Below are 72,089 nucleotides of genomic sequence, written 5' to 3' on the forward strand. Positions count from 1 at the left end.
AGAGTTAATAATAGAATAGTGTTTTCATTATTAAAACAGATTGTCACAGAAAGCAACACTAGGTAGTCTGTGTTGAAATCAGAATGTGCGTCCTCTGGAATGATAATGATAATTCTTTACAGAAATTTTATTAAAATCAGTTAATTTGTTTGAAGTATCTTTTTTACACTCCCCAATACATTTTTTTCATTATTAAAAGAAAAGTAAATGAAAGTGATAATCAATTCACTTTTTAGTTTTACTCTGTGGTTTTCCTCTTGAAGCTGAGTATATTATCACTCAGGTTTAGACTAAACTTCTAGTTGCCGTCATGGGGATTGATGGCAAGCTTTAGAGGGGACATTTAGCAAATCATAACCTCTCAACCACTTCATTTCTGTATAAATGGCCAGAATTGCTTTCTGATGTGATAACTGTGACCATCTCAACAGGCACTTGGTGAGAAAAGCATCCACTCTGCCATCCACAGCACAGAGGCTCTTGGATGACACTATTCACTGTACCCCAGAGGAGCCAAAGAACCTTTTGTGGCTTCTCTGCTCTCAACACAATCAGAAAACCATTGAAAAGATGAAATGTAAAATACCAGGAGGAAATCAGAGAAATGTACATTTATTACAGAAAAATACAGACATCTTAAGTTTTTAGGTCCTCAAAATGACTTATAGCATTTGTTTGTAGCTATTTCTCCCTGAGGACAACTCTTGGGTCTCAGGCATAGGTGCGGTAATATCCTGTCTTGTATACACCAATCTTCCTTTTTATCATTTATTATCTCTATCAGAGATGGTGCTAGCGCCAATAGCAGTGGATCATGACTAACCTCTTGCCAAAAAGTATAGATTGAACAACTTTTACCCATTTAGCATAGCATTGAGCCTGGATGTCAATACCAAATGACAGTTAAAGGTACTCGCACATACTGCAAATAGAATTATATGGTTAAATGGTTGAGGTAAGGAAGGAGAGCTGATATTTATTGAGAAAGTACTGACATTGTCCCTGAATTTCATATATGTTCTTTCATTTCATTATCTCAATAATTTCTTCATACATATGAATCATCCGTCATACTCCAGTCATTGGGTAAAGCCCTCAGATATATCAGTGAGCAGGGTGTACACACTGTCTGCACACTCAGAGCTTACAGTCTAGTAAAATAGACAATGATTATAGAATTACTATGATTGATTGATCTCATTTTACAGTCATTGAAGTGAGAATTTAATTTATCACCACTTTATAAATGAGGAAATTAAGGTTTATGGAGGTGAAGTAACTTTTATTAAGATTTGAATCTAGGTATTTTTTTCCCTCTGGGGACAGTATGAATCCCAGTTCTGCTAGTTTACAACTATGTGAACCTGAGAAAGTTCATCTTTCTGACTGAGTTTCCTGAGGTGATGAATAGGGACAATAAAATACCTTCCAGCATCACTCATCTTACGTCTTACTCATCCTACATCCTACATGTAGTTAGATACTTTCCATTTTCTGAGTTCAAGTTTAGTCATCACTTCTCAAAAAAGGCTTCCTTGACTGACTTCTCTGTCCCCACCCCAAGAATCTTTTGAGTGAATATGTTCTGTAGTGCCTTTATAGCATTCCCTTCTCATAATACTAACTGCCTAAAATGTAATTGCCTGTTTACTTTTGTTAATGCAAAAAGACAAAGAGCTTGGGTTGAGGGGTCAACTATGTTTCATTAAGTTTTGCTGTAATAATTCAACACAGCCCCTGCTACATCCCCAAACTGTGCCACATCTATCTTGATTCTACCATATTGTGAAGAGAAAATAGTGAGTCTGTTTTCTTCTGGTGCTGGGTAAGATGGCCTTTGAGTGAAAGCATAGTAAAGAAAAGTAGTTAGGATGAAGCCAGAGCAGTGACTAGAAAGGCAAGGCAAAGTAAGGTTGCCAGTGGCAGGCAGAACTTTACAGGGAAATGCAAAGAGCTCTCCACTCCTGCCCAGTGCTTCACACCTACTGGCACATTCATTCAACACCTCAGTCTGCAGACTGATATATTTTTGATGAGGGAAAAGTTAGGGAAATCCTGAAGAGTCAAAACAGACAGAAGACACAGTTCTTCTATCCCGAATCAATGGGACTATTTGGGCCATAGCTTTGCCTTTCTGCAACCAGGGTCCAATCTAGTGCAAATCAATATTTGTTGATGCATAATTTCATGGAGCAGGCTGTGTTTTCTATAGCAAGGTTGTCTTTTAATAAGATGACCAAGCACGACTTTATAAGGCAAACAAATGAAATAAAACCTTCCAGACGACCACTGGAAATGTTTCTTTTTTTTTTAAACGCCAATACAGACCTTTCAGTGAAATGGCCTGACAGTTTTATGTGTTCCTTCCTGTTTAGCATGGCAGTAAGGGATGGAATTTGGGCTTGTTCTGTCTGAATTCAGGCCCACCATGACCTGTTGAAGTCACTCTCTCAAAATAAAGACAGACTTAAATAGTAAACTTTTAAACATAATCCTAAACTAGAACTTAATAGCATTTTTCTTTTTACCTGTGATTTTTTTTTAAATTTAGAGATTATAAAAATGTAAAACCAATAAATTATAACTGCTATGTTGTCCAGAACATGGATTATCCTAGAAATATGTGAGAATGTGATATAACCTATTTGAAACTGACTCTATATGGGGGTGGGGAGCATAGAGCCTCCAGGGGAATTAGGGTCACTAAAGAATAAAGTTTAAATGTTCCTTTTTTTTTTTTTACTCAGCTAAAAAGATACTCAAATATGAAAGGTTTAGAGTGGCCACAGCAAGCCCTATATGTGGGAGAGATCTAGGAGTTTTTAGCTAAATTGATAAATACTTACTGAAAGGATAGTTTTCCATTCATTTTTTAAAAAATAAACTACTTTTTAGAGAAGTTATAGGTTCACAGAAAAATTGAACAAAAAGTACACAGAATTCTCATATACTTTCTACATGCACAGGATCCCACGATATCAATATCTCCTACCAGAGTGGTACATTTGTTACAATCAATAAACCTACACTGACACCGCATAATCACCCAAAGTCAATAATTTACATTAGAGTTCAGTCTTGGCATTGTACAATCTATTATTGTGGTATCATACAGAATAATTTCACTACCCTAAATATCCTTTATACTCCTCCTATGTATTCCTCCCTTCCCACTAACTCCTGGCAACTGCTGATCTTTTTTACCATCTCCATAGTTTTGCTTTTTCGAGAATGTCATATAGTAGGAATAATAGATATTCAGATTAGCTTCTTTCACTTAGTAAGATGCATTTTGATATTCCTCCATTTATTTTCATGGTTTGATATTTTCTTTCTTTTTAGCTCTGAATATCATTTTATTGTCTGTTTGTACCAGATTATTTATCCATTCACTTACTAAAAGTCATCTTAGTTATTCCAGATTTTGTCAATTGTAAATAAAGTTACCATAAACATCCATGTGAAGGTTTTTTTATGTGGACATAAACATCCATGTGAAACATCCATGTGAAGGTTTTTATGTGGACATAAATTTTCAACCGATTTGGGTTAAATACCAAAGAGTATGGTTGCTGGATCATATAACGACTATGTTTAATTTCGTAAAAAACTCCCAAACTGTCTTCCAAAGTGGCTTTACCATTTTGCATTTTCACTAGCAATGAATTATGGTTGCTGTTGCTCCACATGCATGTGAGCATTTGGTGTTTTTAGTATTTTGGATTTTCTCCATTCTAATAGGTGTGTAATTGTATCTCGACTTTTTTTCCAACCAATTTTCTGAATTACCTCTTTAATTTGAGATTGAAGCATTGGACCAAGGAACCAGGTATAACTCAGACTAGAGAATGGGGAGCTGGCTGTGATGTTAAAGGAGGAGCAGTGGTCAAAGGAGCAGTGGTTAAAGGAGAAGGTGGGTTTGATGAGTTGTTCCTAAAACTCATTTTAGAGCCCAAGGGACTAAAAAGAAGATCAATTACAAGTTATGAAACTCAATATGCATATTAGTTTAGAATTGACATTTATGAAGCATCCACCAGCTATCTACAGTTTTATAACTGTATCACTAATGATCCTTTGCTCACCAAGATCTCAAACTAAGTCTCCCCTCATATTTTGGAGGTGGATTTTATCTACAGGTATCTCAGTTGAACTCTTGCTATACTATTCTAGTTACCAGGTGTAATTAGATGAAGAAACTAAGGTAAAGGTCAATCTATAAAATCAAACAATTTGTCCCTCTCTGTCTCTGCTAGTTATCCTGATGTGTATTGTCCTTAAACTGTCTTTTCACTGAGTGTGATAATGGCCTTGAGCAAAGTAAAAGTCACAGTGGAAAGAAGGAGGAATAAAGAAGGAAAGCTTTCATTTATTATCTCTCTCTTCTGAGCCATAGATCCTTTTTAGAAAGGCTGCCCTCAAAGCATTTAACAGTCTATTCTTTTGTTCAGTCAAATACTTAATAAGTTCAGCTTTGACAGAAAGCTCATTTGTTCTTATACTATAGAATATTTTGAAATTTTATAATCTTTGCTGCTGCTATGCCCATTTATGTTTACACAGACAGCCCTTTGCAGGGTACCTTGTTACAGAGACTCATGCATATTGAAACTTTGTCTTTGTTTTACATAGTTCTATATATCTGAGATTTGATCTGATTTAAGAGCTACATACTTTACTGGGAAAATTGTCACCATCAGACAGGAACTCCCTCATTTTTAAACCAACTCCTACTTATATCCATGTACCATCGAGAAAATGTTTCTCTCCTCCCATGGGCCACAGCATCACCTGTACTCTGCATCCCACCTTAGAGGAAGAAAGTTAATATTTCAAAATATCCTTCATTTAACACCTTTAGTGATTCACTACTTTTGTATTCCTGTACCTATCACTTAGTAAGGCTTTGTTTTCTTAGTTTTAAAACACTGGCCTCTCCTGCTTTCCTTTCTTCCTCGGTCCATTTTTTTCCTTTTTTCTTTGCTAGCTCCTTCTATGATGGCCTCATTTGGTCTAGGGATTTGTTCTCAAGCTGTCTTTTTTTTTTTCCATCTCTAACCTTTGTCCCTAAGCGATCTCATCAGTTCTCAGCTCTCTTGTGTTATGACTCCCACATGTCCACTGGAGCCTACATCTCTTCCCAGAGCACCTTATTCTCATGTCATATGTCTGCATGACATTTCCTCTTGGATTTGTCTTGGAATCTCTAGCTTAACAGATCCAAAATGAAATTCTGGATTTTTCTCCTTCCATGTCCCCATTCTTTCCTTTCTAGTAAAAAACACAGTGCTTTATGAGGTTAAGCCAAAAATCTAGGCATCTTTCCTTTCTGATATACTAGATATCACATATATTAGCAAGCTTTATTTATTCTACCTTGAAAACATACCTGAAATTCTTCTTCACCTCATGTCCACTGCCATCCTCTTAGTCCAGGCCTCCACCATCTCTTGCCTCTGAACACATCAACTTCTAACTGGTATCTCTACTTTCACTGTTGTCCTTTATCCTATTCCCCACAGTTGCCCCCATCTATTCTTCAAACAGCAGCAAAAGGGATCTTCTCAATAATCTGATAATCCTCTTTCCTTACTTTCAAAATCCTGCACTAGTTCTCCTTATATTTAACATTCAACCTTCTTCTCATGGCCTAGAATGTCCTCCATTATTTTGTTTAGCTCCCTAACCTTACTTTTTTTCTACTCGTCCCTTCACTTGGCTTGCTCAGATATCACTGGTATTATGTGGAGGGAGGGTGGTAAGGAGGGAGAGAGGAAGGAAAGAAGGAAGGAAGGAAGGAAGGAAGGAAGGAAGGAAGGAAGGAAGGAAGGAAGGAAGGAAGGAAGGAAGGAAGGGAGATTTTTATTTATGATGAGGAACTGAGGCCCAAAGTAACACAGTAAATAAATAGCAGAAGTGAGATTCATCCTCAACTCTACTTTATTCTCTAGAGCTATCCTCCTTGCCCTACTTCATTTTGTATGTCAGGCAAATACAAAATGCTCTGTAATATATAAAATCAAGAGCTTATTTAAAAATTAATGTGATTTGACAAAGAACTAGTTCTGAATTTGGATAGGCCTATTATTTACTCACTGTAGAACTGTCAGAATGATCTGAGCTTCAATTTCTTCACCTATAAAGACATAAGAAACCTATCCCATAATTTGATTGTAATAATTATATGATAATGTGTTTGTATGCTTAGCATATTGTGGTAGTCAACGTCTGCTAGTTCCCCTTTCTCTCTCCTCTTCTGTTTTCAGAAATACTTTATATGTGTTTCAGGTGTGAGCCAAACATCATGAAATCTATGACTTTCCTTGTTCAGTGATAACAGTGACAGTACCTCCATTACTGTCACCATGACTGCCACTGCCTTCCAGTGAGCAACTGCTCTCTGAAAGGCACTGTAATGGGCACTTTATATACATAATTTCCTTTAACCTCCCAACATCTGAATCTGTGTTTCCTGGAAACTTTGGCAAGGGTTTCTTCAAGAAAATGCTTCCATAGTTAAGCACATTTCATAAATGTAGAAAATTATATGCTCCTCATGGTAGGTTATAACATGTAACTTTAACCAGAAAATTAAAGATCTTGAAAGTCTTGTATTCAACAGTGTTTCATTAACTTACATATCGCTATGAAAATTATCCCTCTGGCATTTTTGTTTGTTTGTTTGGTTCTTTGCTTAGCGTCTGCTTACATTCTGCCACCCTAATATTCATTGGGATGCACATTTTGACTTTGCACTAGAGTTCTGTTAACACTGCTTAAAATCAGATGAAAGTTTGGTAAAATTTTACTTGGTAGAAATTATCTTCTTTTCTGTTTTCATTGTTGGGTAGTATTCATTATGATTTTCTGTATTCATTTAAATTCTGATGGGTTAGAGTTCCTCTGTTGAGAAATCTATTTTTCCCATCCTCCATCGCAGATCATTCTGCTGCTCATTATAGAAGTCAACATTTTCATAGGGTGTAGAAAAGTGGAAAATCTGAGAGAGATGATCTGCGTGTCAAGGAAGAGAGAGGAAGAGAGATTAATTTGTATTGAATTTGGAAGAGAAGACTTTGGAAGATAATGTCACTTTTGGCCTAAATTATTATGTTAAATAAATTTATTTTTATAAGAATTTTATGATATAATTTTAAATTTTTTCAAAATTGAACAAATCTTATATATGATCTAATCATATCTCAAGACAGGACTTGCTTGGGTTCAAATGAAAGGGAATGATAAAAATAATATTATTTTTTAAGAGCTTCTTAGGACAGAGATCTTGTCTTGTTTATATTATTAAAGGAAAGTCGTGATAATGTCTGGCACAGAGTAGGTATTTAATAAATACTTAAAAAAATAAATGAACTTTTATACCATAAAAAAAAAAGGATCATAAGTCCTAAAACCACTGCTGACACATAAATCAGCTGCATAAATCTTCTTAATAAGTACTCTAATGTACCAGTTTATCTTTTTTAGAACTCAGTTTGGGTTCTTTAGATTTAGTTGCTAATATGAAGTGTCCAAATGTAGTCATTTAAATTATTGTGTTTTTTATCTTTTTTAAAAAGGGTCAGAATTTTGTTTTGACAATTTTTGGAAGGATGGCTGACATTAGGCAGATTTAAATTATTATTACATTTGTGCAGATGTCATGATATTATAAAATAAACTTGTCTTAGTCCATTTAGGCTGCATCACAAAAATAACATAGACTGGGCATCTTAAACAACCAACGTTGATTTCTCACAGTTTCTGGAGGTTGAGAAGTCCAGAATCAAAGTGCCAGCAACTTCTGTGTCTGATGAGGTTTGGCTTCTTAGTTCATAGACAGCTATCTTCTCACTGTAACCGCACAGGTGGCATTAGAGCAATAAGCACTCTAATCCCATTCATGAAGGCTCCACTTTCATGACCTAATCACCTCCGAAAGGCCCCACCGCTAATACTATCTCATTTCAGATTAGGATTCAACATATGAATTCTGCCATTATGCAAACATTCAGTCCACAGCAAGTCTTTTTCTGTTTTTGTTATCAAAGACAAAACTTCCATATTTCCTTTATGTTTTCTTCACAGGGTTCTTTATCTTGTTCTTTCCTTCTTAGGGTTTTTTTGTTTTGTTTTGTTTTGTTTTGTTTTGTTTTGTTTTTAAAATCTAGTCTCGTGGTTATGTAAGCACTAAGATTTCTTTTGTCCATACTTTACAAGAGCTATCAAAGACAATGACTGAGTTAAGGAATTACTAGGCAATATGTTCAAAGAAGATAATGTAATTCATTAGGAACAACATGTGAGTTACATTACTTTTATAACTGTACAAAGTAATAGGTTTCGGAGAATTGTGGTAAGCCTAGGCATAGTTATTATTCAGCCATACCTTGGTAGTGGCTTTGCTTTCTCTCCAAGATGAGTTTGAACTAAATTTAGTTCAAGAATGAGGTGAAGGGACTGGTTTCAGTAAACAAAATAATATAACTGTTAATGCAAAAGTTCTTCCAAGATGGAAGAGTAAGTGCACATATAAAAGGGAAGGGTATGGTACGATCTTGCTAGAGAATCTAAATAACAATTGTATGCTCCTTTCAGAAGCAATAGGGGCAAAGGAAAGTGTGTTAAAATATGCTACATCTACCTTTGCTGGTAAGGCCACCCAATCTGCTGATAAAACTTGACATCTTCATTTGAATATATGGGAAATTTCATCTAATGTATATGTATATATGGTGGTATTAGGGATTGCCTGTGTGTGCATATATATGATATCCTCTCACCAATTTGGAAACCATGAAACATAGTAAAATACAGTATGAGAACTAAGTTTAAAAAGAGAATTTGCAGCCAGTTTATAACTGCATACCCACATAAGTAATATTAATAAAATGCTCACGTCATTATAATAGATCTATAAGCAATAGTACTAATAATTCAAAAATTTGACTAAGCAGAAGAGTCACAGAGTGCAAGAGATGCTTAAATCATCCACTTTCAAACATGGGCTTGCTTACCACAGCATGTGAATGGAAACCTGACCAGCTCTGGCAGCAGCTCCATTCATTGTTGAGGGGTTGTGCATGTAAAAAGTCTTCTTTATATTAAGCTGCCATCTCTGTCTCTATCTCTACAACTTCCATCACCCTCTGCCCTTTGGGGACACAAAGAACAAATTTAATTTCTGTTACTTATGACAGTTGGCCATTCAATTATTTATTCATTCATTCAACAGACCTTTATTGAGTAGCAACCATATGCAGGCACTGAGAATTCAAAGGTCAAAAATACCAAACTATGTTCTCAAGAATGGCACAGTCTATTACTTTGCCTCCTTGCAGTTTCTACTCTATGGGGTAAACACCCTTGTTCCTTTTGTCATTCCTCATGTGTCACGGTTCCAGGATCCCTTGCTACTCTTCTCTTTTGAATCAGTTGGAACTTATCTAAGTTCCTTAAAGTGTGGAGTCTGAAGCTGATAACAACTTATAGGTATTGCTTGACCAGAGCAGAGAACACAGATAATCTCATGTTGTGGATGTTCTGATGAGATTATGCAAACAAAGGCATTTGTTTTTCAGTCATTTCACACATAACGGCAACAAGTTTTTTCAGTTTGTTGAATTAAATCTGAAGTCATTATCCTGCCTTCAAGCTCCTGTCCAACCTATTTATATTAATTTATCCACTACTATTCCCCAATGTAAATTCATTGTGTGTTTTTCTTTCCTATATATCTTTGCTATTTTGTTCTCTCTTCCTTGAACGTGCCCATGGTGGCCTGTTTCAAAGCTAAATATTTTAAAAGATCATCTTGGTACATTTTTATTCCTGAAACATTCTCAATCTCTTACTTATGGTATGCCTGAATGAGTGACTGTCAAATTATTTGAAGGCTTGCTATGGCCAGATACAGTTAGGTATTAAATGTTTTATTAGAATATAACAGAGTTTATACTCATCAGTTAATTCTCAGCATAGCTGTATGAGAAAAGAGGTAACTGATAACTTTTATTAATACAGATAACAAAATTGGGGCCTCCATTGCTTTCTCACTCTGCAACTGCTGTAGCTTATACTCCCTGAGTTTTATAGGAATTATCATACCATATCATATGTGTTCCTAGAGAGAATTTTGTTCTGTAAACACCTGATCTGAGAGTTCCCCTTAGGGAGGAAGCTGTCTCTATTCAGGAAAATATCCTAACAGATTGCCTTAGGGGAGGATGTGAAGGCTTACTCTAAAGAAGCCAGTGAAATAAATAAAGAAAAAAAAAAAAAAACTACTTGAAGAGGTTAAAGAGTTGGAGCTTGAGGAGTAGGCAGGAGAGAGAAGATAGGGAAGGGGAGACAGAGTATAATAGGAAAGTAGCAAACTAGAGAATAGTGACCAGAGAAAAGTGGCCAAAGGACTTTTGAGGACAGGGGTCTCTTGGATTCTGTGATCAAGGCCTTTGCTGTTTGATTTTGGGATATAACACTTCTTTCCTCATTGCCACAAACCTTTAGTGAAATCTGCCACATTACAGATGCCTGTGTGAGTGATGCTTTAGTTCAAGTCAAAAACAGAGGACTCTATTGAAATCTAGACAGGGCAGGAGAGAAGGATGGTGGTCAGATAGAGAGTTCGGCAAGAACAAAATATCAGAATGAGAAAGTTGCCTCAGATTATGAACTTCATACAATTAGTCCCATTTTATATGAACTCTCAAAGGACAGAGTAACCCCAGCCAACATATGGGTTACATTTACATTTCTGCCTGCCAACCAGACATGAGGCAAAGTGAATGCAAAGACTGTGGTTTCAATTTTGGTGTCTCTCATGCCTAGCCCTCAGATTTCCTCATTGCCTGCTTTATTTTCAGTTTCAAGTTCCGTATGCAGCAGCTTTTGAGCTGTTACTCAAATGATTATCATTTCCAGGGAAATTTCTCATTTGCTACATGTCTAAAGTTTAAGGCCACTTTTTGAGTGTATTGTTTACACAAATACAATATGTTTTTCATTAGAACAGTGAAAAACACCCAAATACGCCATTTCCAATTAATTCTGATTTTTGTGGTTATTTTATGTCACTTAGATTAACATCAGTAATATTTCTCCATTTCAACCACAGTATTCAGACACATATTTTATATGGAGGCTAACCTGAAATTTCTTCCCATTTAGATCTTCTTAGAAGTGATATTAGTTTTGGGAAAATAGTAGCAATAAAAACCTACTTCACAAGTTGAGTGTTTCTTTAGGATATATACTGTGTAGTCACAACAACATTTTATGCTGTGCGATCTATTTCATTGTCAATCTAAATTTATTAAGATTAACTTTGAGAATTAGTGTAGTTTACTATCTACTTTTCCTAGTAGTTAGGATGGCTCCTGTTGATGATATAGAATTAATTTCTTTATGTATTTATTATAATCAGAGATTTTGACTTTAATATTTGAATAGAAAAAATATATACTGAAGGCACTAAATTGGTAAAATCTGTTTAGGATAAGCCAAATTTATCAATGCTTCCCAGTGAGAAAAGTTGACAAAATTTGTTGTTCATGAATTTATACCTAGTATCCTCACAGAAGTAATTTAAAAATTGTATCTGTATGAATTATTATAATATTTATTCCTACCTTCTAGAATAGTGGATGGTGATTAGATGGTTAGAACAGTGGACTATGAATCACAGACATTTAGGTTCTGGCTGTGACCCTGCTACTAACCAGCCGAGTAAACCTGATCACCTTTTTCGGTCTTAGTTTTTTTACTTGTAAAATGAGAAGACATTTGACAGTCTCTCTCAGTGCTAATGATAGTTATAATTCTCAATGATGATTCCTCATGGGAATTAAAGTTACTTTCCAAATTTAAAAACTCTTCATGGCAAGGATTTCACTTAAAGGAAATGCTTCTGAGCATGCTGATAAAATACTAAAGGACTAAGCCAAGACATTTTGCTCATTACAAAAATAGACTTCACTGGTTCCAGGCGTGTATTATTTTCAGTGGGTCAAATATATCACATATGCTGTACTTTAATGCCTTGACTAATGGACAAGGTATCTTCCAAGAATAGAATTTATTTATTTATTCATTTTGGTTATTTTCATTACTCTGGAAAATTAGGCTGAACTTCAAGGTAAACCATAGAGAGAACAAAGCAAAGATCCTTGTCCAGAGAAGTCATCATTAAAGAGGGCAGGCAGAGACACTGTTCTTTGTCTTCTGCCTTGGTCCTCACCCACTCCTTCCTCTGTGTAGAGAAATTCTTTTTGGCACCTCACCCTTTTTAGTTCCCTAGTGTCTTATTCTTCTCTTTAGGGTTTAAAGAAAATTATCTACTTTCATCCTGTCTGGCTAACTTGCAGGGAGAGTTTTCCTAGAATGATTGCCTGTGCAGTCACTTCATCGTGCTGTGGTTACCTCAGAAAAATCCCTTTAGAAGCTTTCACTGGGAGGGAGTTCAGTTCTGAAAGACAAAGGACTAAAACAGCCAGTGAGTGGATCTTCCGGAAGATTCGCATTTTTTAAGATAATAAATTCTGAAGTTTAAAAAAGGAGGTGAGAGGATAATGGGTTAGGAATGGGGATACTTTATCTTGAAATACATAATCTGTGATTTAAATAAAAGTGTTAGTATGTGAAAAACTTAAAAAGATATTTCAAAATGAGGCATTTTAACTTTCATATTGTTTCCTTCTTTTTTTCTTGCATTTCAAAAGTTAGTGGAACAATATATTTATATAGGATGTAAACCTTGGTCTTAATATTTGGAGTAAGGATAAGTCTATATAAGACCAGTATGCAAGGATGCATTTTATAAATTAAAGTTTAAGTATGGAAAGAAGTGATGAGAATGAAGCTTTCCTTATTGCATATTCATTACGTGAGAACCAACTTCCAAGAGAGCACAAAGATTTAAATTCTATACCCTTAGCTCCATTCTGACCAATGGCTCATTGCATTAATTCTGTGTATTCAAGAGTTCAAATGCGATGCCAAAGATTTGGTCATTAATGACAAGCGACATGGCTAACTTGAGGCACAAAGGTATTCTTATATTATAGCAAATTTGGCACAAAATACTCGATTAACTGCCCCAGACTTTGGCTCCTTTTTGCGTGTTTAACATAGTCATTGATCTAACAATGTGCTCTCCTGTTTCATAACTATGAGACTTTTTCTCTCCAGAGACTTCAGGAAAATTTTTGGATCTTCAGACAATTCAGATTAATACTTGAACATTTGTATCATACCTAAGTTGATTTTCAGAGTTCCTTAGGGAAGTGTGAGTTTTGTGGTGGAAGAGAACATAATTTTTGGTTCATTTTGGGGGTTGAAACTATTTTGAGTTAGTTCTTGGATTGTTTCATTTTTTCTGATTCTGATAGTTGGAACATACTGGTGGTATCAACTGGAAGTAGTCTGGGACCAAACCAAAAGTTAATTTTCGGTCTAAGTGGAGCTAATGTCCCCATCTTATTCAGGTCAATTTAGTTCAATGATATCTATTGCTATGCAATAGTTAGGCTTGGTAGGAGATTAAAAAAGAAAAAAAGATATGTAAAACAAAATAATTGTGTATATCATGTCTCCTTTAATTGCACAAGTCAGAACATAACCTGAACTAAGTTATGCCAAAGGAAAATTTCTTAGAAGTGTACTTTGTTCTTTGGCAATTAAAGGAAACAATAAAAGAAAGAGAATTAATGAATTGTGGGATAGGCAGAGATACATGGGAGTCAAGAACAAGTAAAAGCAGGAACTTTACATTGCCAGGACACTATTACTGCCATTTGTATATGCATCACTCTGCGCCTTAGTCTTGTTCTCTCCTTCAAAAGGCCAGCCTAATCTACATTAAGCAAGACATGGACATCAATTACTTCAGAGATTTACAGTTCACTGCTTCTACCACTAGTGCAGACTGATTTCTTTCACAATTTAAGTTAAAACAACAACAACAACAACAACAACAACCAACAACCAAGAACTCTCGATGACCCGGTGTGGGTTATGTACCCTCTAGGTATACATGATGGTAGCTAGTGCTGAATCTGCAACTAATCTTAGAGCACTTGCTCTTTTAGAAGCTTGCATTTTATTACCTATATTGGGGCAGGTAACAAGGACTTGGTTCAATGTTAAAGGTAAACTATGGAAATGAGACTCATGTGAAAGATTAGAGGGGCAGAAAAAAAATGCCTATTAGAAAAGAGAGGTGACAAAGGAACTTAATAATCTAAGCCTGAGCATAGGTGAAAAAAGTCTTCTTTTAGAAATGGTAACCAATTGTCTACCCTGATACAGTTTCAGAGATTAAATTTATATTTCTACATGATTTAGGAAACTGTCATAGAAACTAACCTAAAACTATCCTTTAGGTTTCTAGTGTCCTGGATATTTTGACAGGAGCAAAAGAAAATTCTGTTTTGATAGATACACAAACCAAGTCTTGCAAAATTCCCATAGATAGAGCACAGCTAAACATGAACTCATGATGCAAAATCATAAATCATCTAAGGAAATAAATTATACAAGTTAGAATAAGAAGAAGATAAAAAAAATGTGAAACAAAACAAACAGCAAAAATTAACCTTCTAGAACCTCAGGTGTTGACATTATTGGATACAGAATATAAATGTGTTTAAAATGCTTAATAAGAAATAGAAAAAGGAATTAAAAATATAAATAAGGAATAAGTTTACAAAAAAGGCTAGGAAAATCTAAAAAAATAGAACTTCTAGAAACATATCTTTGGAATTAAAAACTAAATGGATGGACTAATAAAATGTAAGACACAGGTGCAGAAGAGAGAATTAGTGAACTGCAAGATAAATCTAAAGATTCTAAAGAAATTACCCAGATTCCAAAACAGAGAGACCAAGAGATAGAAAATAAAGAAGCAGTAAGAGAGATATGGAAGATAGTCTAAGAAAATATACCATAAGTCTAATTGTAATTTCAGAAAGAGGGAAAGTGAACATGGAGAAACCCAGTTTTTCAGAATTGATAGAAGACATGTATCATCAGATTCAGGAAGCTGAAACCAATGCAGAGAAATTGCCAAAAAACAAACAAACAAAAACAACAACGACAAAAAACAAAGACAAAGAGAACTTTAAAGCAGTAAGAAAAAAATCCATTAATTTTAAAAGAAAGATGGTTAGTATCACATTAAACTTCTCCATAGAACCAAAAGAGATAGAAAACATTACAATAAAATTGTAAAAATGTTGAGAGGAAATAAGCGTCAAATCTGATTTATACATCAAGCTCAACCACAACTTAAGAGGACTGACTTTATGAAGGAAGGAAGCAAGATATACCAAAGGAAGGTCTGAGACTCAAGCAGGAACAGAAGACAAAGGAGGAAATTTGAAGAAATGAGTAAATCTAAACTAATCTAATAATTGTGTGTGGATTTACATATATATGCCCACACATTCATATATAAAAGAATAAAAATGTTTATATAGGTAATAAAAATATTATATAATTAAAATATGATGCATAAAATACAAATTGGGAGGGCGATTAAATTTAAACATTCTAAAGCTAGTGTGTTGTTTAAAAAGAGGGTAATTTGTTTTATATTATCTTAAATATTAAGATTAAGTATTAAAGGAATAGATAGGAAAAAAGTTTTTCCTATTCTTTAGAGGAACTTCAGAGGAAGGCAAAAAAATAAATAAATAAAGAACAAAGAAGTATATATGAAATAAGCAAATGTAAAATACAATCATAATTCTCAAAATCAGTCTAATTCAAGAATACTAATAATCTCAAAATGCAAATAAATTAAATTTGCCAATTAAATGTGGCTATTTTTCAGATTAGATAAACATTTCTGCTATTTAGTCTTTACAAGTGTCACATTTAAAACATGGGATGTAGAACTACTGGCTGCAAAAGATGGAAAAATATATATTTAATGTTAAATGAGCTATATATATTTAATGTTAAATGAGCTGATATAGCTCATTTAACATTAAATAAAATAGTCATGAAAACAAAAGCATTAGAAGAGCTATAAAAGTTACAGATGTTTTAATTTACTAGGAAGATAAGAAAACCAAACTTGCATGTACATAATAGTATTAATCTCAAAATGAAAATTAACAGAAATATAACTGGAAAGAGATATTGTCAAACTCACTATCAAAGTGGAAGATTTTAACACTTTTAATTAACTGATAGATCAGGAAGACCAAAAATTGGAAAGAATACAGAAGATTTGAATAATAATAAGATTTCTGTGAAGAGCATTTATAGAACTTTGTACTCACCAATTAGAACATAATTTTTCTTATGTACACATGCAACAGTTATGAAAATTAACCAGATATTAAGCTATAAAGTAGATCTTTATCAAAGAACATGTATGAATGTATCAATATTATATAGTCTCAAAGTCATATAGTCAAATAATTGAAACAAAAAACCCCAATTCTAACTAATTAATGGATTAAAGAAACTTTATAATAAAAGCTAAAGAACACTAAGAAGTAAATAGTAAAGAAATGATTACAGATCAAAACTCATGTGAGGAAGCTGAACTGGCTATTAGAGGGAAATGTTTAGTTTTAGATTACAAAATGATAAAATCTAAATATTGAAAAGCTAAGGATATATTGCAAGAATTAAAAAAAATTTTTTTTAAATGAACCCAAATTGTTTTGTAGTCTTTATGAGATAGGTGTGGCTACAAGAGGAGACAGAGGAAAGGCTCAGGAAAAAAGTTTTTTAGATTTACAGGACCTAGAGACAGGAAACGTGCAGGGCCACTTAGAAAAAACACTAAGATGATCAGGAGCAGAAGCAGGAGCTAGGGGAAAGTTTAGGCTACTGCCTTTATTGAGGTTTCTGCAGAGCAGGCAAGGCAAGGCAGGGCAGGGTGAACAGTTTAGGACTGGCTAGTTTGAATAATTTCAGAAGACTTCGGGCTATAGGAGTGGTTCCTAGTTGTCTGGTGTCTGGCTGTAGGATAATTAAGACAGGCGAATATTGGCCTGGATTGTAAGTGCCAGGTAGAGGAGGTTAGCTTGGATTAGTTAGTTTGCATGTCAGGGGCTTGCTCTTTGCTAGGCCTTTTGCTATTTTTATGTGCTACATGTATACAGTGGAATACTAATCAGTCATAAAAAGTAAAATCTTGCTATTTGCGGGAAAGACATGGATGGATCTTGAGAGTATTATGCTAAGTGAAATAAGTAAAATGGAAAAGGACAAGAACCATGATTTCGCTCATGTTGGATACAAAACAAAAAGCAACAAATGAATAAACAAACCAAACTCAAAGATACAGACAATAGAATGGAGTTTACAAGAGGGAAAGCGGGATGGAGGATGGACAAAGATGGTAAAGGGGGTTAAATAAAAGTGACAGAAGGAGACTAGACTTTGGGTGGTATACGTACAATAGAGTATACAGATGTATTATAAAGTCATACACCTGAAATTAATTTTAGAAAGTTTTAAAATAACTTTTAAAAAAGAATTGGCTAGCTTTAGGAGGGCAGCCTCTATAGCCAGAAAGCGTTTTTTTTTTTAGATGTCAAACATCAACTAGATGAAAAGATACACTAAAAAGTGTCAGCACAGCAAACATTAGTTTATTGAAAAGGATAATTACACCAATTAAACAGAACTCTGGCAACAGTGATCAAGGCAAACACAATTAACAATATTTGGAATAAAAATAGGGAAGAACTAAATATGCTAGAGATGTTACATAATATGCAGCAAAAATTTCAACGTTAAAAAATTTGAAAACTTAGGTAAAATAGATCATTTTATACAATGTGTCAAAATTGACTCAAGAATAAATAGAAAATCAAAATAAACCTATAATCATTTAAAAAGATAGAATCAACAGTTAACAGTGTTGTGTCATATTACATATATCACTGTCTTGCTTGTCTGGGACTATATACTTTTTTACAGAGAACTAGGTCCAAAGGGCAGGTGGGCCACGTGTAGTTTATTAGTTCTACTTTGGTTTGGGGTGATAGTACAGGAGAAATTAGTGATATTTTACCTCACACAATTGGAGAAAATAGAATTCAAATCTATATTAAAAGATTAAATATAGCCTGCACTCTTGAGAAGTTTTTTCAATGCTGCTGATCTGTTGTTTTTCCTGGTAACTCTTGTCAAGATGGGATAGGTGATAAATACAATAGCAAATCCATGGTTTTTTTGTTTGTTTGTTTGTTTACAGATGTTACTACTTTAAAGAAACCATGGATTGGAAAAAGGCAGAAACTAACTCTCCTGATAACATATTTAATTTTTCCTGGCTAGGCTGTGGTTGACCCTGACCTTTTCTCCAAAGGGTTGGACCTATCTGGACTGGGGAACAGAACAGAGTCAATATTCATGTTTACATTTGCAGTTCCTCTTCCCTGATGGGTTTGTCCATATTTTCTGCCCATTTACTCCTGGGCTTATGTTTTCTGAATAATTTCTAGGATAATTTACATTAGAGATATTAACCTTTTGTTTGTCAGTTACATTGCATATATTTTTCCAGTCTATGGTTTGCAAACATTTGCCATGATATGAATATATGTTGTGTCAATGTTTTCCCCTTTATAGTTTTGGGTTTTCTGTTTTAAAAAGCTCTCCTTTGCCTTAAGGAGAGAGAACACGATAACACATACACTGCCCCAAACATTCTCTATGTTCAGAAGTATATTTTTGACCATGAAAAAATTCAGCCCAACTTTAATCTAGTACACATATTGGAAATTCCCATTTATCACAATTTAAGTATCTGTTTTTCACAGAAGTTGAATTATTTTTACCCCAAATTAATCTCTCACAATTTTCAGATTTGGTCCAGTGTCCGGATACAAAGAGGTGTTAGTCTTTTCCTGGATTTTTTTCTTCTCCTTTTTTAAAAAGTTTCTTTGGCTATTACTGCCTATCCTCCACTGAGCTTATGGTACTAGTTTTCTCCTTGGCGATTAAGAAATGCTTATGGGCAGAAATCTATAGGTTTGTTTGTCTTCTTAAGTTGAAATAGCAAGTGAAAGCTACAGAGTTTGGACTCATTTATCTTTACAAGGCTTGCTTGCATTTGTGGAGCCCATCTCATTTCCTCCAAGTGAGTTGACCTTAAACCATAATGAATAGTCAGCTGGAACGCGAGCACTGGCAAGGGAGCCTCAGCCTCATATAATGCCCTGCTTAGCCTAAGGCAGTCGAAGATCATAGACTGACCCAGCATCACAGGGTTGTATTTTCAACTACCAGAAAGGTGATCCATTCTGATTGATATGATTCTCCAAATATAAATTATTTGACCCATGGAAATTCTTTGATTTTTAAGTGCATATTGGGTTTAGCTTCATGGAATGTAACAGTAGAGCTAATTAAAACGTTTCTACCAATCTCTTTAATTCCACAGCATAGTTTTTTGAATAACGCAATTAGTTCATATTTTGAAAATATAACCACTTTAGAGATCTTAATTTTACTTTTTGGTTTAAAGTATGGTTATACTACATTCCTTTCAATATTTCAGGAGACTGTTATATTTAACCAAAGGCCGAGATCATGATGCTTAGTATTTTTTTCTATGTTCGAATGGAGAGTGGGAAACTGTGTCAAGAGTAGTGCTTTAACACTGTGTGTCACATTCCCCACATTTTAGTTCAAGTGAACAGCTTTGCTAATCTGTCTGAACATTTTCTTTGACGTGAACCACACTACACTCTGTGGTGCCCAGGAGCAGTCCAGCTGGATGTCTTGTCTCATATGGTGATTGTTTTTTGTTTGTTTTGTTTTGTTTTGTTTTTAGCAGTGTGTGTGTGCTATGAGTCTAAAGTGCATATTCTAGGATAGATAATTTTCAAAGTTATAGGATAGTATGCAGTGAAGCTTGGAATGTCTTCCAATCCTAGTTATTAGAATATCATTTTATAGTCTATCTTCCTCTCTTAGAAGGTTAATGAGTTGGTTTTCATGGCAGATTTTGCTACCTGTTCCAATATCCATTCTTTCCTTCTTATTAGAAACTAGAATCCTGATTTTTAGCCAGACACATTTCCTCCATGATACAAGACTCCATCTCTCAGTCTTCCTTGAATCTGGGTATTGCCATGTGACTAATTAGTCAAAAAACATAAGCATAAATGTTGCCTATGAATTCCTAGAAGTCTCATTAGAGATAAGGCTGCTTTTTTCATGCCCCTTTCCTTCATCTACTACCTGAAAAAAAGGAGGACTTTGGACCATGAGAATGAGGGTCATACTTTAAGTGTGTTGGAACTGAGCACTGGAAAAAACCTGGGTCTCCTCTGTCTTCCATTGCATGAGAGATGAACAAACTTCTCTTTTGTTTAAGCCAGTTTGGTTTCTTTTCCTATTATGTGCCGCCAAACATTTCTAACTATATAGTAGGATTTGGTACTGGAAGTGGAATGTTGCAATAATAGAAAAAAAAATCCGTCAATGGCTTAGTGGTGGCACTTGGGTAATGGATGGTACAGATACTGTAGTCTAGAGAGCCAATGATCACTATAATGTAATAATCAAACATAGACAAGCTATCCTGGAGCTCTAGCATATTGTTTGGACCGAGAGAATGAAGGCCATACTTTCACTTTATTGGAACTGAGCACTGGAAGAAGCCTGGGTCTATTATGTCTTCTGCTGCATGAGAGAGGAATAAACTCTTTAGTTTAAGCCAGTTTTTTTTTTTTTCTTTTTCTATTATGTGCTGCCAAACATTCCTAACTATATGGTAGGATTTGGTACTAGAAGTGGAATGTTGCAATAATAAAAACTAAAATGTGTCGATGGCTTAGTGGAGGCAGTTGGGCAATGGGTGGTGCAGATACTATAGTCTCAAGAGCTAGTGACCGCTGTAATATAATAATAAAACATAGACATGCTATCTACTTGGAAGGCATACCACCTATAGATGGAAGCCAGAACATGAGGGGAAAAGTACAACGTATTCTGATGCTTTTAGAGAAGTCTTAAGATGGAAACACTAAAACTAGATTTAGATAGTCATCAAGCAGAAATTGAAAGTCAGATTTTCTCCTTTGCTAAAGGAGGAATTCTCTACCTTTTGCCAAAAGCTATCTTGATTGGGATTCCCAGAATTTACATCCTTACAAGGGTGTACAAGTAAATTGCTTCTGTGTCCAAACTGAAATAGCAATGGCAAAACTGAAGCCTTAGCAGGAATTAAGACTGTGGCCCTTTAAGAGTCTTTGACCTTTGGAAAAAGGTCAAGTTAAAGTTATAATCTGTACTCATTCAGCAAATCGTGAGTATCTATATGTTCCTAAGTGCTACTGAAACAGAAAGAAAACAAAACAAAACAAAACAAGGTAAGGGGGAGTGAAGGGGTTCCATTGTAAATAAGGCAGGATAGGGCCCCATTGGAAAAGTATCACTTACCCCAAGACTTATAAGGGTAGAGAGTAAGCCCCATAACTCTCTGGGCTGAGAGTATTTCATGCAGGTGGAGTGGTCTGTGTGAAAGGCCCTGATTTGTGCCAGGTGGGTTTAGAATGGCAGAGGCCAGGATGATGGGAGGGAGTAAGTAATGTCAGAGAGTTAATGGCGTAGGGACAGATCCTATACAGCCTTATAAGCCGCTGTGATGTTGTTGGCTTTTGCTCAGGTTGGGAGCCTTTGAAGAGTATGAGCAGAGGAGTAAATTGATCTCATTTATGTTTCAAAAGTGTCTCTCAAAGTGATTAAAGAGTAGTCAGTAGAGGCACAAGAGAAGGAAAAGAGGGCCTAGTAGGGTCATATTGCAGTGTCCAGGAGAGCGGTGATGGTGATCTACATCATAGCGTAGCAGCAAAGGGGCTGAGAAGTGGTTGGAGACTGTATAGCTTTTGAAGGTAGAACCAACAGGATTTTTGAGAAGTCATCTTCCCACCCAAACTTACTTTTTCCAGAAGGCTTGAGGCAGTGGCCATTTATGTGAGATAAATGGGAATAAGATTAACATTTAAATCAGTGGACTTTGTGTAAAGTGTATTTCCCTCCATAATGTGGGTAGGACTTATCCAATCAGCTAAAAGTCTGAATAGAATTAAAGACTGACCTCCATTGAACAAGGCGGAATTCTGCTGCTCATCCCTAAGTCTTCAGACCACTGGCTCTCTCTGAAGATTTTGGATGTGCTAGCCTCTATAATTGCATGAGCCAATTTTAAAAAATAAACCTTTTTCTAAATTATAGACACATCCTTTCAGTTCTGTTTCTCTAGAAAACCCTAGCTAATACAAGAGGATAGAGTACTGTTCACACATGAGGTATTATAAAATTTTCTTTCAAATGTTAATCTCATCCCAAATACTCTTATAGAAACATCCAGAATAATGTTTGACCATATATATGGACACTGTGGCCCAGCCAAGTTGACACATAAAATAAACTATCACACCCCTTAAGTTTTTTCAGGTATTTATAATACCTCATGTCAATGTTTCCTGAGTATCTCAGGTATAGATTCATGAATCTTATCATAGTAGTTTAAACAGCCAAAGTAGAGTTGACATAAGGGTCAGAACATATTTTTCTATCCCTGATTCATAAGCTAAAATTCAGATTCTCATTTGACATATAAGACCCCTAAATTCCTAGTTCCCTGCAACATCCTTTATTGCTATTTCTCTCCTGATTTCCTTTGCTTTCTTTGCTGCTTCTCAGGCTCTATGCTCTCTCTGTCTCTTTCTGTCTCTTTCTGTCTTCCTGCACCTCCACACACACACACACACACACACACACACACACACACACACACACAGTGAGACTATTCCCTAGCCACACCTAATAACATTTTTTTAAAAAAACTAACCATAGACTTTAACATCTGTAGACATTTGTGAATCCCACCTCCTCTAAGATGATTTTCCTCTCTTATTCACAAACATTGCTTTCTCTATGAAACTTCATAAGACTTTTGACAAAATGAATTGCTTTACTCCCTATATTGCCCTTGCACACTGCACATCTTTTATAACAATAATATTATTATGGGCACTATCATTTGGAGTCTTATGTAATTATAAAATTATGTTCTTCCCATTTAGGCTGTGGACTTCATAAGGACAGACACTACATCAAAATAATACCTGGCACAGTATCCAATAGGTAGTAGATACTCAATAAATGTTTGTTTAGTGATTGATGAAGGTATATAGCCTTTAGAAAGTTTATCAATTTTAATTAGGTCACTACACAGAATTTTAAAAATCCAAAATGATTGTGACTTAAAAATAGTAAAAGTCTTTTCCCCTGCCTTTCTCTTACAAAAAAGGAGTCCAGAAGTAGGCCGTCTAAGGACCTTCTGGCAGCCCCACAATGTCATCAAGGACCTACTCCCCTTTATTTTCTCTACTCTGCTATTCGCAAGGTATGGCCCTCATCCTCACAGTCTAAAATGAGAATTGGGTTCTAAGTTGCCAGTGAGAGGAATCACAAAATAAGGATGGATGCCGTAGGTTTTTAAAGAATTACTCAGATTCACACAATATTTTTGCTTACACATTACTGGCTAGGATTTAGTCACATGGTTATGACAAACTGCTAGAGAAGTTGGGATAGTAATTATTTAATTTTGAAGTAATGTGTCTAGCTAAAAATTTGAGGTTCTTCTAACAGCAAAAAGGATATACGTGGATATTAGATGGCAACTAGTTTTTAAATAAAAAGAGAGGGCTGAAGATAGATCTCTATGGAATAGCAAATTTTAAGATGTGAATGGGTGGAAGAAAAAATGTTAGTGAAGTAGGTTGAGGAAGAATAGCCAGAGAGGTGGGAGGAGAACAAAGCCAACTTTCAAGGAGAGGTGGACAGTAATATCAAATGGCTGGAGGCAATTAATTTGGCTCATAGGAGACTATTGGTGACATTCAATTGTCTAGTCCCATTAGCTGGTGCTTGTCAAGAGAAATCCCACCAAACGCTCCAGGGAAGCAGGGAAGACAAAGCTGGCCGGTTGTGCTATATTCATATGGAGAATTTTCATTTTCTGGATTCAGTTTATTTGCCTGTAGTCTTTTGGGTTTATCAGTTACATTTGAGGCAAGATGGACAGGCAGAGTCCAGAAGCAATCATTTACATTTCTGGTCAATTGATTTTTGACAAGAGTGCAAAGACAATTTAATAGAGAAAGAACAGACTTTTCAACAAATGGTGCAGGAAAAACTGGAAATCCACATGCAAAAGAATGAGGTTGATTGGACACCTACCTCACACCATATACAAAAACTAACTTAAAATGAATCAGACACCTAAATGTAAGAGTTAAAACTATGAAACTCTTTGAGGAAAACATAAAAGTATATCTTCATGACCTCAGAAAAAGCAATTTTTATCAGATATAAGACTAAAAGCATAAGGAATAAAAGAAAAGATGGATAAATTGGACATTATCTAAATTAAATACTTTTATGCCTCAAAAGGCACCACGAAGAAAATGTAAAGACCTCCATCAGAATGGGAGAAAATATTCACAAATCATATATCTGATAAAGACTTGTATCTACATTATATAAAAATGTACAACATAACAAAAAGAAAAAAAAAACAATAGAAAATGGGCAAAGGATTTGAATAGACAGTTTCCTCAAGAAAAGATACAAATGACTAATAAGCATATGAGGAGATAGATATTCGACATCATCGTCATTAGGGAAATGCAAATCAAGACCACAGTAAGAGACTGCAACACTCCTATTAGGATAACTACAATAAAAAAGAAAGACAATAATGAGTACTGGCAAAGATGTGGAAAATTTGGAACTCTTATACATTGCAGGTGGGAATGTAAAATGATGCTTTGGAAAACAGTTTGTCAAAGCCTCAGAAATTAATCATGGAGTTATCCCATGACCAAGAAATCCCAATTCTAAAAATATACCCAAGAGAAATGAAAACATATCCACACAAAAACTTGTATGTGAATGTTTATAGCAACATTATTCATAATAGTAGAAACAACCCAAATGTCCACCAACTGCTGGTGAATATACAAACATGGTATAGCCATACAATAGAATATTATTCAGCCATAATAAGGACTAAAATACTGATATATGCTACAACATGGATGAACCTGGAAAACATGCTAAGTGAAAGAAATCAGTCACGAAAGACCACATGTACAAATCCATTTATGTGAAAGTCCAGAATAGGCAAATTCATTGAGACAGACAGCGGATTAGTGATTTTCAGGGGTTATGGGCAGAGAAGGATGAGGAATAACTGCTAACAGGTGTGAGGTTTCTTTTTGGGTGATGAACTGTTCTGGAATCATGACTGCACAATTCAGTGAATATATTAAAAACCATGAATTGCAAACATTAGGAAGGTTAATTTAATGGTATGTGAAATATATTTCAATAGAGCTGTTAAAAAGAAAAACAACAGAAAGATAGAGGGCCAGAGAGTCCAGACTAGGTTTACCTGATTGTCGGTGATTAAAACATATAATTGGCTATTAATATAAGTGGCTCAGTAGTGCCAGGAAACATTGGTACCTGTGTCTGCTGCTTAGGAGCTTCTGTGCTTGGACCTATTATACACCCTGTCAGTGGTGACCACAGACTTTCACCCATCATCAGCATACTAGGTCACTGTTATACTTATTTCCCTAACTCCCCCATCTTATGACCACATCAGAGCAACTATTCAGTTAGATTCTGAGGAGTACCATAAAATCTCTACTTACCCATACGATTTCTTTCTTCAACTCTGCTTTCAGTCTAAGATTTTCCTCCTAGTGGGGAAGGTGGAGCTAAGGTGGGAAATATGTTATAGGAGTGGCCAGGTGGAATGTGCTGCTGCCTCTGGTGGTCTCTACTCACGCTAGGTTCTCATTCCACCTTATAAATGAGGAAGGACTTGAGTAAATCTCTGAACCCACTGGTTAATTCAAATGGAACCGAAATCTCTTTACATTTCATTTACAATCCCCTGGGCTTAAAAGAAGTGAAAATGGTTGCAGCAAGGAATTAAAATTGAGGCTCAATAAGCAAAGCTGCCATTGTGTTTATTATAATAACAGTGTGAACGTGTTAGATACTTAATATGTACTAAGATATGTTCTAATTGCTTTATGTATAACTCATTTAACCCACACTGCATCTTAATGAAACAGATAATATTATTCTTGTTTTACCAATGAAGACAACTAAAACTAAAAGGGGTTGGTAATTCACTCGAGGTCACAGACCCTGAGAAATAGCAGAACCCAGACACTGTGATGGAGTCTGAATTTCCAACTGTTGTGCTTCACTGTCTCTTACACAGCCTCTTGAGTCCATGTCTCAGACACATTTAGTATCCACGCACTTATGTTTGCCAGTCATAGTAATAATAACAGTATTATTGCAGAAAAAATTATTTTTCTCTTACTAAGAACTAACCCAAAATTTGAATTTGAATTCGAAACAGATATATAAGTAAGTAGATAGGTGATAGATAGATAAATAGATAAATAGATAGATAGAGTTTTCGTTTGTTTGTTTTTCTTTTTTTCTTTTTTCATTTGAGGTGGCAGAGACCACTATCACCCAAATGTGATTCTCTTCCTTTGGACACACAGCTGACTATATTCCCCAGCCTCTCTTATGAGCTGTGGCCTTGTGACTTCATTTTAATGAATGGAATCTGGGTTCCAGAGCTGATCTATAAAAAGCTCTTATGCACTTCTCTGTTCTCTTCTTTCTTCCCAGTGGATTGGGATAGCAAGTGTCAGGGTGATCTGAATAGCCACATTTTGAAATGGTATAACTGCTGGTAGTCAGGGATCCTGAAAGATTATGTAGAGGAATTGCCTCACTATCTGAATGAATAGGACTACGGCTCAAGCAAGAAACAAGTCTATTTTTCTTTTTTTTTAAGTTACGGAAATATTAGGATCTACTTCTTACTGCGGCGTCACATCCTGACTAGTACATTGTCTTTCTTCTGAATTACATATTATTAATCATTTCGTAATGAGTGAATGAATAAATAAATGGAGGGGGAAGTGTCTGGAGGAAGTTAAGTAAGCATTTCTGGGGTCCTTAGTATTTGCTGGAATCTTATAATTTATTTCAAATCTTTACAATCCTTTGAAGTGAATAATTGACATAAGGACATACATAAAAATCTATACTGTCCCCTTCTCCAGGATATCTCAAATTTATTTTTCTTCTTTATATGTAAATGAGTAGAGGAGGAAACACACAGAAGTCAAGTCACTATATACCTGCCTCCATGCAAAGATAGCTAGATTGGTGAATTCCTTGTGGTTCTAATATTTCTAAGCAAAGAGTATGAAGATTCTGAGGCCATTTTCTGGTTATTGACTCAGGTTTCAGATCATTCGTTTATTTCTCTTTTAGTAGAAACAACTTCATTTTGCCTTCAGCTGTTGGCCATCTTTTAAAATAATTTTAGAATGTGTAAGATCTAAACTTTTATCCTTGGACATTGATCAAATTTACTTTTCTCTATTTTTTTTTTGTATGCATGTGTTTTATCCAAAGCAATAAATCTACAATACAATTTGCTAGCAGATATACTGTGACAATTTAAAATATATATTATAATAACAATTAAGTAATAGAAGTAATATTTTTATATATAAAAGAAAACATGTATCAAATAAAAGTTTTCCCAGTACCTTCTAAGTCCTGTTCAGTACAATATAAACGCTTTATTATTGTGACAAGTTTAATATATATTATGTTTGTCTTTAACATACATATTAACAGATTTTTAAAAACAAAAATTTATATTATTTATCTTTTTAAGAATTAGGAAAATTTATTTCTGTGCTTAGGACAGCTATTTTTCATTGTATTTTATGTGACAGCAATTATTATAAGTCAGGATTGCTTTCTTAGCAACTGGAGGAAGAGGAATGATCCCTTCCAGAGACACAGTAGAAAATGAGTCTGTCCTTAATCTAAACTAAAATGATGGGACTATGGTGACAAAATCCGAACTATGTCCAATTTGGACATCATTTGGAATTGATTTAAGCTTGTCACATGCAAACAGATTTCTTGTTTTAATTTCAACTTGACAGTTACGGATGCCTTAAGCACCATTTGTTCCATAAAATGAAGAACTTTTTTTCTTTATCCTCCAAATGAATATATATATATTTATTGAGAATTTGGATCTGAGAAACAGTATTCTTAAAGGCATAATCTAAACCCACTTAGCAAAACATGTGAAATCTTTTACATGTAAAAGTTTTCTTTATGTACAAAGCACGGGAGAGTTTTAAACAGCACCTGCATTCATGGTCAGAACTGTTATTCTCTTATTTTTGCCTTGCTTTCTGTGTACTTAAAGTTCTCATCCATAAATCATTTTTATAAAATGAATAAACAACTTCTTTCATTGATGAAATACAAACTGACTGCACCGGTTACATTATAGCTAAGAGTAACATATTGGTAGAGAGCCCTGCAAAAAGGAAATTAATGTGGGTTTGTGCCTGAGAGGAAGGGAGCTCATTAAAGCAGAAGTCAAATTAAATTGGGAATGATGACAAAGAGCAAAACTCAGGTTCGGTGAAGTTTAAGCTTATTGACATTTTATTAATAATTATTTAAGAAGGCCACTACTGCATTTTCATCAGGAATTTTAGACAGCGGCTCACTGTTAAAGAACATGAAACAAGCTGCTTAAATATTTAATAGAGGTTATAAAGCCAGAGGAAATGACCTGATGAAAAGAGAATTAGCGATGCTAATTTTTACCTGATATTTCACGTGAGAAGTTAATTTTATAGGAATTAGCACACCATATCTCTTTAGTTCTCAGTAGATATCCCCTCTGTTGTATGGAAAAGGATATAGAGTTTGGACCTACAGAATAAACCAAAATGCAGTTCATCTGTGTACTAAAATGGCAAAATAATTTGAAGTTTTCTGATAAATTCCTGTGCAGAAAAAGCTAAGTAATTTTTATCCATTTAGATATAGGAAGTGGCACCAAAATTAAATAAATGATTAGAATACATCTGTCCTAAAGAACTTAATCATTTTTAGTAAGCATCAAATATTTAGACAAATTGAATGTTTGATGTCATAGAGGCCAAACATCTGGCTCACTGGCTGAAAAACAACTGAGGTGAATATACTGAACTATGCTTTTCTGAAGTATGTGGCAAAACTGTAAGCAGATGCTAATGTCTTAAATTATTCTCTCCTTTTGAATTACACTATTGCTTCAATTTGAAATAGATTTAATATAATTTTCAAACAAGAACTACTGAATTACATATTACCAAACAATTTAAAATATAATCTCTTAAATAATGAAGAGTTTCTAGAAATTTAAAAAGCATATGCAATCTCCTTCAATGCACAATTAGAAGAGTTATATTATGGCCTCTGGAGCTATAGATTGTTGAAACCTGTAAGTAACAAAGATAATGATCTTCTAAAGTTAAAGATTTTACCAACACAACATAATTTTCAGATTTAACATTTAAGATATTAATATAGTCAGAGACCACAGAGCCACCACATTTATGAATTTTTCCACTTATGCACAATTTATGTTCCAATAAAGTTAAGCTTGTTAAAATCCCATGGTCAGTGTCAAAGTCATTTACAAAACTCCTTTTGTACATAAACACTTCCTGTTGTACCTCCTAATTCCACCCTGGAGATCCCTTACCTCATTCTATGATTGTTGACTTTCCACTCTTTCCATCTCTCTATGCTTTCCAAGCCGACCCAGCTGTGGTGAGCAGACTTTGCTCATAAAGCCTTTCCCTCAGAGATAAGGTCCGCCTTCACTCAATCTTAGCACATCCCTTCATTTCCTCTCATTGCTTGAGGACTTTTAAATGCAGGCTTTTTAGTCTTAAAAGTACTATAAACATCCTCCTGGCACATTAAAGATGATTATCACACTTGTTTTTGCTTGTATGATTGATAGATAAATCCATTGCTATGCCACAATTAAGTCAAAATCATTTTGCAACATTGGGAAGTCTTCATGTCATGAAATGTCAACTTTCTAAAAGCAAATTGTAGTGGGAAATTATGGCAATAAAACCTCACATTGGCACCCATCCACAATCCTACTATTAACTGGTTTTCAATTAGGAAAATAATCAAGAAAATGAGAAGTTAGGCATATTCTTAAAGACAGTAGAGAAGTTTAAAGTGAAAAAGATGAAAGCTTAAGTCTGATCTTAGGAGACTTGGTGGTGGTGGTAGAAGGGTAACTTATTAAGTTCTCATGCTTAGAGAGATCACGGCCTTTTTTTAAACCCTTTCCCTTCCACATTACCTAAATGCAGTTTTCCTAAGACTGTGCTTTTTCTGACTTGTCTCTTTCTGTTCTCTTCTTTCTTTGTCTCAGGAAGACTTAGATATTTCTTGTTTGTTTCTAGGGAAATTTCTACATAATTTTAGTTAAAATTTTACTTTCCGAGGACAGTCACTGATGTAGATTACTCCCTGTCAGACAGTCCATCTGAAGCCACTCAGAATCTGTACAGTACTCTTCAGCATGACAGGAACTTGGGTTTCTAAGAGCCCTTCACATATTGAAAGATCATTCACATGTTCTTCTACTCATCTACTCCATAACCAAATCCTCTAGTCCCATAAAGCAATTTTAAATAATCAGATGTCCCAGGAGAGCCTTATTCAGGTAAGCCTCTTCTGGATGTATAATTTTGCCACTATACCTTGAAATCATGGTGCCTAGAAATTTTGTCTAGAAATAAAATTCCAAATCTAATCTAATTTTACCTAGGTATATACTACTATTAATGCAACTATAGGGGCACATTAGCTTTCTTAGCATGCATAAGTCTTTGGACCTGTTAAATTTGTGATCAACTAAAATGTTCATATATATATGTATATATATTTAGATAGGTATACAGATATATACACAAAAATGCTTTGAAGTCAAGTTTTCCCATTAATGTACTGCATTTTGCATAGTTGTTAAAATTGTATATTACCAATATATCACAAGGAAAATGTATCACAACAAAATTTTTATTTTTGTCGTGTTTTCTTTTTCACAATTCTTTTCCTCTTGGGTGTGTAAAGGAAGGTAGAGGAACAAAGGGCTAATTAAGAGCTTTAGCACTAAGCATCTAGAAGCTTGGCCAAAGCAGATGAAGAGTTACAAGAAACTGCTTGTTATCAAAAAGACATTTAAAAAAATTAATATACAGATGTTTATGAGATTAAACCAGACATAAATATATATTTGCTTGTACATTCATAAAATATTTCTGCAAGTATATACAATTACCGTTACACCAATTGCCTCAATGACAGGAACTTGGGTTTCTAGAAGACAGAGAAGACAGGGTGAGAGAGGAATTTTCACTCCCTACTTGTTGGTATCTAAATTTTGAACCATGTGAATACATCATTTATTTAAAAAATTATCATTTTTTAAAAGAAAATGGATTATTCTGTATATATTTTTATATATTTAGAATTTATTTTCTGGAAAACAAAACCCACAAAAGTGGTTATCCAGGGTTATTTCGAGGTTGGGGTATTTTGAATTACTTAACTCTATTGTTTGAGTCATCTAATAGTAAATACATATTTAGATGTCATCTGAGATTATCTGTCCCATACTTTTTCTTCATTGTTTTTCTCTTTAAGAAAAGTTTTCTAAGATAGTTGCTATAGGAGCAGAAAGATAGCTTGATGAATCGAAACTTAAGATGTCAATAAAGTGAATTTGAAACAGCAATCTTTTTAGGTTCTTCATGAACACTATTTTAAGAAACAAGAGGCTTTCTACATGCATGATGCTTGGGGTTTCACCCCAAATTATTTTCTTTGCAGAGCTTGATAAACATGTCTGATGATTTAATCTGGTATTTTCTTTGTGATTAATTTTCTAATTTATCACTGATGACCTGTATTCCATGTTTCTCTGTCTCTATTTATATCGTTTTAAACCAAAGTTAGGCCAAGAAGATAACCAGAGAATGATCCAAAGGCAGTGACCACATCATTTGTGTCTTCCAAATCTCCTAAAAATACTTGGCACACAAAAGATGATTAATTAATACTTGTTGATTTGAAAACTTAGAAAGGAAAGTGGCCACTTGGATGGTTTCAAAAGACATTCTCAAATAGAACACAGTGTTGTTGAACTTAAGAAATTATATGGCATCGATTTTCCTGAAACCCTCTCCAAATTTCAGAAGTGGTTTGCAGATTCAATAAGGGTCTCAATCTTAAACTTATCCATCAGAGAAAAACAAAATCTTTAATAAGATCAACGCTTTTCTTTATCTGTTTTGAAAAAAAAAAATGCTTTATACAGGTGGCATATGCTTTCTGGGAATGAAGGTGGGAAGAAGGTAGCATAGACATGCATAATGCTAGCCAGCAAAACATTACTTCGTCAGTGGAAACCAGTCATTGGAAGAGTTGAAATGCCCTATTTATTATAGATGGACATTTAGATTCTTACTCAGGCAATCAAAGTACTTCTGTTATTTTTTTCTCCAACCAGCAGTTCTATTGTAAAAATAAACTAATATTTTGGATTGTTTACATATATACTAGAAGGATTTGTATAGTCATTTTGTTTCAGAATATATTTTTACTTTTAGATGATTTGTTCTATTTAGTGATATATAAAAACAATACATTCATTTTAAAAAACTGTTAAGCATAAAACAGATATTCAAAGGTACTCTAACCAAGCCCCCTTTAGTGAAAGATGTGCCATAAACCAGACTTCTAAATCTCAATAAATATTTCAACTTTGTCTTCCTTCTCTGAGACACAGTGAAAACTGTGAAGAGGTAGCATTCTTTTTACTGTGGTAAGCAATAAATTCAGCTAACACACTAAATTATGATAGCTAACAACTAAAATTATAAAGAAACTGCTTGCAAATAATAGTGATAGCTGATGCTCTTGGTTTGCCTTCATATTTTGTATGTGAGGGAAATTTAGGTTAGGCTACAAAGTCTTGCTTTCAAGGTTCATCCTTTAGGTATGATGGGGAATAAATTGTTCAATAAATATCTATTTAAATTCAGTGTGATAGGGACTCAGCTATAGTGAATATGACTCATACTATCTTTTAATTTGTTAAGACAATATCTTCACTTCTTTTTTTTAACTCCCCAACAATTTGGGTCTTTTTGTCCTGGCCCAAAGTTTTCTGAGATTTGTTAGAGACTTCATGAATTTCTTTTTTCAGAGATTTGGTAAGAGTTAACATAGACTCAGAGATGATGTTTTTCTCTTTAAGTAGAGTAGCTTTTACAAATAGTCCTGCAGTCATTAATTTGATGTTTTGAGATGTTTTATAAATTTTTAGAAAATTTTAAAGACACAGAGCAATCTAATTTTCATTTATTACCTATACTCTTTTGTTTATTGTTACTCACAAGAAATATTATCCAGTATTTTAAAAGGTGATTTATTTCTTTTTACTGTTGAAAGATTTTATAGGTGTAGAATACTGATTGTAGATATTTATTTCACAAAATTCTTATTACAGAGGAAACAAATAAAGACCCAATGAGACATGATTCCATTTTCTGCTTAGTAACAAGCAATTTTCCTCAGTTGAGTTTATGACATTGGAACTGTGTTGGCAGATCATGAGTTTTTTTGGTAACATCAGTGAAAACAGATTTACATGTTTTTAGTTTATTCCTCAAAGCTGATAAGTATATTCTTTGCCTGTGAACTACAAATGTGAAGCACACAAGGAGGTGAAAGTGTGATTGCATGGTTGCCTTTTTCCTTACCCATAATTTATTCCTCCATGGTACATTTGAACATCTGTTTTATATTTAAATGTTTTTAATGCATTTATTATTTTTACATGTTTCTAAGTAGAATTAATCATCTAAATTACAAAAACATTATGAAACGATATGGCTAAACGAACAATCTTTATAGTATCTCTCTAGATAACACAAAATATTAGTTTATTTTCATAATAGAATTGCTGGTTAGAGAAAATGTCTTAAGAAGAGTACTTCGCTGAAATGTTTTCCTGTAATAAATGGGGCATTTCATGTCTTCTGATGAGTGACTAAGACTTAGTAATTCTCTTTTGTCTGGTCACTATGAATATCTGTACTACCTCCTTCCTCACCTCTATTCCTAGAAAGTAAAGCCACTTATGCAATGCATTTTTCTTCAAAACAGGTAAGTAGAGGACAGGGAAGAGTTTATATGGAAGATTATTTGGTAGATTTTTTTTTCTGATGGAAAACTTGAAACTTTTATTGAATCTCTAAATTAGTCCTAAAATATGGTAAGTTTGTCAGATTGACACCTCTTGATGCCACACCACTTATCAAGACAATACTCTTTTATTTTAGGATGCCTTTTGTGTTAATCACAAGGGAGATTATCTTTGGTGGGCCTGACATAAGCAGGTGAAAGCCTTTAAAAGATGGACTCTGCCCTTTCGTGAGATTTTTCCTCAGTGGCTTTAAAGAAGTAACTTGTCATGTCATTAGAAGGCCTGTGAGGCCACACGTCAGGAACCGTAGACTGTCCCAAGGAGCCAAGAGTGGCTGATGATTGACAGTGAGAAAACAGTAACTTCTATCTTACAACCACTAGGAACTGAATTCTGCCAATATCTGCATGAGCTGAAAGAGGATCTACAAGATCCTGTTAGGAACACATCCTGGCCCACACTCTGATTGTAGTTTTTTGAGACTCTGAGCAGAGAACATAGATAAGCTGTGTCTGAACTCTTGACCCATGGAACCTGTGAGATAATGTTTTAAGTTTGTGACAGTTTGTTATACAGTAATAAAAATCTAATGCTCTCTGATTAGACCATTCTCTGAGCTATTCTTGTGGCCCCAACTTGAATTTAAAAAAATATAAATAGAAACAAGACAATTTAGAAAGTAACACAGGTTATCTAATAAATCAGAAATAGATCACAAGAAAAATATCAAGTTAAGTTACCTGTCATGCATTGATTATCAAGCTCTGCAAAGAAAAAAAATGTGGATTAAAAAAATCATCACATGAGTGCACGTTGAAAGCTGATTGTTTCTCAAAATAGTTTTGTTTTTATAAAGGATCTAAAATGACTATTGATTCAACCTTGTTTCATTATCATCAAGAGTCTCAATGTGTCAAGCTGTTTTCTTGTTCTTATTGCAGCTATCCTTGACAATATGAATCATTTTCAACTTGAGCCAGAGGGTATTGGAGATTTTAGTTTAATTCCTTGGTGCTTATGGTGTAGGCCTTCTGGAAAGCTAAAATATAATTCTTAAAGAGTTGTACTTATTAAGCAATAAAACTTTAGATATTAGATGTTTTATGACTACACCGAATATCAGACTATTTCATGAGAACTATCACTCTTCAATGAGGAGATATTTTAGACAATGAATATTACCTTTGGATGCATTTATTTTATACTTTTATGGAAGAATTAAGAGCCTGGTTGTATCTAGGTGACCATAATTTATCACTCAACAGGGAAACATTGAAAATAAATGGAGGAATAATTAAAAATGAAGCTGGGACAAAAAGAGGATAACAGGATTCTTCTTGGCAAAGCAGGTTTTTTGGTTACTTCTGTTATAAAGTGCCTTCCAGATAACAGATACAATAGTATCCTTATGTCCATTTGGCTTTCTTTAGAATTTTGTTATTTACAAGTATGGCTGATACTCAAAGAAACAAAAAACAAAAACACTTTAACTTGAAAGAATGTCATAGATTATTCTGAATCAATTTAAATTTTGACTGAGAAAACCAGTGTTTCATGATCTAATTTTAGGTGTCTTATTAGACTATAGCTGATAACAGTGTATAGTATAATTTCAACTGGCTAAGAGAGTAGAATTTAAATGTTCTCTCTATCACGCAAAAAATAGATATATGAGATAATGGATGTGAGTTGTTAACTCAGTGGGGGGAATCATTTCACAATGTATACATTTATCAAATCATTACATTGTACATTTTAAATATCTGAAAATATTGCTACTTATACTTTAAAAATAAAATAAAATAAACTAGTCATCTCATCTTTAACATATTTTGACTTTATTTCCCTTGTTCTTTTGACTACTACTATAAATACATTCTGCTTAGCTCATTTCATGTGGACCAACCTCTTCCTTTTCGTTTTTTGTTTCCTCCTATTTGAGAGGTAGTGTAGTGTAAGGATTACACATACTAGATTCTGACTACTTTGCTTCAAATATTGTTTCCACCATTTGTGACCATCAACAACTTAATTCATCTTCATGTGCTTTAATTTTCTCCTTGTAGTTGAGAATAAAAATGGAAATTTAAGAAGTACTTACTCTATGGATTGTCGTGAGAGAATGTAGGGGCACATAGGTAAGCACTCAATAAATATTAACTATTATTATTATTTTCCTCTTAATAAAGCTCCCGACCAGACTAATTCACTTAGGTTTTGTAGTGTAACACAAATTTTTCTATAACTAGGAAAATAAAATTAATGCTTTCTGAAAATTAGCTTAAAAGGAAAACCTGTTTGGTATCTGCTGGCAAATATTTCTCTTCTAAGCTTTGTTAGGCTCAAAAAGTAATGTAGTAATGTGCTATTAATGATGATATCACTAAATAAACTTTGGTCATTGTTCAGAATAAGAAATATTCAAAAATGAAAGTATCATTCTGTGTTGAATAACAAGATGTAAACTGGTATTCTGTCTTCTGCACCTAAAGTAACTATTTCATGGCTTTATTGGTAATTGAATTGAAATATTAGTTAAGGAGATAAAGATTAAAAAACCTCTAATACTTTTTAACAGTTCTCAAGAAAATAATTTTAAAACAAAGGATTATGCCAATGGAAAAATATCTGCATGTTAAAGCCAAAACATATTTCTGTGATTTTGGTCTTTAGAGACTAAGATTTCAGCAGGATTAACTGAAGTTCTAAGCATGCTTGATAGTTCTGAATTAAGTTCAAGTATTCACATTTGCAATTAGTGCCCTAGAATTAGATATGGTTAAATCTGACAGTAAAGTTCAATGGATAAATCATTTCTCATGGAACTATAGTACTGTTAAGAGTATGGCATATGACCTTTTGAAGGTGGACATGTTTCCCATGAAATAGACTTTGGGTGATTGTGTAGTAGAAATTTAATAAGCCTGGCCAGAAAATGTTTGCTGTGATTCATTTTGCTAATTCAGTACATTAGCTCAAATTTGCCATTAAACTAAGCAAGGATCCAAGTTACTCAATTACCAAAGTTTCTAGCTTTTTGTTTCCAGAAAAAAAGGAAAAATGAAGGTGATTCTTGAGATATGAATGAAATTATCTCTCAATATTTTGGAAAGGTGAGTCATCTCTTGAATATATTGCTTTTGTCACATCATTTGGTTTGGGAAAAAACAGTGACATAAAACAGAAACATAGCGATCTTCAAAGAAAAAAATTGAATGAATAGATATATTTTCTCTCCCCTTCTTTCTTCTCTCTCTCCCTTCCTCCCTCTTTTTTCTGTATTTAATCTTCTTTCCTTCTGGCACTATTTCTTTTCTTCCTTCCTCCCTTCCTCCCTCCTCCCTTCCTTCCTTCCTTCCTTCCTTCTTCCTCCCTCCCCTCCCTCCCTCCCTCCTTCCCTTCCTTCCTTCTTCCCCTTCCTTCCTTCCTTCTTCCTTCAGCTTCCTTCCCTTCCTTCCTTCCTCTCTTGCTCCCCTCCCCTTCCCTTTTCTTCTCTTTCTGAATTCCTCTCCTTATCCTTTTCTTTTCTTGCATTTGTTGCTGAACTTCAATAAGCTCAAATATGAAGATACCGAATGATATAAAAGAAAATAAGTTAAGAAATGAATGTTGCAATCAAGCTGCATAACAGGACAAAGTGAACTAAACAACTGAGATATTCTCCAAAGAATCTACACAATGTCAAAACTCAAATAGGAAATTCACCCCTAATCCTCCTAGGTGGTGGGTGGATGGTAGTTGGGGTGGATGATCCTTCACTCTTACTTGATAGCATAACCATAGGCCTCATAAATATTTAGATTTGATTCTCAAATCTGATATCTTACCTGATATCTAAACTCTTATTTCTCAGCTCTCTTTTGGGTAGCTCCACCTGGATTTTCCTCATAGACACTCAAATTGTATGTGTCAACTTAATTTGTTATTTCTCATCTGGTCAAAACTAATCTACCTTCTATATTTTCAACTATGGTTAACAGAGTCACCATCCAGTCAATAACATAGCCACATACGTCTTTCAATTTCTTGGACAAACATAATCCTCATTAACAAAGATTATAAAAAGTTTTAGAGTAAAGAAACTGATATAACTTCACTTAATATATGGTTTTCTAAGACAGAATCTTCTTTTTTTTTTTTTCATGGAATGTCTATTAACACTCTACCAAAGTAAAAATTTAAAATTTTGCAATAGACTTTTGGATTCTATACCTATACAATCTGACTCCTTTTACATCTCTGACCTCATCTCCTATATCTCTCTGCTTTCACTCTCTAGTCATATTGGCCTCTTTGCTGTTGACTGATTCTACTGAACCCCATGGCGATAGGTTTAGTCTTCCCATAGATGATTCTGGGACAATAATCACAAGGAAAGACAGTTTTAGGAACACTTCCAAAACGTGAGGCCAGCAAAACTTCCACAGTAATATCAAACTTTAGTAAAATTTTTGTAATCCCTTTGGGAATTTATTGGCCCACACACCTCAACTCACTAATTATGATTTTACTAATCATAATTATTTATTTTTTAAAGCAGGTCTCAATGGGCCTCCTGTTGTCATCATTTTTAAGTGCCTTTTTTTGGTAAATGCCGTCATTTTTAAAACAAAGTAAATCTAAATATTTGAATGTTGTAATAAATTACAAAGTTTTTAAAAATTTTCTATGATGAAGTCTTATAATCTTTTCATTTTAGAATTTCTAATTAAGTCAGATTACTATACCATAAGCAGCAGAGATAGCAAAAAGGTTAAGAGCCTAACATTTGAATACAGATTGCTATACTTCAAATTTGTTTCTGCCACTTACTCATTGCGTAATTTTTGACTAAGTTACTTTTTTGGGCTAAAGCTTCCTCATATATAAACCTGGAATAATAATTGAACTGTCTGTTCCAACTAAGAAGTTTCTAATAATGAAGACAGACTTTAGCATTCTGAGAATTGCTTGGAGGTTAAAACATGTCTGGGCCCCCTCCCCAGAGTTTCTGACTCAGTAGGTCTGAGATGAGATCCAAGAATTTGCATTTCTAATAAGTTTCCAAATGATGCTGATGCTGCTGGTTTAGGACCCCACTTTGAGAACCACAGAGCAAGAATATACTGTGGTAACAAATAATTCCAAATCTCAGTTTATCTAACAGAAGTTTATTTCTGGTGTACGATGCATCTCTGATTGGAAGTGATCACTCAACGTTAGCTATTATTTGTAAAGTTTTACCATAATTTTTCTTTCTATTAATACCACTGACTATGGATAGGCAACTTTTCAAGAGGGTTATGCTATGTTCTGACACTTCTCTGCTATTCATGGGGTGAAGAGTCATCAGAATGGTGAGAAGGGAATACTGGTCTCATCTTTGTGCTTATTTTGTGAAATAATACCCTTTTCTTTTTTCTTTTTTCTTTTTCTTTTTCTTTTTCTTTTTCTTTTCCTTTTTTTTCTTATATCATCTTAAACTGCTTTTTGTTTAAATCCCAGAACCTTTACAGCCTCAGCTGCTGGATCTCATTTCTTTAATCTTATTGTTCTGTGGTTAACATAATAATTAAGAATTATTGATCAGGGCATTAAGTGTTTTACATGTATCCTTTTCTTTAATCAATAAATCTCTTATCATCCCCATTTTATAAATAAGGAAATTGAGGTTCAGAGGCCCTTCAGCTTTAATCTGATAGCTGTCCTCCATACACTTTTTTGAACTGGATGCTTTGGATCTTCCCTTGCTTAGGGTCCCTCCTTCACCTGGTTTATGGACTTCACGTGCTATAGGCCTGAGCTCACATTAGGCACTTTTTTTGCCTAAATTATCTCCTAGGAAGGAAGTTCAGGCTGGGGTGATAAAATATCTGTGCCTGTGTTCTTCAGAATTTTAGAGAGCTACAAAATGTTATAAATGCTTTCATGTGAGTACTTTAAACTCTTCAAAAACCTATAGCAACCAAAGAATTGTCCCTGCCACCCCTCCCTGCCTTTGACTTCATGTAGCCCTTATTTCTGTGGTGAAGTCTTCGTGCTCAATGAATTATCGCAATAGCATGGGTCAGTTTTCCCTGAATCCTCACCCTTATTTTAAATATCATTTTATAAAGACAGATAAGTACAGAGGGAAGAACATGGGTTTTGGAGCTAGATAAACCTGGGATCAAGTCCCTGATACCACTATTCAATTAACTGTGGGACTTTGAGGAGAGCACTTGATAGCTCTAGGCCTAATTCTTATTCGTAAAAGGAGAACAATAGTAATTATCTCAAAGAAACCCATTTTTAAGTAAAGCATCACTTTTCTGTACTGCAAGGGCCTGCTGGAAAATCAGGCAGGGGTGGCTGGACCAGTAAGAGCTTAAACAACTGTAATTAATTAATGAGATATGTGTGCCTGTTGGTTACAATTTTTTCAACTTATTTGTGCTGCCAAAAGATGAGTTAGTCTCCAGAGACTGGGATTAGTAGAATGAAGAATTTGAAGTAAATCCTTCTTTTCTAGCATGACTATTTGTTTTTCATCTCTGTTCAAATAGTCAAGTTGATTAATATCATAGTTCTAGATTTGCTTTCATATTATCTGATTATTTGTTTCTTAGTTTATGAACATATATCATGGATTATGCATGCTTTAGCATTCTGTTAGGCATTGCTATGGATACAGAAAATTAAAAGTCATGGTCACTGCTGCCGGGACCAATTTGTCTCATATTATGTATTATACAGTATCAGATTGTGGGTATAGGTGCACACCTATAGTGACTTTCCTTACCTTAGATATTGGGAGAAATTTCTTACATGGATACTGTTCAAGTAGTATTATAGAATCCATTAGATGGTATTGTGAGTATATTTTTATAACAGAGAGGGTGGGTTTCTGTTATGTCAACCCTCAGACATGTGCCAAGTGGGTCTTATCAGAAAACTGGATTAAGATAGGGAGGAGTATGTAATTTTCTGTTCCAGCAGCTAAGCCCTCCAATGTTAAACAATTTAAAAAATGCATTGCTTTCTCCAATTCTTCTCCACAATGGCATCAGAATAATCATTTTAAAATATAAATCTGATCATGTCATTCATCTGCTTTAATCTCTCATTCTGTCATTGGCTTCCATTGTTTTTAGGAGAAAGAAGTAAATCTTTAACATTGTCTAAAGCCCCTTGTGCGCTAACTACCCCTTACCTCTATGCCCTCACCTCTGTGGGAATGAGACTCTAAACAGGAGCCATACTGGTCTGCTCTCAGGTTCTTCCATGTCATGTTCACCCCAGCCTCAGGCCTTGGCTCCCATTCTTCCCTGTATTGGAATGCATTTTTCGACACTCTCCACTGCTTGGCCAGAACCCTACTTATTTTCAGATCTCAGCTAATAATTCTCTCCTGAACTTAGTTGTTTTGGGCAAGTCATTAAAAAGTTTAAGCTTCAGTTCCTAATAAACTAAGGATAATAAATTATTTAACTCATAGGGCAGAGTTGTTGTGATTAAGAAAGATAGTACTTGTAAAATTCACATCATAGTGTTGTTACATATGAACTAAATAAATATTATTATTACCATCATCACAATCATCAATGTGTCGCCCAAACCTTATAAAATACAGTTCCATATTTACATTCCCAAGAATAGTTTAAATTAAAGTCTAAGCACTATTTTTTGGTTAGTTTGTTTTGAAAAATCTCAATCTCAGTAATGATTGTACACTGTTCTTCCTTAGGCTGATATAAACAACATGTCAAGAGAATCAGCTTCTGGTCTACCCAGTGGTTCTTCTGAGCTTCTTTCTTCTCTCTCTTTCTTACTTCATTGGGGGAAAAAAAAAATGACTATGTATCTATATGATATCAAGCACTTTGGTGGGTATTGACACAATAACAAATAATAAGAAATAGTGCTTTCTTGCCCTTTGAGAATTTCTATTTTCACTAGGAGGCAGCTGAGCAAACACTTATAGTGTGGTGTAATATAGAAATTCATAGATAAGGGGTCCCTAACACCGACTCAGGATAATAGCACAGGTTTTGCAGAGAGTGTGATGCTTGAGTCAATTTGGAACTACTAATGGGAATTGGTGAGATGAAGGATGTGTGTAGGGAAGGTGAAAGTTGATTTATTTATTTATTAAAAGGGAGCAGCAAATTCTAAGCATCAGAGATCAGAGAGAACACATATGTTATAAACATTTCACATGGGTTCTGAAATTGGTAGACACAAAAGCTGTGACTACATAATAAAGGCCCTTTATGACTTGGTAAGGTTTTTAGACTTTATTCTAAAGATTATTAGGAACAACTTAAGAATTTTAAATAGGAAATAATTATGTTATTTGACACTTATGTATGGTCTAGACAGCTAACAGTTATTCTCAGTTGCTGTGGAGAGTCTGCCTGATCCACCTTGTGTGCTTGTACTGTAGGACCCCATCTCTCTGGCTGTGGCTGATTGGCTAAGCTGTTGATAGATGTTCTAATCAAATTAGCCTAATTTGATGTTGTTTCTTTTTAATTTGATTTGTGGACCACCAAAATGTGGACATGGGACTGTTAACTTGGGAGCTATGGAATTACATATTCTGTCAAGCAAGTTTAGAAGCAGAAAAGTAAATATGGAACAATTACCAGGAGAAAAGCAGAGGTCTAAGACAAAGAAAAACTATTTTCCTAAAATTATTTGTGTCTTCTTTTATCTTTTTAATCTTAGCTCCTATCAAAACTTGAATGTTTTCCTAGGCTTGGGTCCTATAAACATCATGCATTCTTGTCTTAGTTGGGTTTCTTAGATACAGACCTTAAGACAGAGATTCATGAGAAAAGTATTATTTAAGAAGTGTTCCCAGGAAAATAAGGAAGTGGAATGAATGAGATTAGGAAGGGAAGGAAGGTACAGTATGAAGCCAAACCCAATGAAGGATAACTGGCTCAACACCTCAGGGGAATTCTAGAGTTTGTGTTGGCCACATCTTTGGGGTTTTTTCACTCTAGAGTATGGGTGTAAAACTGCTCCTGAGAAGACCCAAATTCTGAGAGAATTTCTGTTTTCTGTGCCTATAGGTGAGTGAAGCTCTTGAGCATAGAGTCTATTACCAGTTGAGAGTGCAGGCAAACCAGGATCTATGTAGTGAACAATGGATACTGATCCAAGGAGATATGGGCAGACACTGACATTATTGGATAGAATTCTTAAAGTTAAGTCCCCTTTAATTTTTTTTCAGCTAGCCAAAGTTTATTTTACTTTATGTCTAAAAATAGAACTATGACGTTTTCAATTGAGTTTTATGTGAAGCACTCTGTAGTGCAGAGAATAGATGGAATGGGTATCAAGTTTGGAGATAAACCAGTTAGGAGGCTGTTGAAATAATTCGACTATTTTATTCTATTTTATTTATTCATTCAAAAATATTTGTTACACATCTATGTGTACTGGAAGATGGAGATAAAACAATGATTAATGCTAGGATAGTACTAACCTTAGCAGGCAGTTTGTCTAATAGAGGCAATAGGACAAATTGTCAAAAAAATTGTAATTGGGTGTAATGAGAAATGTGAGCTTTAAGGAAACATTTGAAGGTATTCAGTTTGCACCTGAGTGTAAGATACGTTTCCCTGGAGAAGGTGATGTGGAAATTGGAACCTGAAAAAGGAGAGAGATAATAATAGCTTAAAAACTGAAATACCAGTGAGTAGAAATGAATTTATTTGAAAATAAATTTATTTGAATTTATAAAGAAGTAGATGTAATAGGCCATGGTGACTGTTTGAATATGAAAAAAATTTCTATTTTGTTCTCTAGACGTTGCCAGTGGTAGAAATATATGTAGGTCAGAGACCACGCTTTTTTTTTTTTTTGTCTTTCAAGAGACTCAGTGATTCAGAGCTAACACTGCAACTCTGTTGGCAGGTTCATGCTCCCTCAAACCAGTAGCTTTCCTTGCGTCTTCCTAGTTCTGGTGATTTACTGGCAATTTTGGTGTTCTAGGCTTTGCACAATTTTCTTGGAGGATGGCTCACTGCTTTCTTAAGGAAAGGACGAAGATGAAGACTGTGACCAGAGCTTCCAGCTTCCCCCAGGATGCTGTATTTGAATCTAAGGAGAACAGCAGTTCTGTTTTGTGCATGGCATTTTATTAGATCATATTCCTTAGATTGGCAATTTTATAAAGAATAACAGATTAAACAATAAGTTATTGATAAAGAGGAATAAACTGAACTAAAGCAGATAGAGTTGAAGGCAAAGCTTATGGAAGAGTATATATTCTGAAGTAGCAAAGAACAAGGCCTATTGTCTGAACTGAAGTATCGAAAGCTGCTCACAAATGCCCCATGTGACTGAAGTAATGCAAGCGATTTCTTCTTGGAAAGACATTTCTTATGCTTGAATTAGGGGGATGAAACTCTTAACACATTTCTGAGGTCAGAGAATTTCTATGTTAAATACCTACAGGCTTTTGGGCAGCTAGTTTCAATACAGGGAGCAAACAAAGGCATGCTCTGTCCCAAGTGTCATTACTCTGGAGACCAGAGATGGTATGGATGAGCAGACCGGCAGCATAACTGGGCCAGCCCTGATTTTGAGAGCCTACACAATTATTTAATCACTCTGGTACCTAGGCATCATTACACAGCTAACTTATATCCCATTTGGAACAAGATTAGAAAATAAATTTAATAAACTAAAGGGCTTCTGCATATATTATCTTGTGATTCTGTGAAAAGTCTCAGTGGCAATGTCAAACAGCATCCAAGGTATAGCATGAATCTAGTTGTGAAATATATCATTTGTTTTAAATTAATAGACTTTTTTTTTTTGAGAAGAGTTAGGTTTACAGAAAAATTGAGCGGAAAATACAGAATTCCTCTATCTGACCCAAAGTTTCCCCTATTATTAACATCTTGCATTAGTATTGGTATATTTGTTATAATTGATGAACCGATATTGATATATTAACATTAACGAAAGTCTATAGTTTACATTAGAGTTCACTTTTTGTGCTTTATAATTGTATGGGCTTTAATAATGTCATGTATCCATCATTACAGTATCATACAAAATATTTTTGCCACTCTAAAAATTCTCTACGGTCTATCTATGCATTCTGCCCTACCCTATCCCACCCTCATTCCACCCCCACCCCCTGGTAAATGTTGAATTTTACTGTTTCTATAGTTTTGCTTTTTTCTAGAATATCATATAGTTGAGATCACACAATATGTAGCCTTTTCAAATTGACTTCTTTCACTTAGCAACATGCAGTTAAGTTTCCTTTCTAATTTTTTATGGCTTGATAGCTCATTTCTTTCTATCTCTAAATAATATTCCATTGTAACACAGATTATTTATCCATTCACCTACTGAAAGATAACTCTGTTGCTTCCAAGTTTTGGCAATTATGAATAAAGCTTCTATAAACATCCACTTGCAGCTTTTCATGTGAATATGTTTTTTTTTCTTTCAGTTTTATTGAGATATAATTGACATACAGTATAAGTTTAAGGTATACAGCATGACTTGATTTACATATATTGTGAAATGATTACTACAATAAGTTTAGTTAACATCCATCATCTCATATTGATAATCATTTGTTTACGTGACTGCTGAAGGTATGGTAAGCTTAGAAATAAGAAATAGCAAACTGTTTGTCAAAGTGATTGTACCATTTAAAGTTCTTTTTTTTATCTTTAACATCCTCCTTGGTCACCTCTGTGTGTCTCCTCACTCTTTTATATATTTTATATATTTCCCAAATTACCAAGGCTCTTCATAAGGTCTTCTCCAAGCTGAGTAGTACCCAGTACTGTACCCCAGGCCCCTTTTCAAAAGCAAATCTCATTTCTTTAGAACTCTGATATTAGCTAGGAAAATAGATAATACCAATGAGCATTCAGGTAGTACTTACTGTTTACAATTAACTTCCATATAAAATTTTTCTTTTAATCTTAACAAACAAATCTCTGATAAGGGCTTGTTTTCCTCAATTTAAAGATGAAAGAAACTGAAATGTAGCCGAAATTCATACAGCCAGTTAGTGGTGGAGATGGGCAGGACATTATTCGATCATTTTAAATCTCTTCTAGAATAAGAAAGCATGCAAATTAAATAAGCATTCCTATAAACCAGCTACTTCTCCCAATTCAAACTGGAAATGTTAATGGTTAACTTGGCTGACATGCTACTCTTCCAGAAAACACAGCCATTTAAAAAATTGTGTTTCCAATGCCATAACCCAAAGGAACAACTAATGGTGGTAATTTTGCTCATTAGAGGATGCTTTAAAGACTAAGTTGGTCAAATATGCAACCAGTCAGAAAACATCTACCTTTTAAAAATGTTTTTAAGTATAGCAAAGAATGATCTTTAAGTATAGCAAAGAAGTAGTTATGATTCTTTCTGGAATGAGAGAAAGTTGTTTGGGGAGATATAGTCTATAAAGGGTGAACTGACTTTTTTACAATTTTATAGATTTGTTTGCTAAACTTTAAAAGGAAAAATTTTTATGTAGAATTTAATCATGCACATAAAAATGTATATAAATGTTTGTCATTTTCTATTCCATTCATAATAAAGGCAGGTCCTGGAAGTAAAAACTAAAGTTGGAGTCGATATTTGAAACAGAAAAAGATTAAGGACCCTCTAGTAAAACCCTGGCATGTTTTAATTAAGTGTATCCTGTTTATATTCCTTGATCATATTTTTTGTTTCCTTTGAATATCCCCAAATCCTCCAACTGGTTTCCAGCCATCGTGTAGGCTTCTGAGCACATTCAACGTATTGTTCCCCAATTATGCATTGTTTGAAAATGATGAACAAAATTCACTTGCCTTTCTATGTTCCCCTCATACAACCCCATATCCAAGATATCAGTGAAACAAGAACACGTACATTTCTCTATCCAGCATCTGTATGGGTTTCCTAAAACTGCTATAATAAAGTACCATAAATTGGGTGACTTAAAACAGTATAAATTTATTGTCTCAGTTCTGGAGGCTAGAAGTCTGAAATCAAAGTGCTAGTGGACCTACGTTCCCTTCAAACCTGCAGGGGAGAATTCTTCCTTACCTCTTCTTAGCTTCTGGTGGTTTGCTGGCTATCTTTGGTGTTTCTTGGCTTATAGCTGCATAAATCTAATCTCTGCCTTTGTCATCACATGGCATTCTCCTTGTGTGTCTCTCTGTCTCCACATAGTCATTTTATTTAAAAGGGCACTTGTCATATTGGATTAGGGGCCACACTACTCATGTATGACCTCATCTTAACTAATTACATCTGTAACAAACTTATTTACAAATAAGGTCACATTCTGAGGTATTTGGGGTTGTTAGAGCTTTAACATATCTTTTAGTGGGGGATTGGGGGATACAATTCAATCTATAACAATATCCTTTTCTTTTCTTTTTTTGATAATAGCATCTTTCTTCTTGTGGAAAAGTGCTCTTTACCTCTTTCAATTATCTAGTCCTAATGTGTGCATTCAGCCTCAGTACTAGTGGTTAGTAATCAGTACTCAGTTATAGCTACTTGTCCCAGAGGTTGGAATGTAACTGAATCTATACCTTTCAGAGTCATTTCCTAGGATTTTAAAAACAGGATCTAATAAAAAGAGTCAGCTTCTCCTGATGATAAAAAGCATATGAAATGTGGGATGTGCTGATACCTGTTTCCAGACTCATGGAATAAATAAGGTTTGTTTGAAAGAAATCAAAAGCAGAGAATATTAGAGATAAGAAATATAAGAGACCTCTTTAGATACACTTACGTAAGTCTCTTTTGCTTCAGTTAGTTTGAGGAGTTGGTTTTCTTTTATTTGTAAAGGAAAAACAAAACAAAAGAACAAAAACAAAAAATTAATAAAATTACCAAAGGACATCTATCTTCTGGAGTTGGGTGGCTGCCACTATGAAGATCATCTTTATGACACTGACTCGGGAAATTGTTCTGGGGAAAACATATTTAACCTGGAGTAAGTTGATCTGGTTTTTCCGTATTCCTTAATTCACAAATTTTGGACTCATGAAGCTAGAGAATCCAAATTAAGGGATTTTAATTTTGATTCAGATACTAGATCATTACAAAAATCAGGTAATTTATTTGCCCTTTGCCTCATATCTGTGGTGATGCAATAGGAATAAATAATGTTTGCTGAGTCTAGAGGTATGACTCAAATTAAACGTTAAATATGTTTCAGAGGTAATACAATCCTCTTTCTTTCTACACCATTTTTGATACAAATAATTTAATAAACAGTATAGACATTTCTAAAGTAGGTATCATTCAGAGTTATGTTTATATTTTAAAAGGATGCCAATTCTGTCAAAAACTATGTGACTGAGGAATTAAAGAAAGTTATTAGAAACAAAAGAGCAGTTTAATAATGAAGTTATTAAATTTAGTGTAACCTAATATATCATCTTTAATTCTTTTTAGCTATAAGATAAATAAATATTTAGAATTATACCTTTCTGTTGCATAGATCCTTTTATTATTATAATTGGCTTTCTTTAATAATTCAGTGTGGTGTACCATAATCTTTAGTAATGCCTATGAAAGAAGAGTCTAACATACATTAGTACCTTTACCATTTTCTGGAAAATATAATGATTTTAGAACATTTAACTTCATTTATTCTGAAGGTAGAAAATGGTATCTGGATGGTCTTTTAAGGCTCTTTTATGATCCAGGAGAACATTTTCAGTAACATGAAGGAAGTTTTAGTTGCTATCAAAGAGAATTATGATACAAGGAAAAACTTTGTTCCCTATTATCCTATTTTTTATACATTAGAATGTATACATCTACAAAGAAACATATATATATATACACATGTGTACATATACATAAGTAATATGTAATGCATATACATATATAATATACATTATAAGTAACCAGATGATGGGGAACAAAACATGGCATAATAAAAGATAATTGATTAATCCAAAGAAGACAGGAAAGGAGAGAAAAGGTAACATAGATTAAAAAACAAATAGTACTATTATAAGTGTCAAAGAATTCAGCAATAACATTAACTAGAGATAAACTGAGTATTTCAATAGAAGAGTAAAATAATAATTATATGGCACTTATAAGATAAACAAATATGAAGACATAGAGTGGTAGAAAGTAAAAAAGGAATATGCAAACACTATTCAAAAGAAAGCTGGTGTCAGTATACTAACTCGTGTTTAAGGCATGAAGCATCATAAAGTCTTAGTCTCTATCAAAAAGAAGCATAATGTTTTAAAGAAAAGGGAGTAAATCTGAGCTGAAAAAAGATAACTGGATGAAACGAAAAGATAATTAAGATAATCAGTGGTAGGAAACTAAACTTGTAATGGTAGAATTAAAATTCACACTGGAAGAGGTAAGAACAAAACTGTGCAGAAAAAGAAATGAATGAGATGGGGGACAGATTTTAAATGCATTCTCCGAAGTGAAAAGAAAGAGAAATGAACAAAAAGTAATGGGAGAGGGTAATGAATATGAAAAACAATAATTATCTTTTTAATAACTCTCATTTCTGAAGTAGAACCAAACAAAAGCGAAATCAGATATTAAAAAACTTTTGATCTGTGTTCCAAGTAAAATCATTGTATAGAAACTAGTGCTAGAAGAAAACTGGCAACATTTTTTAAACTAAAATTGGAACAATGTGTTCCAATTGGACTGAAGGTGAGACTTAAAATCTCCCAGTCGGTTAAAATACTCTACATGCTTCTCTATTTGTGCCTTTTTAAAATATTTGTTTTCATGGTTAAGGCACTTCCAGGGGTTTGTAAAGATAAAGAGATACTGTAATCCTTTCTATAAATAGGCTCAGATGTCTGTTGGATCAAGCAGGTGTAGCAGAGGCCAGTGGAAGTCTCCCATGACTAACCACATGCTTTACATCATTGGTGGATGCTTCTCACTCTCCGGTGGAAGCCACTACTGGAAATCATCCCAAGCTACTCAACCAGGAGTTGTGTGTGTGTCCAGCAAAGAGTTGTTAGAACCATGTCATAGAATTCTCTAACACTTCAGCTCAAGCACACCCTTCTCCATTTTAGCATAACCTACTTTGTAAGAATAAGGACATGGGTTTCTGGCTTCAAGGCAGAGTTGAGTTCCAGCTCAAAGAGATATCTCCATGGTACAACTGAGTCCCAGGGTTGAGAATGTGGGGCTCAGCTAAGCCAATGGTAAACATAAGAGATAATTCATGGATACACATAAGCACACTGAAAAAGTCTGAAAACACTTGGGAGACAGGAATCTGGTGAAAAGTTGTAATGATTACAATCAAGAATTTTGAGCCTAATGAAGTTGAGATATTCGTGTTAATGTTGATGGGTCATATCCATAACCATAAGCTAATAAAATCTAGTCTTGGGTTATACAAAGTTAAAAAAATAACAACCACCAAACGAACTTCTGGAAACATCTAAAAAGACATATAAGTCAGGATCCATTTGCAGGAAAAAAAATAATTGCAGCTACGTTAAGCAAAAGAAGATTTAATACAGGAATTATTGTTAGAATGTCTTGAGGGCTCTAGGCTATCTTTTTAGGTATAAATTCCCTGAACAGCACTATTGAACTGGCCACAAAGGTAACTAGTACCGGTATCATAGTTAGGAAGGGGAAGAATCAGTTTGTCACTACTCGAAGTCTTCTAGATTTCAAGAATATATTGTAACTGTAATTCATGGATCAAAAAGCTGCCATAGCTGCTGCTAAATACTCATACAGCTGGCAACTGGATTCTGGAATGCTGCTACAAGGAAACACAGTCTTACTGTAAATGTTTAACCACAGCGATAACCAAAGCAGTAGGAAGATGCTTTACTTCCAGCATCTCAATATCATGTGATTGCATCTACTTGGTGAAATGTAGCAAATTAAGATCCCTAACTGCAAAGGATTTGGGGAAATATAATTTGTAGATTTCTAACCTTTGCGGCAGAAGAAGGTTTACTACAAGAAGACTGTTAATAGGTTTCGAATATCAACTTACCCTATCTGCTACATCCAGCTAAACTAATCACCAACGAGACAATACAAATCAAGTTGACTTTTGCAAAACAAAATGCTAGCAAACAAGGGAGATTATCTAATAGAATTTCCAAAGGAGAAGGTAGTAACTCCAAATTATATTCAGCTCATTTTTTTTTCTTTTATAGAAGACATTCTTAAATATGCAAGGTCGCACTATTCCAAAAAAAAAAAAAAATACTTAAAGACTAATAATTTTGGTCAAATAGTAGATAAATTTAAATAAAATCTCAAGAAAGGAAAAATTTGAAGGTAAAAGGATTTATGAATTACTTATGGATTATTTATCTGTTAACCAATCTAAATCCCACTCCTAGTGAACCAGTCAAATCATAGGGTAGAATTTGGACCTGTGTATTTCCTTCAACTATCTGTTTTTGCTTCCACTCCTTTGATAATAGTAGGAAAAGTCTCTATCTTTGTTATCCCACAATATAGATAGGGATGCATCAAATCACAATGGCATTCACTCTCTGCCTGACCTCGTTAACAATGCCTAAACTATTAAAAAAAAAAAAAAGCTGGGCAGTTAGATACAGTGGTTTTACTTCTATCCACAAAAACAGGAAAATAAAAGTCATTTATAATGCCAAGGAATTTCTGTCATGTTTTCTTGTATCTTTAAAGTTCTTATTGAAAGACCCGAGTCTTTGTGGGCTATATTTTAAATTGGAAAAGATTAATAAACCAGCCATGGTAGGTATTATCTGCCATCAGGCCTCTCTTTATATTATCTTCTCTCTTGCATCTGAATATTTGCCTAAAAATCAGTGCCTGCAGTATCATCAGCAGCATGATACTGCAACAGCAAAACAACACAAAAATACACTAATATAAAATAATATCTTTATAAAGATGTTATGTATGGGTGATTTTTTCCTTTATTTTTCTATGTTCATCAAGTTTTCTATGATGAGATTATTTTTATAAATAATTAATTGAATTTTAAAAAGTACCATACTACTTTACTAGGATGTCAGTTTTGTTTTATCACTCTATGAATATTAAGATAATCGGGAATGTGTGTTTTTCTATATTTTTACTTTTTTCAATAAAAACGCATTACCTCTTTAATTATAACAATATCTTAAAAAGTGAATTGTACTGTTCTATAAATGAGCTTTAATTAAAGTCTTTGCTGGAAGTAACACAGAAAGATCCCTAACTTTAGAATTTTTTTTTTTATTGCTGAATTAGGGAGTGGACTATTGATTTTTAGCTTGCCAGGGCTCACCCCTTGGCATTCAATATAAGAGTAACATTTGTGGGAAATAAAGTAGAAAACCATTTGCTTAAACAGTCTGCATTTCTTTTATTTTTCACTTGAGGTCAAAGAACCTGATGATTCAGTTTCAACCTTTACATTCAGTCAGCTGTATTTTAATTTGAATCTGAATGACACAGCTATGGTTCATGTGGAAAAGTAGTAGTTCAGGTCTTTGAATGCTTGTTTTTGTTGCAGATTTTTAATGTGAAATAAAAGCCAAACAGATTCTCTAGATTTATAAAATGTAACTGCTACACACACACACACACACACACACACACACACACACACACACACACACATGCATGGGTGCTCCTCAATTTACGATGGGATTACATATGATAAACCCATCACAAATGTATTTAATACACCTAACCTGCTGAACATCATAGCTTCTTGCCTACCTTAAATGTGCTTAGGGCACTTACGTTAGCCTACAGTGGGGCAATTATCTTGAGTTTCTTCTCAGGAGCAATTGCCTACCTCTTTTTCTCACCAGAAGTAGGATACACAGATGGGCATCTTTTAGACATGATGAGATGCGAAAACACAAAACACGATATCCAAAAAACACTGGCAAAGCAGTACACTATGGAGGTTTTTTACCCTTGCGATCACATGGCTAACAGGGTAGCTGAGCCTCGCTGCCGCTGCCCAACATTATGAGCCTTGCTGCCGCTGCCCAACAGTATCCTATGCATATTGCTAGACCTGGAAAAGATTGAAATTCAAGATATGGTTTCTACTAGATGCATATTGCTTCCGCATCATCATAAAGTCAAAAAATCAAAAATCAAACCATCGTTAAGTCAGGGACCATCTATATGAATCGTCTTATACATAATATAAATATATATTTAAAAAGTTATTAATAAAAGGAGCAATAGTGCTCTTGGGTGAAATGTTTATATATTTAAATTATATAATATAATAATTTATATTATCCTTATATAATATAAAATATTATATTATATAATTTATATAATATAAATATTATATAATAATTTATATTATATAAATTATATAATATAATATAATATCTTAAAAAGCGAATTGTACTGTTCTATAAATGAGCTTTAATTCATAATTTATATATATAATATAAATTATATAATATAATATAAATTATATTATATAATTTATATTATATATATTTAAATTATAAAAACTTCAGAAAGATCAAGTAGTTATGAAATATCTTCATAATGTGTAAAATTGAGTACATAGTCTTTTATTTTATCATTTACTTCTGTCACTTTTTTTCCAATAAGGATACACAAAAACAGAACTGAACCTGGTAAAAAATGTGCAATGGATGAATTTTCTTTAGCTTTCTTATATTTACCTGTTAATTCCTCTTTATTATCTACTCCTAGCATATTCCAGGGGTCTCTTCTATATCTATTCTCTCAAAACCTGCTCGTTACTATCTATAATGTTTGACATTATCTGGTAACAATTCTTACTAAGGTATAGAAGACTTAAAAGGTTATATATAGAATGCTTAACACGCTTGCAATTTAAAAGGGGAATTTATATAGTAGGACAGAACAATGTCACCAATAAAGGGTTATAGATTCAAGAGTTCTGAGTTTATAGTTTGATCTTTTCATTCATTAATTTCTCAAATTTGAGTAAGTCACTTAAATTTTCTGAGCTTTAGTTCATTAATCAAATAAGGATAATAAAATCTACCTTGTAGGGCTATTATGACCAATAAAAATCCATATGATTTATCACAGAGCCTTTTATATAGTAGGTACTTGATAAATATTCCTCCACTCACTATTGAGTCACTGAACTCACAGGACTATAGTTCTAAGGATAACATTTTCAATGTTACTTGTAAGCAGCGGAGAAGAATATTTTGTACTTTTAATCTGGTGAGAATGATTGACTATAGGCATTGGTGGGTGGAGTAAATAACCTTCGGGAGGCTTTTCTAGGCTTCGTTCTATAACTCTATTTATATTCCTTTAAATGCTCTAATGATCCTATTTAGTTCAACGGTCTTTCACATTTCATGCTTATTTATGCTCTAAAATTATTTCTCCTGGAAGACAAAACCGTGGGATGTGAGGACAGTGTAATAGCATTAGCTAAGATTGTTTATGGATAGCTATCCAGTTTAGTTATTCCCAAGCTTGGTAATCTCTACAGTGCATCATTCTGACCAGCAATGATGTTTGGGTGCTGCAGAATGCAGCTGATGAACACACTTCCTAAGCCTCCTTGTTGCTGAACTCAGCCAAAAAGCTGCACATGAGTCTAAACAGATGTTTCTGTTGTTTAGGCCAATGAAGTTTATAGAGTGCATGTTTATATTTCAAAAGACAATGTGGAGAGTTCATTCAGTTTTGAGATCCAATCTTTCCGGAGGTTGGACTGCCTAGTGAAGTTGGAACAAAAATTGGATGAGCACATGAAGTCATTTGGGGGCTATCAGAAAAGATAGTCCATTATTACTTGGTAGAAAAGAAATAGGACACATGGAAATTGAATTGCCTAAAAATGGCTGATATTTTAAAAAGACTGAGCCTGGACAATAGTTCACATGTTAATATACTTAATGCTTCTTTAATATAACTGACACTTATAAAAATGCTCTCCATTCCAATTTAGTAGATATGAAATAAGCACAAAGCATCAAACTTTCCTACACATATTTCATATGATTGGAATAAAATTATCTATACAAGGAGAAAAACATCAAGGAAATGAAAATTTCACATATCATTTATGTGAGTCATCTCTGATTTAAAGTGTTGGCCACAGGAAAAGAAGACTATTATTGTTCAGTTAAGCATTTGTCTTCTGACAGTTTAGCAAAGGAGATATATTTAAAGTAGTCAATCACAATTCAGTGCTATGAGATATATATATATATATATATATATATATATGCTCTACCTTAGAACATTTGTCCTTTGTTTCCAAACAACAGATCACCTTTCTATCTTAGTGGAATGCAAACGTAAGTAGGAGGGAGGGCCTTGTTCTTCATTATAAAGACTGAAAAGAGTGGACAGTACTCTCAGTGTGGGTATGTCACCCAAGTATGACTAAAAACCAGGGCTAGCTTTATGGGTGTGCGACCTGTGCTTATAAGGATCCAGCACTTGGTTTAATGCTCTGCTGTCGCTTACTTGAAATTCTTAATAATTTTTGGTTAAGAGACCCATCATTTTCATTTTGTACTGGGCCCCACAAATTATACAACTCTAGAGAGTGAAACAAAGTTACATGAGGAAATAGAAAGAGTTGATGGTACTTGGGGATAAGCTGAAGATTCAGGGAGCAGTAGTGAATGTCAAGAGGCGATGGAGCCCAGTAGCACCAGAAGTGTCCTTGGAGTCCTGGTAGTGCTGGTGATAATGGCAAGTCTCAAGAGATAGCTTTCTAAGAAAATCATTCCAGAACAGGATGTTAACTCTGTTTTGACAACCTAGCAACAGTACATATTTTTATCCCTCCTATTGATTATCTGGGATACTACAGTAGTCTCTTAGAGCTGCTATAACAAATACCCACAATTTGGGAGACTTAAACAAGATGAATTTATTATCTCCTAAGGAGTCCAGAAATCTGAAATCAAAGTGTCACAGCGTTGGTTCCTTCTGGAGGCTCTGAAGGAGAATTTGTTCCATGTGTCTCTCCTTGGCTTCTGGTAGTTGTCAAGAATCTTTGGAGTTCCTTAGAAATGTATCACTTTATTCTCTACCTCTGTCTTCACATGCTTATGGAATTCTTCCCTGTGGGTATGTATCTCTGTGTTCAAATTTTCTTTTTCTTACAAGGACACTAGTCATATGGGATTTAGGGCCCACCTTAACTCAATGCGACCTCATCTTAACTTGATTACAACTGCAAAGACCTTGTTTTTATTATTTTAATTTATTTTTTAAAGTATATTTTTTATTTTTTCAATTAGTTGACATACAATATTATATTAATTTCAGACATACAGCATAGTGATTAGACATTTATACAACTTACAAAGTGATCACCCTGATAAACCCAGTACCCATCTGATACCATACATAGCTATTGCAATACTGCTGATTATATTCCCCATGTTATAATCTACATCTCCATGACTATTTTGTGACTACCAGCTTATACCACTTAATGCCCTCCTCCCTTTACTCATTCCCCTAACCCCCCATCTGGAAATCATAAAAATGCTCTCTGTATCTATGAGCTTATTTTTGTTTTGTTTGTTTATTTATCCTGTTCTCTAGATTCCATATATACATGAAATCATATGACATTTGTCTTTGTCTGTCTGTCTTACTCAGCACAATACTCTCTAGGTCCATTCATGTTGTTGGAGATGGCAAGATTTCATTTTTTTTTTTATGTTTGAGTAATATTTCATTGTACATATGTACCACTTTATCCATTTATCCATTGATGGACAGCCAGGTTGCCTCCATATCTTGGCTACTATAAATAATGCTGCAATAAAAATATGCACAGGTTCCTTAGAACTAATGTTTTGAATTTCTTCAAATAAATCCCTAGAAGTGGGATTACTGGGTTCCTCTTTGTCTCTCATTATATACTTTTTTAAAAAGTCTGTTTTGTCTGGTATAAATATTGCTATCCTTATTTATTTTTTTATTTACTTTTTATTTTTTTTGGTTCTGATTGGGCATTTTCTGCTACCTTATTTTTCAAATTGCTGATTCAATTCTCTGCTTTATCTAATCTACTGTTGATCCTAATGTATTCTTTATTTCAGTTATTGTATTCTTCATTTCTGGCTTGTTATTTTTTGTTTTATATCATCATTTTTATGTTTCCTATTTCTTTGCTGGAATTTTCACTGAAATCATTGAGCATCCTTACAATCAGTGTTTTGAACTCTGTGTCTGGTAGATTGATTGTCTCCATCTTGTTCTTTTCTCTGGAGCTTTGTTCTGTTCTTTCATTTGGGACACGTTTCTTTGTCTCCCAATTTTGGCTGCCTCCCTGTTTTTGTTCCTATTTTTAGATAGAGGTGCTCTGTCTCCCAGTTTTAGTAGAGTGACCTTATGTAGAAAGTGTCCTATAGGGCCCTGTAGTTCAGTCTCCCTGGTCAACTGAGCTGGGTGCTGCATGTCTGTTCTTTATGTGGGCTGTGCCCTCCTGTTGTAATCGAGTCTTGGTTGCTATTTGCACATCAGTGGGAGGGGATTGGCTCTTAAGCTATTTGGTTATGACAGCTGGCTGTGACTACAGTGGAGGAGCTGTTGTATAGGGGCTGACCCATTGGAGCAGGATTTGCTTTAGCAGGGCTCTAGGGCCTACCCAGTTGGTTATTTGAGTGTGTCATTTATAGAGGTGTTTGGGTGATGCCCTGGTGTGGTCTGAAGCTGGCTACCAGGTATGTTGATTCTTAGGCCTCTTGGGGGTGGTTCTGTTACATGCCATGTTCAACTGCTTCCTGTGCCCTTTCCAGGGCCAATTGGTATGAGCTACAAAATGATCTTCAGATGGTTGCCACTTGTGCTGGGCTTAGAGGTACCTGGGAGAGGTGAGCCACAAATTGATGCTGGCTGCCACTAGTGTCAGGTTTGGGGCTGCTCAGTAAGAAGTACAGGGCACGCCAAGGCCAGATGCTGCTTATTTGGGTTCTGTGAACCTTTGAGAGATTTTAGGAAAGTTTGGAGCATGAACCAAGATAGGCCATTTGTATGGAAAAGCCACTAGAAATGGTTCGCGTGGGTCCCACTAGTTGGGTGGCGCTGGGTCTCAGGGAATCAGCAGGATGGGGCAAATGGTGTTAGCTAGATTGAAAGAGACTCAGATATGGCCTCTGTGTCTGCATGCTGGGTGTGCAGAGGGTTCAACAAAGGAACAATGGCTTCTGCTAACACTTCTGTCATGGAGAAAGCTGCCTCTCTAGCCCTCATCCTGAAGCCAAATAATTCAGTTTCTCCCCATATGTCTCTGGCACCTCTCAAGCTGCTGTCCCAGCGCTGGAGCTCAGAGCAAGTGAGTCCTGTCAGCAAATAAGTTCATTAGTGGGACCTTTAAGTGGAGCTCCTGGGACTCCAGACACCTTCTATCTCACTCAGCCACAATCTCCACTGTTTTTCACAGCTAGAAGTTGTGGAGACTTCTCTTTCTGGCACTGATACTCTGGGCTAGAAATCCTGGTGTGAGTCTGGGACTCTCTGATCCTCAGGGGGGACCTTGCATCTAAGATATCTCTCCCATTTTTTAATGTATCACATGTGGGTATGAGACCAGCCCTATTTTGCATCTTTATCTCTCCTACCAGTCTCCATGTGGCTTCTTCTGTATATTTTTAGTTATAGGACTTCTTTTCAGTTAGATTTCAGGTGACTCTCAATGATGGTTGTCTGTAATTTTGTAATCTTGATGTAGTCATGAGAGGAGGTGAACATTGAGTTTACTACCATCTTAACTGGAACTAATACCTTATTTTTAAATAAGGTCATATTTACAGGCTGAGTGGACATAAATTTTTGTAGGACCCTGTTCAACCCAAGACAGCTACTAGTACTCTTAATCAATTTTCTTTCTATTTAAGGTATTTAGAGTATTGTTCTGTTATTTTCAACCATGAATCATGGTAAATATGGGCATTCAGGTTCGTTAGGGGAGAAAAAGTATTCTTAAACAAGTTACATATGAACTGTATCTTGAATAATAAATATGAATGAACTAGAAAAGATAGAGTAAGGGAATGGCATTCCATGTTAACTTAAAGGCACAGAGGTTGAAAGATAGCAGTAAGTTCTCTAGACCTTCAAGTAATTAACATGTGTAGAGGATTTGGGGAACTGGTCACCAACATAAGAGATTTAAGAGACAAGGAGGTAAAGAGATTTAAAGAGACAAGAAGAAGATCAGTAGCTTGAGCTTTAGTCCATAGGCAGTGAGATCCATATGATGGTTTTTACATGAGAATGACATGAATATATTTGTGTTTTGGAAAGATCCCTCAAGCAGCAGTAAAGAAACTAATATGAAGAGAGGTTTAAAATAGGGAGATCAATAAAAAAAGTGATGTAGTCCAGGAGACAGTATGAATTAAAGTCATGGCTGTGGCAATGGCAACATGGAGATTGATTATATCTAGAATCTATGGGATTGATAAACATCTAGATGTGGGAAGTGAGAGAAAAGGAGAAAATAAGGATCACTTCAAGGATTGATGATGGCATCCTCATTCTCTGAGATGGTAACCCATTAACCTTTAGTTAGCCATTAAATTAATCATTTTCAACCATTTGGGAAATTAACCTTTTCTCAAACTTGTCCCGAATGACATTTTGGGTCAGAAAATTATTTGCTGTGTGTGTAGGAGGGAATATCTTATAAACTGTAGGATGTGTAACAGGATCTCTGGATCTACTCATCATATGCCATCTGTATTACTCTACTTCAGTTGTCTCTAGATATGGCCAAATATTTCTCGGGGAAAAATTTTTTCTGCTGGTTGGGAACCACTGCATTCATCGGACGTAGAATAGGTTTAGGGTAGAGAGAGATAAGTCCACTTGTATACCTTTTAAATTTGTCATGCCTATGCGATATCTAATTGGAGATATTTAATATGCAGCTGGAGGTGGGAACCTGGAACTCACCTGAAAGATCTGGACTATATGTATAGATTTGAGAATACTAAGTGTACATGTGATAATTGATATAGTTGATACATGAGTAAAGACAAGATTGTCCACAAAGAATTTAAGAAAGAAAGACCAAAATCAGGCACCTAGGATCCCCCAACATTCAGAACTAAAGTAAATTGAAATCACTGAACTTGTCGAAGTGATTAAGAACAGCCTGAGAATTTTCCTTCTCTCCTTCCTCTATGCCTTTCAAAAAGTATGCACTTGAACAACTCTTCTAATGATAATTATTAAGCTACAGAGGAAAAAAACTAATAAAGAAATGATTTAGGGACCCAAAGCCAGGATTTAAAAACTTGTAGAGTTTGGTAAATGGCTGTGGAGAAGGGATGAATTTTGTGAGTAACTTAGAACTTTAAAACAATTTTTTAATATCTTCATTCTGAAGAAAACTATTTGAAGAAAAATTATAAGAATCTATAAATTTTTGATAGTATATTCTCATTTCTGGAAAGTGTCTATGTAATGCTGCCAAAAGGTAAAACTTTAAGCACATTCACCATATTTTAATATGTTAACTCTTTCTAAAGTAAATAATTTAAAAATAATTAAAATCTCATAGAAGAAAGAACTACCAGGTAACAGACCCAAACGAAAATTTGCCTTAGAAACTAAGACTACTAATTGACTTTACAAAAATTAACCTTTAAGCATTGTGAATAAAAAACACCATTTCTCACTGACTGAATGAATCTTTTATTGTTCTTTTAAAATCACACAGATCACATGTGACTATGTTATTGCTGTAAAAGATTCAAACCACAGAGAAATATTAAAAAAAAAAAACCATGAATGTCTCCCTTCTCCTATCTGCCACTCCTCCAGCTTTCCCCTCCTTCCTCCAGATGTAACAATTCTCAACTGTTTGGTGTTCCTCCATCTAGTCCTCTGTGCTAGACACTGAGCACACACTAGTGAATATGAAACATTGTTCTGCAACTTGCTTTTTTTTCTTTCCATATCTTGGAGGTATGAAAGAATCTTTGGCACTACATAAACAGAAAAGTTTTTCTTTCAACAATGAGAGAGTGAGCTAATATAATTAAATCCATCCAACGTTTATCACAGAGAATGACAATAACTTACACTACTGATAATTCAGCTAGCTGACATCTTTGGAACTCGTCTGAAAGATCAGCGTGGTGAAAAACATGTTGAATTTTAAAGTCTCAATATTTACTTTTGATAAATGCAGAGGCAAAATACTGTCTGCTCTTCATTTCATAGCAACAAGAAACTACGAGAGTGACAGTATTCTGTTTTACTAAAATTATCTCTTCATTATGTTAGTCATGTTTAGAGGTAACATAATAAAATAGCCTGAAAAGAAAATCCAGGAAGCAAGGTGAAATAATGATTTTCTTTTTACGAAGATACTTGGCCTGCCTGCCTGCCTTCCTTCCTTCCTTCCTTTTTTCTTTTTTTTAAATTTTTGTTATTTTTGTGCCTTAGCCCCATGGAGAAAAGCCTGGGAATATTTCCTAATCAGGAATTAACTTGACTGGGGAGGAGACTATGTCATTGACCTCGTAATTTCATTTGCTATATAATTTCAATTTAACCATTATGTGACAGAGATGATGCAAAAGAGAGTATCTGCAATGAAACAACTCTTTAGTAATTCTATAGGGTATCTTCTTCATGAATGTTAAAATTAAGCTTGATTTTATTCTTTAGACTAATGATGTCCTGACAATATTGCTCATTTCTTGATATAAGTGTGGAGTTTTTCATATCATCAGAGAAAATTGTTTTATTTATTCCACATAGAGTGATTCTTTCCTAAATGAGAATAAGTCTACATTATTCTTCATTGTCATTTATTAGATAAATCTCATGAATAAATTTGATGTTTGTTTCTGAATAAATTCTCTCTCTGCTATCATTTCCATTTTATTGCTAGCAAAGTCTTTCACCTGGAACTTTTACTCACCTCCCAGGAGGTTCAGTTCCTCCTTCTCAGTGAAATAAGCTGCTCTCAGTACTTCTTCCCCAGGTTAGTACTAAACATTCAGATCAACAATTAATGGGAAGAGGACTAGCTGGGAATTAAAAAGTCATGGGTCAAAGCCAATTCCATTCCCCTTTCCAAACATATTTTCTTATTACTAATTAGTATCTTTTTGTTTTAGCTTGAAAAAATCGCTTTAACATTCTTTGTGAGGCTGGTCTAGTGGTGTTAATTTTTTTCAACTTTTGCTTGTCTGAACAACTCTATCTCTCCTTTAATTCTAAAGGATAACTTTGTCAGGTAGAGTTTCTTGGTTGTCAGTGTTTTCTTTCTACATTTTGACCACATTGTGTCACTCCTTTTTGATCTGCAAAGTTTCTGCTAAATACATGCTTATAGGCTTATGGGGCCTTGTATGCAACAAGCTGCTTTCCACTTGATGCTTTTAAGTTTCTCTCTCTGTCTTTAATTTTTGCCAACTTAATTATAAAATGTCTCATCATTGGTCTTTTAGGTCTCATCTTATTCGTTATTTTCTGGAGTTCCTGGATCTGGATGTCTGTTTATTTCCTCTGATTAGGGACATTTTTAGCCATTATTTCTCTGAATAAGTTTTTTCCCTCTCTTCTCCTTCTGAAACCCCTAAAATGCATAAATTAGTCTTTTTAATGGTGTCCCAAAAGTCCCTTAAGCTATCTTCACTGTTTTTATTCTTTTTTCTTTTATCTTCAAAGATTGGATGCATTGCACTGCCGTATTTTAGAGTTTATTGATCCTTTCTTTCACTTCATCTATTCTGTTTTCCAACCCCTCTATTAAATTTTTCAATGCAATTACTGTATTCTTCAGCTCCATGATTTGTTTGGTACTTAAAAAATTTTTATCTCCTCTTTGAAATTTTCACTTTGCTCATGCATTGTTCTGACCTCTGTGAGCATCTTTATGACCATTATTTTGAACTCTCTGCTAGGTAAATCACTTATATCCATTTTATTAAGGTCTGTTTCTGAAGATTGATTGCTTGATTTGGTCTGGAATATATTCTCTGGTCTCCAGTTTTCTTGACTGTGATTCTTTCTGTGCATTAGATAAAGCAGCCACGTCTCCCAGCCTTGACAGAATAGTCTCATGGAGGAGATGAACCTTGTCAATCAGTCCAATGTGAGCTCTTGGTTGTCTTTTAAACCTTCGTGAATGTTCAAGCTACCTTATTTGTTCTTTGTGCCTCCTAGTATTTGAGGATATGCCAAGACCCATCAGTGCTGCAAAGGGGAGGATCACAGTCAGCACCTAGATGCCATTTTAACTGAAGCTTGATCCTCAGATAGCAGCTGGGAAAATATGTAGTTTGGCTCCTTCCAGGGAGAAACTGGTCGGTGGGCATTTTTGCTGCTCCTCCTGCACTTGGCCCAGGTGTATAGCCACAGGGGGTGCTCCTATGCCTAATAAGAAATGATTCTTTGTTTGTTCTAGTCCTGAGGGACTCATGAATGCAGGCCCTATTGGCTATTAGAGCCAGGCAATTCAAGGGCCTATCCCTTTGACAGAAACTGGAAATGCTGGGCGCCAGATGTGTGTATAAGCTTCTTGCCAGGAGATACTGACTACCTGAAGTGAACTAGAGATAGAGAGCGGAAGAGGTGTCCACAGGCTACCCTGGTCTCTGGGGAGGATGTCATTCAGGCCATAGATGTGTGTTAAATTAGAAATCTTACTCTCAATCAGCAGCTTTTAATATATGCAAATAGACCCTTTAGGGAAAGACTGAGAAGCAGGTGTGTTTGCAATCTCTTAGAAGATCTCTGGTGGAAGTGGGGAAGGGGCAGCTGCCACTACAAGTGATTTAGAGCCTTTTAAGAACTATTTCTTTGTGTCCTAACATCTTGTAGGGCTCTTGGATATAAGCCCCTTGCCTGTCAGAGCTAAATATTTGGAAACCTGTTCCTCAGATGGGAGTCTTAAAAGTTGGGGTACTAATTCTTCACTCAGGAAAAAGCTGAGTATTCACTCTTGATTGTCGATTGCTGTGCCAACTGTGGGTTTATGATGGGAGAGTGTCTCAGTCTTTCCTATCCATTTTTATATAAGTATTTTCTTATTCACCTGATGTGCAGGAGTGACTCAGCTAGTTTCTGGCTTTCTTTCAGAGGAATGCTTCAGTGTGTAGCTATATATTTGTTATGTCCATGGGAGGAGGGAGAGAGCAGGAACCTCGTATGTCTTCATCTTAGACTGAATCCACAAATCTAATGTTAATTATCATTAGTGATACTCAACTTAAAAAGCTGCCATAAGAAATGAAGTAATGAATTAATGCATGTAATTTACTTACTATAGTGCCAAACATGTTTTAAGTGCTCAATATATATTTGCTATTATTTGTATTGTGCGAATGCTACCATAAATGATAGACTATATGTATTGTATTTATTGTGACAAGTTTTGTTTCAACAAAATATATTTCAAATATTTACAACTTTGTGTATGCAGAATGACTTCATTTTTTAAAATTGCTGAATGATATTAATTAGTTTTCTATTTATTTATAGAAATTGAGGTAGGTTTAATTTTTCAAAAAGCTGCATCAAATTCCCTTATACTTCTTTGAGCATATGTTTGGCTCTCTTTGCAGAGTAGAGATCTAGTATTCGATAGCTGGATTACAAGGCATATTTAGTGTTAATAAATTACAAAAAAATGCCTATTAAAGTAGCTATACTATTAGTTAATATGGCTACATATTTCTCTATCCTCTTATCAACATGTCGTGTTACTAAATTTTGAAATATTTGCCAATAAGATTATATGGGCTGATTGCTTTAATTTGCATTTTGTTCATTACTACTGAGAAACATTTTTCATATGCTTATTGGCTAGTTGTATTTCCTCCTTTGTTAATTGCTATTTCCTATTTATTTATTTACTTTCTGATTTGGAAAGTCTGTTTTCTTCCTGGGCATAAAGGAGGGTTCCTTGAAAAGACTGATATGTTATCTTCTCTCTTAGACTCACATCTTTTTGGATATAGAAGAGTGAGAATGAATTCTTGTAGAAAAATATTTCAAATTAGAATTATAATGAGCTCTTAATTATAAATTTTAAACAATACTATTCAAAATGGGGTCTGCAGCATCAGTTTCACTGAGGAGTTTTCAGGTAAGTGTATTATCAGGTCCTCTCCAGACTACTTGATCAAAAGCTCTATTGGCCCAGCAATTTGTGTTTTAGTGTAATAAGCCTCCAGGTGATTGAGAAACACTAAACTAGATCATTCAAAGAAGAAAAACATGTTAGTGATCCTAAAACTAGATTAATATTACGATTATATTAGTCTTATATTATCAATAGAGTTAATGATTTAAAATTTTATTGGTACACACAACAACTCATTGTGTCTCAAGGGAATTACGTGGAATGAAAAAAGTCATTTCGACATATACTATATGATTCCATGTTCATTACATTCTTGCAATGACAAAAATTGTAGAGTTGGATAACGGATTAGATCTTTCCAGGGAAAGAGTGTTTATGAATCTTTGGTAAATTACTACAATTTTCATGTTGACACAATCTCCAATATAACCCACCTAAAATACTCCAGACTACCAATTTTGTTTCTTTTCCTTTCCAGAGGTTACCTCAGGCTCTTACATTGTACCTATAGGAAACCATTTATTCTGTCCTCTTTCTAGAACCTTGATCATCTGAGCTCTATTGATTTTGATTCATTAACTGACAATTTTAGATTTTGATTGAACATTTAATTCAGGCTTGGATAAATTTGAATGCAAATTTTGTATCTGCAGACTATCGAAGGAGTCAATAAAAGTTGAAGGATAAAAGAAAGGAGTAATTGTCTTTATTTTAATTGTGATCTTCTTTTCCTTTATTTGCCTGGATTATTCCTGGATTGACCAGGGTAGGTTTTACTTCATTCAATATCCTTTGTCACTTGGAACTTAAAAGCTGACACAAATTTACAAGGACTGTTAGAACATATCATATTTAGAATCATTAAATTATAGTTATTCATTCCAAAAAATTGTTTAGTAAGTTTTATATATTAAGATCATTTGAACATATATGTAGCCAACATATGATTTATTATAAATTATTATAAATCATATATTTTATTTCTATTAATCTATTCATGTCCCCTAGTGTCCTGGGGGCGGGGGAGGGGGAAGAGTAGAAGCAGGATGCTATCTTAGAGATATTTGGTAAATATAGGATAGAAACTGGAGGAATATATAAGCCGGTAGCTTTGCTTTGGCATGAATGTCCTCTTGTATTTTATTCTCAGAAAACTTGGAAACACATTTACATGGTGTAGTTGAAGGGAAACTGAACTTCAGCAGTCACTCAAACAATAAGAAAATTTCATATTCTCTAAATTTGAGACCAACTTTCATTTGTAATTCTATGTGTTTTTCCCTGCATATTCTTCAGCAACAGGAAGGTTCCTAACATGGGCTTTCAGCTTCTTTTAAAACCTTAGGGAAAGAAGCAGTTCCTTTATACTGAGTCGTAGCATTCCAAGTTGCTGGTGCTAAAAACCCGCATGGACTCTCACCCAGTAAACAGTCTCTTCAAACATGTCAGTGAAGGACTCCTGCAACTCTAATTTATGGTGCCTCATGCAGTGATAAGAAAAATGCTAGACTGAGTGCAGATACAAGGGTCAAATGATGATAAGAGCAAACAATTTCAGATTGTTTCAGTTGCAGCTGACTACAGGACTGCTGGGAGAGAAGGCATATTAGGGAGAACTAAACAGTCATAACTAAGCCAGACTTCTGCTTATTTAGTCATTCATTTATTCATTCATTCATTTGTTTTTTAAAAGGACAAAACTTTGATTACTTGGGAAAATGCTAATGTATTTTCATCTTCTTCCTAAAATGTTCAGTTATAAAAACTGGGAAAAAGATCCTTTTTTTTTTCCCAAGGAGTGTAAAGACTCAATTATGAGAGCTGATTAAAAGCACTAAATATTTTTGGTTAAGAATAGAGTGACCTTATGTTGTTTAGTTACCAATGTTAGCCTGCTCCACACTTGTGCCATCACACAGCACAGTACAACTTTCATTCTCTTGTTTACGAAATAATATAATCTTCCTTTATATCACTGTATCAAATTATTGCTCACCGTTATCTGTCACCATTTGAATCTTTCCTCATTTTTAGCTAATGCAAGTCTTTTAAGATTTTTTAACAAAAGTAATGATTTGAAAGTGAAAAAGATAATGTCTTTTTTGCTTAGGATAAATAAGATGGAAAGTTTTAGTAGATTTTCTAGGTGATAGAAACATCTCAAATATTTTGAAAAAACCCTATATTACTATTCTTTAAGTTGACAAATAAATAAAAATATGTAACCATATCTCTGAAATAAAAAAGAAAATAACCATTATATGACCTGTTTCTTCTTCTGTCCAATTTGTAACAAGAGTGTATCACAATTCTTTCAGTCAGGGCAGCTCTCCTGTCCTACTTCAGACAGAATTTTCACAGGCCTTTCTCTTATCTAAACCTCTCTATAAACCTTACCTCTATTTCTGTTACTTTATCTAATTTGGGAGATAAGCAGGGTCAAAACCAAAACAAAACAAAACAAAAAGAGCTGCCAAAGAAATAATAGAGGCTTTTGTTTCCCTCCTGAATTGGAACATTCCTATCCACTAAAAGTACTGTAAATTAAAATGCAGTGAGTCATCCCTCTCCATCATTTGCAGGAGTACCGCACCTGTTGTACACCTTTGCAAGAAAGGTCATTCATTGAGAATGACTCATGCTGCCTATTTCTCTTCAAGGACTATCTAACTGTTAGTGTTCATCAATAGCAAACGTAAAATTAATTACACCTGACACTTTCTTCAGTCTAGGTCTTAGAAATCACTAGATCTATGCTGCCTCTGAGCAAGGATCTTCTTACCTGACTTAAACTCCCCTGAGTAATTTAGGCACATGATGCTGACCCCAAGTACCCTAGAAAGAGCCCTGGAATTCAGTATGTGTAAAGCAAACCACGTTTGGTTTGCTAGCAGTAGAAAGACAACATCGTGCGGCATCATGCATTCTTTGCTCAGAGTTTGAATTTCTTCTATTATTGTTTAACAGTAGTTCAATATTGTGATAAATTTACATTTTTATATCGTTTCTTTGAAAACCATTAAAAACTCTTGGAGAACTTAGCAATAGTTATATAATCTCCATTTTATAGAAGCATCAATTGATGTATGGAGAGATTAAGCAATTTATCATCATGCAGTTAATTAGAACTGGGGGAATAACTTGGATCAAGGACTTATATTCTCCAAAGTCTGTGTTCTTTTCCGCTTTTGTTATACCATCTCAAGAAAGCAGAATTATACTAATTTTGGATATTCTTAACAGAATTTGCGTTGTCAAGGCAATCATACACCTTTGTACACTGAGGATAAATTTGTTAAGTCAATAAATGTTTACTAAGTAAGAATTATGTAGCAAGTGATTCTTTTTTTCCTAAGCTCTTCAAATATTTGCAAATTTTTGTAATGTAGACACCTATCTGAGAGTATAATACTCATTTTCCAAGTGGAAATCAAAGACAGTGATTCCATCTTTTGCCAGTTACTGAACCTGTTAGAAATCTTTGATACTTTCTGTTTCTTCTTTCAGGCTTCAGTTTGAATATTAAGTATTATACTTCTCTTTGAAGAAGACTTTTTAAAGACTAGAATTCCTAGATGTTACCAGAATATAATTAAATACATCTTTATTGAAATTTCTTGAAACAACAATATACTTAGATTCCATAATAGCATGAAAATAAAACAAAATGGAGACCAGGCTTGAAAATCAACCAAGCAGACAAAACTATTTAAGCCATGTAAGCAAAACTAAAATTAGCTCATTTTATGAACATAAATAAAATTTAACTTAGATTACTTCTTGTAAATGTATTCCTCTGATAATCATAAAAGAATCTTAAATCATTTTCCTAAAATGATATAAGATAATCACTTTTAACCAACCCCCTGGTATCTAGAAATCCCTTTTGTCATAACCAATCATTGTAAAGGTAAAATGAGTTTCTCATGTCTACTTTATAATCAGTCACACCTCTGAGCTTCATTGCACTGTTGGTTGGAAGACTTCTAGTTTGCGCGCTGTTCTTATGTGTACAATTAACATTTACCAAATACTGTTTTACTGATTTGGTTTTAATTTTTACTGTTTCTGGATTTTTGATAGGTTCCAGTATCAGAAGTGGGATACAGGATGACTTCCTCAATTACTCTGAAGGTGGTGAGCAACTATGTGTTAGTACTCACAAAGCCCATTTTATTCACTACTTTTCTCACTCGTCATGGAATTTGAAGGTAAGTTTTTCTTGTATTTGAGCTCTGTTCTCTTTGCCGTTTGAATTCTCTGATTTCATAGTGCATACCTGTATTGTGTTTGTTGAAGCTTCTTGGTAAGTCACCCTTTTCTCCATAAGGAAAGAAAACTCATGATTTCTTCAGTTTTGTGGCAGCATAAAATTGCTGGATTCCTTATAAATTTGTCATTTTAGGGAATGTAAAGGCAAAAATAGGTTCTACCTGGTCTAAAACTCTCCACCTCCCTCAGAAATTCCAGCTCTCTCTCTATATATCCATCATGGACTAGAATCTTGTGTCTTTTTGCAAAATGCATGAATTTTTGATAATTTGAAAAATTTTAGATAAGATAATTTGAATAACTTAGATAAGATAGCCCACATTAAGGGGTACTCTTGAAAAGAAGATCCCAAACCTCTAGGATAAAATGGTATGCATTATTTGATTGGTATGCAGAAACTTCTAACAGATAAAATGACTCCAAAATAACTTCTCTAAAAGAATCCTTACGGCATGCAAATAAAAATCTTTAGTAAAAAAATTTGACCATGTGAGCAGGTAACCTTAATTTTGTCTATCTGCCAGAAACACAATTTAGATCAAGCTGTTGTTTGGGTTTTGTATTATTGTGCTGGAGACATGGCTAAAATTTTAAAACAAAAGCTATAGGATTTCTGTTTGTGTCTATATATGAATGCCTTATTTTTAAAAGAGCTCTATTTAAGTGCCTTTAAAAAGTAAGTTCCTGTATTAATTAAATATTCCCTAAACTCTGAGAATATAGAAACTAACCCAATAGTTTTTCAAATTCACATGATCTGGGATAATCTTTAATAAATAAAATCTAGTTTAAGTTTGTTAGTTCAATAAAAACATGCATGTCTTCAGAGGTATTAACATTAAATACAATGCAAATATATAATTTTTTCTACCTGGATTTACTAGTCAGATAAGTGCATGCTATCTCTATGTTACAGAACTTGTCAACAAGAAAAATAACTTAAAATGATAGCTGTTTAATGTCTAATGCAAGAATAATTTTTAAAAACAAATAATTTAAATAGGTATAAATAACCTAAACATTTATGCTAAGTTAAACTAATTCATATTCACTAAATATTTAGATCATTTCTAAATAAGATAATATACTGAAACAATTATTGTTAAACATGTTTATCTACTTTTGCCTTCTTAATTTTTTAAAAAGAGACATATTTGGGTCTTCAGGTACATTAAAAATCATACTATGAAAAAAATAAAAAAAGATAAAAAGAAAGAAAAAAACAAAGAAAAAATAAATAAAATTAAAAAAGAATAAAAAAGGAAAAGAAAAAACAAAAAATAAAAAATTGTACTACAAAAAACATGTCTCAAGAAATTTTTAATTTTTATAATTATGCATTTATAAATTTGCTAACCTACTAAAGGATGCTAATATATGATAGAGAGTTCACAATTGCCTGCTTCCTAGTTTTCACTGGAAAGTAAAGGTTACTACTAATAGTTTAAATTTATAATCAAATTTATAATCAATAAATTTATAATCAATAATGAGTGAAGGGAAACAACTTTGTATGCAAAATATGGGTAGAAAATGGTATGTGACTGGTTGTTCCAAGATAAGAAAGAGAAAAAGAAGAAGATAATAATGGATATAGAACATTGCAGGTTTGCAAAAAAAAAAAGGAAGAACAAAAAGAAATTTTATGTTGTGAGATCGAAACTGGCTAAAATTGGATAGATCTATTTATAAGGGTTTTTAAAACGATCCAATAATGTACTGGAACAAAACTAGAGTTTAATTTTTTCTCTGTTAAAATCACAAAATTTCTTAGATTATTGGACAGTTCTTACTAAAAATATAGAAAGTTTTCTTTTACTTTTAATGTAAACTTCCTAGGAAAGAAGATTCTATGTCTCATCAAAATATTTCCTGTGTTTTATTTTGTCTTTAAAGGGTCTTTGATTACTTCAAAAACTTAAGTCTTTTCGATATTAAAAGAGCTAAGTGTTTGAGGTTTTTTTTTAAACTATGTAATTTTCTGTATATGTATTTGAAATCTTTTAATTGTCACTTCCATTGAATGAATAACTAAGTGCTATTTAACAGTTACCTGTAATCCTTTTTGATCAAGTATTTTAAACCTTTTGACATTTCGACAAACTTCTCAAAGTCAAATTCTGAATGAAGTTTTTTATTTTATTTTTTAACTTCAAACTAATTTTGGGATTTTCTACAGAGTCTTTCAAAGATTTGTTTTCTCTCCTTATAAAAATATAAATGTTAATTTATTTAGGCTTATCTGAGATCTTAAATCATATAGGAAAGATTATCAAATTAAAAGTAATGTTTAACCTTCTCAGATATTATTTATATAGGTATATACGAGTAATTTAAATGTTCCAGAAGCTATATGAAATTTCTAGAAATCTGATATGTCCCAGCATAATGTTATCAGTAATAATTACAGTTATTATTTTTAAACATTGTATATCACAAAGTAATCAAATTTACTTGTCAATTGCATCATATTTCTAGTGAACTCTCATCAGATCTTTAACTACAACTATTTTAAAGTCTTTTGTCCCTCACAGACAATTATTGTTTAACTCTTGATTATTCTCTGAAAACATTTGCAATCAACTA

Source organism: Pteropus medius, unplaced genomic scaffold (genome assembly GCF_902729225.1).
Source record: "Pteropus medius unplaced genomic scaffold, Ma_sr-lr_union100, whole genome shotgun sequence".
Taxonomy (NCBI): Eukaryota; Metazoa; Chordata; class Mammalia; order Chiroptera; family Pteropodidae; genus Pteropus; species Pteropus medius.